This window comes from Cryptomeria japonica, chromosome 4 (assembly GCF_030272615.1).
Source record: "Cryptomeria japonica chromosome 4, Sugi_1.0, whole genome shotgun sequence".
Taxonomy (NCBI): Eukaryota; Viridiplantae; Streptophyta; class Pinopsida; order Cupressales; family Cupressaceae; genus Cryptomeria; species Cryptomeria japonica.
The window spans coordinates 550,717,442-550,789,530 of NC_081408.1; the positions used below are offsets into that span (position 1 = coordinate 550,717,442).

Below are 72,089 nucleotides of genomic sequence, written 5' to 3' on the forward strand. Positions count from 1 at the left end.
CTCCATTTTCCTCAACTTCTAAGTATTTTAATAGTTGTAGTGCTGAAATCATGGCGGAATCTCCATAGAAATGGGGAGCACAACCTCACTCCCATAGACTAACTCATACAGTGAAGTCTTTAATATTTGCTTCGGAGTAACTTGGTCGACCTAAAGTATAATTTCTAGATATCTGTGTCATTCCCTTTTGTGCTCAGACTGTTTCCTCTTGATTAGCTTAATCAAGTTTTTATTTATCGACTCTACAAGGCCATTACCTTGCGGATAATACTTAAAAGATGTTTTGATAAATATTCCATTGTTCATTGCAAATTGGCAGATTTTGGAGCCTAAGAAAGCTTTGCCATTTTTGGAGATGATGGTTTTTGGAGGCTCAAACCTTGCAACCAAATCCCCTAGAAATTTTAGGGTCTCTTCTTTAGTTTCATTCTTTAGGGGAACTACCTCCACCCACCCACTGAAGTAGTCTATTGCAATTAATATCCACTTGTGTTTGGCACTAGAAGATGGGTTGATCATGCCAATAAAATTCAATCCTCGTTGTGTGAAAGGCTCATCAACCACGATAGGGTTAAGAGGCATAGCCAAATTCTTTCTCTTTCCTTCAAAGATTTGGCAATCTTTACAAGATCTGACTAATGAGTGGGCTTCATTAAACATATCAGGCCATAAATAGCCCACACATATGATTTTGATAGTAGTGGTCTTTGCAAAAAAATGTTCGCCTGCCACACCATTATGGCACTCATGGAGGATCTTCTTTGCTTGTTTACGACTAACACACCTCAAGAGAACTCCATTGAAATTCCTTTTAAATAACACTCCCCCAACAAGCATATAACCACTATTCTATAACCTATATAATCTTCTTTTATGAGGGGGAAACTTGGTGGATACCTTCTAGTCCACGTGTAAGTAATCCTACCCTTCACCCAATAGCTTTTGGGCTATGGATGGTTAATCTGAACCTACTCCAATCAGTCTTTTTCATATTCAAATACGAGTTCTTGCACCATGTACTCATACAATCCTCTCCCAAGGACTATCTTTGTAGGCTTCACCTCAATATCATATTCTAAAATCTTGGTAATCCAGTTGGCCTGCTTCTCTATTATTTATGCCTCCATGATATATTCTCGCATACTGGGATGCATGACATAGACTACAATCTTATTATAGGCAATTAAATGTCAGAATTTATTTAGCCCTTTAACAATGGCAAAAGACCATCTCTCCATGAATTTGTATTTAACTTCTTAATTCTTAAGTGTCATGGAGTGGAACGCCACTGGGTGTTCACCTTTTGCTTCTCCATATTTCTGGTTTAGTACCATAGCTATATTCAATTCACTATTATAGACATACATGATGAAATCCTTGGAGAGATCCAAGTTGACTAACACTCGAGAAGAAGTGATAGCTTCTTTGACTTTCATGAAAGTCTGCCTTTCCTAATATGTCCACTTGAAAGGTTGGTCTTTCTTTAGCAGGACGGTAATAGGCCTAATCATTCCCACAAAGTTTGATATGAATCTACTAACTAAATTTATCTCTCCCAAGAAAGATTGGATGCCTTTCTTATTTATTGGTAGGGGCAACTCTTTAATAGCCTCCACATGATTTGGGTCAAATATTGTGACCCCATCTTTAGACACTACATGTCCTAGCAATTTTCCTTGCGGAACTCCAAATATACACTTCTTGGGATTCAAGGAGACCTTGAATTCTAAGCACTTCTGGAAAACCAACTCCAGATTGTTGAAATGATCCTCTTTGTTTTTTGAGAACACAATCAGGTGATCTAGGTAGACTAGAATAATTTTATTTATCAACTCCTTGAAGGCTATGTCCATTTCTCTTTGAAAAGTAGCTCCTACATTGGAGAGGCCAAAGGGAATTTTAGAATATTCAAATGTTCCCCACTTGGTGGTGAACATTATTTTGTGTTCGTCTTCCTCTTTGACTAAGACTTGATTATATCCTAGAAAACCATCTCGCATAGAAAACATTTTAGATCCCACCACTATTTGTAGAATCTTCTCCATGGATGGGAGAGGGTAATTATCCTTCAAAGAAGCCCTATTCAAGTCTCTAAAATCCACATAGAGGTGAATGTCTCCATTTTCTTACGAACAGGAACTAGATTGGAGACCCACATGCTATGCTTGATCAGATATATAATCTGAGAGTGAATCAATTTTTGGTGCTCCTACACAAAAATTAGGGACTCAATTTTAGGATTGATTGGCCTTTGTTTTTGTCTGACCGACTTCACACCTTCGACAAACTCAATAGTATGTTGGACAACCTTTGGTTTGTATCATTTCAAATCATCATAGGAATAGATAATAACACCCTTCTACCTCTCACAAAAATAAATCAATCTATGTTTATCCTTCTATGGAAAATTCTTTCCCACTTTTAGCTTTTTACCTTTAGCAACCTCAAGCTCGATATAATCTTCCTTGTCCACTATGGACTTTCTTTTATTATTTCAGGCAGCATCACAGTCAAACTAATTTTCTAAGGTAATTAGCCCTCTTGGGAGCTTATTAGTTCTGAGCTAGATAATTTGATCCTCATATGCATCTGTAATTTTGGGTTTCAATTGCTCGACAAACTCACAAGATTGTTGAATGAAATTGCAATCTATTCATCATTCTCATACACTTGTCAATTTTGATCATTATCCGAAACTACCGGTCTCATGATCACCCAGACAAAATTCTTATTTCCTAGAAAGTCAGAAACAGGATCAAACTAAGATCCTACTATAGCCAACTAGTTTGCCACTGCATTTTTCTTTTTGGGAAACCCTTGATTATTAAAGGCTTCAAAACTCCCTATCAAATCCCAAACTATATGTTGATATGAGCGCATGAAGATGTGTTTCGGTGTAGAGGTGCCCTAGTCTTGCTTAACCACCAGCTTGGAATCTTTGAGGACTTTCAGCTGCTTAATATCCATGCAGTCTACAAGGTTTGACCCATGGACCAATCCTTCATACTCTGTCTCATTGTTTGAGCAAGAGAATTGAAAATAAAAGGATCTAAGATTTTTCTCACTAGATGGGGATGTTAGGCAAATGCCAACTCTAGATCTTGTCTTACACCTAGCTCCATCAAAATGAAGAGTCCAAAGGTTAGAACTCTGATCCTCTCCTTTTTCACTTTCATCCTAGGAATCCTTTGAAATCTTAGGAATCACTTGATCTTCATCAAAAATCACATAGGTTCCAATTTTGGTAGCATGATAATTGCCAAATGGATTAATGTCTATGAATTCAATTAGGAAAAACTCTTGCTCATGAGTTTGATTACCCATCACCTCCCCATCCTCTAGTAACTCCACATGTCATATTTCATCTTTAGTAATAGAGGTGTGGGTTGCCTTGAAATTCATCAAGGCTTCATCAGCTACATGCTCAACATGCAAAGGTTCTGATAGTATTTTTAACTTATCCCCATGCTTGGTCCTTAAAATAAGGTGCGACCAGTCTAAGGATAGATGCCCACCTATTTTTGCTGAGAAATCTCTTGATAAGAAAAGACCAAAAATAGGAGGAATATCAATTATCACAACCTCCTAGGGAGTTGTGGTGCTAGGAGAAGCATACAAGGTCAGTAGGAATTTTATAATTATACTTATGGCTTGAACTCTATTCCCATCAAGCTACATGACTCCTATATCCAAGGGCTCATATTCTAGCTTTTAGGACTTCAGCTATTTGTTTAGGCATCATAGTGGTATTGGCTCTGGAATTAATCATAGAATAATGATGTAATTTATCTCCTACAATCAAAGTTAAAAAGAAGGGAGTATGCTTCGGTTTATATACCTTTTTGTTTATAGAAGACTCTCCTTCATTTGTGAGCACTATAGCTTGATGTGACTAACTCCCGACTTCAGGCCTTTGTCTTTCGCTAGTGTTAGCTTTGCCATGAACCCAGCTGGGGTCTTTTCTATCTCGCCCAACACTTCTCACAACAAATATTTTTGCTCGGGAATAGCAAGGATATCCCAGAAGGATACACTCATGGGGGCTTATTTGAGTTATTCCACCACATTAAGGATCATTGGGAGGGACATTTTTGGTTGCTTCTACTTGGGTAAAAACACAATTTTGTGTCAAACTTTTATAAAGGAAGTGGCCAACACAACTAAAACTGTTCAACTTTGACTGCATAGAAGTGACATTTCTAAATTGAATTTCAAAATGAAGCAAAATGATCAAATATAGAAATATTAATGAAATTTATGTCTGTTATTTAAAAATAAAAATAAAAAAAAATTGACATTTGTTTAACATATTCAAAGACGGATTTTTTATTGTTGAAAAATACTAAAAATCAAGGTGTCTAGTCAGCATCACCAAAAAAAATGAAAAAGAACTTAATTTTGTTGATTTTAATTTTCCAAATAGAGGACATATATATGTAGTGTTCAAAAAAATTAAAATTAAATTTCGATGTAAATTTTCCTCATAATAATATTTTAAATTCCAGCATAGCTAAATTTGGTAGTTTTCATTCGGCGTAACATTTTGTCTACTAAATTTATGATTATAAAAAAAAAATTATACCCTTTTGGAGAAGATTCTCTCATCTAGTGAAAAATATACTTCTAAATTTTTTTAAACATCATTTAATATATTTTTTTTTAATTTCTAATTAGCTTCTTTTTGAACTTAGAAAACCTACTCACAATGTTAAATTAATATAAAATATTAAAATTAGTCAAAGTACTAAAAAAATTATATGTCTAGATTCGTGACTTCGAGCTCTACAAAAGGGCATTTTTTGATTTTGGTAAAAGAAAATTCTACTCGAAGAAAAATTGAGCAAAAATAAAAAGTTTCAAAAATATAGACAAAATAGGTGATTTGGCTACCGATGACCTACCACATAGGTGAGTCCAGTCGGACTAAGTTTGGTTGAACTATTTTGAATTTTTTTTTTAAATTCTAAGGTCAAGCACTCACAAAAAGTGCCTAAATGGCACTAAGAGTTCGGTTGAACTGAGTTCGACCGAACTCTTGGTGTCATTTAGGCGCCATGTGGTAGGGTGGTAGTCTGGTCAGACTAAGTCTGGCCGAACTACCCCCAATTAGCCCCAAGCGTGACACAACTTCATGCTTTTTCCCACTTATAAGACATGATTTTCTTGGGTTTACGAAAGGGTGGAATTATCACGGGTTGATCCTGAGTTTTATTTGGAGTTGCCTTAGGTTGTCACACCATAGGTTCACTAGTGAATCTTCGCTTCAAGCAGAGATTGTAATCAGATTGCACTTGAGGAGATTTTGAGGTTGAAGCATCATTTGCAAACATTGCTTCTTCACCTTCCATCCATGAGAAAAGAGCATGATCTGGGGTAATTTTAAATTCTTGTTCCAAGGACATGCCTTGCATTTGGGCGGTAAGCACCACATTGTCCATCCCAGGAGAAGCGTATACTCTGATGTTGGGCGTAACTCCTTGACTTTGCTACAATCTATTATAAATTCCCTTGTAGACAATTTTACAACATGTGAGCTTTGTTTTAAGGGAAACACCAAGAATTAGGATCATCCGCTAGATTATTTTGACCCGCGACCAACTCCTTGCTTTGATTTGGCGATATAGCTTGCAAGGGAGTCGAAACTGGCACGATTTGGTCATTTAGCTGTGTTTGAGTAACCTTCATACCTCCCTGAAACTGATTTTATTGATATGGAGGTTTTCCACCTTGATAATTTTGAAATGGGGGTCTTGCAAGTGCCACTTGTTTCCTTTTGATGTTGATTATCTTATTGGAAAAGGTCTGCAATAGGTTCTTCATGTCATTTACCTTGATCGCTAGGGAAGTCGAAGCGAAAGAATTTCTTTGTTGAGCATTGGGATAGATATACATAAACTATGGTGTTGCTAGTGTGCTTGGAGATGCCTGTTTTGGTGCTTGACTTGACAATTCAGTGGGCGGTCTTGGCACAAGCTTTCTAGCATCAATAAGGTTATTCTCGGCTCAAACCACAAGCTCATAGGGGTCCAAAAGAGTGTTCCCACCCAAAGATTGAATCATGACAGATGTGTCAGAATTGAAAGCTTTGAGATAAAAGACAAACACCATATCAGTAGCAAGATGAATAGTTATAGGGATCCTTTGCCAAATTTTATGGAACCTGGCGTTGAAATCGGTCATAGCTTCTTGAGGAGCCCTCTTTATAGTTATTAATTGTTGAAGTAGCAAAGATCTATCACCTTTCTCAATAAAACATTCAAAGAATTGATCTCTAAGTTGGTCGTAGTCAGCAATTGAATTTGGTTGTAGAGATCTATACCAATCTTGAGCTTTCCCTTTGAAGGAGGCCATGAGAAGCCTTAATGCCAAATTTTGTTGTGTGACATTATGCACAGTGCAAGAATCTGCTACATCTTGCAAGTGCTTTGTGGGAGTTCTAGAATCTTCCCCAGTAAATTTCAGCAAATATTTCAGGACAGAAGCTAGGATAGGATCACATTGGGCAGGAGGCATAAGTGGGATAAGGGGACTCCCATTGTTCCATGTAACAAAATATCGAGGAGGAGGAACTACCATTTGCACAGGGGCTTGGATTGGGGCTTGTATACCTCCTATCAAGCTTCTTGCTTGGACTGTTACCAAAGGTGGTACCAATAAGCTTGGGTTTAAGGCAGTTTGAGATCCAGTAATAGGCCTATGGCTCATGCAACCGCTTTAGCCAGACAAAACTTTGGTCCCACCATGCGCACTAGAAAAAAAAACTGTCAATGCCTAACTTTCTTTTAAGACAATAGCCTTATGGGAAGTTCATTGAGCAAGGGACCTATTGGGCCGTAATGAGCAACCTCTAGGATTTTAGATTGAGCAAGGGACCTATTGGGCCTTAATGAGCAACCTCTAGGATTTTAGAAGTGGGCTCTTCATTTATGTAAAGGGAAAAAGGAGAGTTGGAAAAATTGAAAAATAAACAAGCTAAATAAGGCGATACACTAGAGTTTGAAACTTCTTATGCATAGTAAACCATACATGAAATGCACAATTGAAAGGCTAAATAAATTAATAATCACTATTTGCCAAAAGAATTCACAAGCAACATAATACAATTTAAAAATTGCTACTACTAAATTGAAAAAGTCTAAAATATGATTGAACCAGCAAAAGTTACGTCTTATATTACCAAAAACTTAAAAAGATTCAAAAAATCAGCCCTTCTTGTTGGCAATTGACACTCATTCGGTGACTTTCGATCCTTCATTTATGGTTTATGGTTTTCATTGATGGCAACTCTTCTTGGAGATTCAATCCATTGGTCGTGATTTCCCTTATTCGGAAGCAGGACTTAACCAGTAATTCAGGGCTATCTTAGTGATGTTTTGGTCTAGAAAGATTTCCAGTGATTACGGTAATTTTGGTGATTGATTTTGTGATCTTGGTGAATGGGAAGATCCTTAGGAAGCATGTAATTATACTCTTTTAGTCTGGTGCTATGTTTTATTAGAGATTGAAGCCGACTTGAAGCTACACGTTACACTTTTTGTTAGCCGACTTGGAGGAGATTATTTTTTATAATACCAGATATATAAGACTAAATTGGCAATTGGTTTTCGGTGTGTTGCTATTGTAGTGATCCATTCTGGTACGATTGAGCACAGTTTCGCATGCGCATTTGGTTCACAGTTAATCCGGTAGCTGACTGAGACAGAAATAGAGTATTTGTAGAGCGAGTACAGTCAAAGATCTAGTGCTTAACCAGAACTCATTCATGCATCGTCAGATGCTACTTCAGAGTTCATTTCACTGTATTTCATCATTGTAATTTAATTGTAAGTCAGTGAGAGTTCCCTGAGGGTTGTAGCCTTCTGAGAAATTATATTTGAGCAGTGAGCTCTAAGTAGTGAGCCTGAATGCAAGTGCATTCTCCATCTATGTAATATTTATGTACTCTTGGCCATAGTATATGAATATTGTGGGTTCCAGCCCCACTATGGTTTTTCCCTTTCCAGGTTTCCATGTAAAAAATCTATTTTTGTGTATCTATATTTTATTTATTACTTGTTTGTGCTTTTTATTGTTACAGATTGCTAACTGGTAGATACTGATTCACCCCCCCCTCTTAGTGAACCCTTATTCTAACAATTCTTTCAAATTGACATAAAGCATTATCATAAACACATACACAGTCATATGGAAAGGCCAAAAGTTAGCATAGTCCAATTATCAAAATGCCAAATAAAAAATGTTAAAGTCTGAATTACAGAGCTAAAAATTTGTTGTAAGTGTGAACCCCCCTAAATGATAATAAAATTTCTCTTAGCCTTTCCAAACGTTGGCACAGATCCCCAAATAACAACCTGTACTCCTCAGTCACATGACTGGTCCTTCCTCTTATTCCCACATCTTTACCTTTTCATCATTACCGTTATAACTGTCTCAACAAAATAGTTCTACAGATGAACTTATCTTCCCAGAGTGAATTTCCATCGTTGGATGACCCTCCTACCATTTTCACAAGCTTCAGCACCTTTCAAAAATAAGCTTCGCTAATACGTGGATTTGTCCCGATTGTTGGATATGTGGTAACAACGAGGAGCTCCTCACCCTCCTATTCTCTCTTCCCTTCCAAAGGTTTGCGGGTGAGACATGTGGCATGTAGGCAAAGACTCTTGGTGTGTATACCTTCCTCTCTTAGAGAAATCCCGCCCGCTTGATATGTGGTGATTTTGACTTGGAACAAGCAGGCCCTCTCCGAGGCCGAAACATAAATGTCAAAGGAGGACACGTGGTAATATAGCGGAGCTTGGCGAGAGAAAAAGGAAAGAGCTTCCTCAAAACCCCGCCCACTTCACGCGTGGTAGTATAAGGAAAAGGTTACGAACAAAAGAAAGGGGCTCACTGAAATAATGAAGGGGCCCGCGGGAACACTAGGGGCTTTATTCATAGAACCACTAGATACTCTTTCAAAGTATCTCTCAAAAAAGCATCATTGAATTTGGAAGTAGCAATAGTAGATAAAGTATCTTCAAGGGGAGGAGATGAAGTGTCCTCAATAGTGGATATAGTAGCATGTGGAGGAGCACTTTATGTCAGGTGATCACTCCTTGAGGATGTGTCTCCACCAGTTAGATTAGTAAGTAACTTAGTGAAGGGAACATCACAATAAAGATTGAATATCTTCAAACAATTGGTAGATGATGGTCCAAGTAGTGAAAGAGCAGTCAATGTGTAGTATGTGATGAAAATATTGCTCGTATATTGGAATGCCTATTATTCCATGTAAAACTTGACATTTTTGTTAAACCACTTTTTCTTTTGATATTCATTATGTGACTTAGGAACAAGCCTAGGGAGATAGAGTAGTAGACCATGCTCAGGATAGTGATTCTTTATCCTTTGTTTGCAAGACAAATAGTTTCTTGAATTAATCTTGACAACATAAGGATGAAATTATAGTTTTGACATGACAAACCCCCATAAAAGAACTTTATATTAGTTCATGATTATATGCATAATGAATAATCTCTCATGATTATGCCTAAAATTTATTAAAAAAAAAGAAAGAAAGAAGTATGAAAGCATACAAGACACACATAAATTACATCCCTAATTGATTCAATAATAGGGACTGAAGAGGGGGAAAATATGCAAGGTTAGATTCAATGGTAAATATCAAAATAAACATTTAAAATGCAAAGAAAACCATTTATACCTTGCTATTTATACCTTCTCCTTCAAAATGGGCTTGATGAAGTGGAGAATGCGCCCTTGTGCTCCACTTGTTTGGATTTTCCCTTCTTGATGGATGTGGATTGCTCTCCAAGATTTCACATCAAAGAGGGATGTAGTGGATGATGAATTCTCAAAGGATGGATATAGATGCTAAGTGGATGTTTGACTATAGAGGTGATGCTCTTGATGGATTGCTAAATCTATGTGGACAGCATAAGATTGCACAAATCAGAGATGTGAAATGAAGGGGAGAAGACCCCAATTTATAGATTTGAAGGGGGATGAATGGACGGTCAAGATTGAAGATGAATCAAGGGTGGAGACTGAAGGAGAGGATGCACATGGATTGAGAGGACATGAGAGGACAAGGTATGGAGACCAAGAGATTTTCCGTAAAGGCATTTCTTGTCTCCACACTCCACAATGTACATAGGGAAGATATCCGAAGTACATTGGGAAGACAAGAAGGAATTAAAAATTCCTTGGGGGATAAACAAGGGAATTAAAAATTATCAAATAATGAAGTGCATGGGAAAAGGAATTTAAAATTCTTTGGGAAGATGAGAGACATGGGAGAGTGTGAGATTCTGAAATTCTAGAAATGATTAAATTAGGTGCATTTAAGGTTGGAAGGTGAGGAGGGGACAAGTGGACTTAGCCATTTATGGCTATTGATTGACTTGGTGGCTAATCATGAGGATTAGCCACTAGCAAATGATTAAGAAGGTGATTAGGTGGGTTAATAAGAGATTAGGAGATAAGTGGGATTTGTAAGAGGATTTGACAAGAGGAGAGAGAATGAGTGGAGGAATTAAAAATTAGGAAATAATGTTAAGTAGGCTTCTAGAAGAATTAATTAGGCTAATGAAGAATTAGAGAAAGTGATTTGTAGGAAATACATGACTAAGTTAATTAATTGTCATTAATTAACTAAAAGGGGATTTAGAGGAATTAATTAATTTAAGTACTTTAGAAGAATAGGGAATGATTAATTTATTTAATAAATCAATCATTGGACTATAGTGATAGGATTAATTTAATTTAATTTAATTTAATTAATTCTGAGAAGAATAAAGGTAACATAATTAAATCAATTAATTACGTAGAAAGAATTAAATTAATTAAATTTTTTAATTTAATTAATTTTGGACATCTACAAGGACCTCTCTGCAATCATCAATTTACAAGTATAATTCATAGACAATATTAGTTTGAGTGAAAAATAACACTTTATAATGATAGTGTATAGTTGACTCTAATAGATTGGACATGAAAAAAAAGCACTTTTGTCAAAAATGACACTCAATTTTAAACTACCCAAAAAAAAGTTCTCTATTTCAAAATTTTGCTTCCATACCTAAATGTGCATTACAAAATTTCCCAAAAAAGAACAAGTTATTTATTTTGCAATACTTGGAGAGAAAATGAGAGATTTGGATTATTTTTGTGCTCAACCTAGCATGAATAAATTTGATAGGTTGCCCTCCACCCCAATTGGGATTGAAATTCCATCACTGTTAAATGCCTCAACTTGATGTAAACGTTTGGCATGAACTGCAATTATAAATTCAAATTCAAATTCAAATTTCAAAAATGTCGCCCTTGCCAATGGGCCCTTGGTCTACTAGTGAAGTTGAATGGCTCCAAATGAGTCTACTAGGGATCCAGTCTTGCTGAGTGCAAAGGCTTTGACATCATAAGGGATGAGGTCAGGATCGTGTCCAGGGTGGCAAAAACGACATCATGAAGGCCCTTGCTAGACTGGTGGCTCACGAGCTTTGTGCCCTTGCTGGACTTCCGTGCTCGCAGGTCTGGACCTCAAAAAAATAAAAAAATAATGACACCTACATCCCAAAAGGTTGACTTCGGTGAAAAAGAAAATGGAAATCTCACATTTTAAATTTTTTGCTCTCCCATTCAGGCAGATCTGCTTTGCCGCATAGACAAGTCAGTGTATAAGTCAATACATAGTTGTGGGTTGAAGCTTTGCTACTACCAAAACAACAGGTTCCGAGATAGAATGCAACAGAAATTGATACCAAGAATGCTGCAAAGGTCGGCATACTAGCAAAGGTCGAACAAGTCGACATGGAAGTTATAACTCAATTGCAACTGACAGCGTCAATACCTCACCATATGTGAGTCCTTCACGTGAAAGGAAACGTGGTCGACATGGAAGAGAGAAAAATTGTAGGTCAACTAGAAGAGCACAAATTCCAACCGACGCAAAAGATGCACATTTCAATGCTGACCTGGACACCAAAAAACAAATATGAATTTCAAATATGCTTAAAAAGGCAACTCCTGCTCGAAAGATAAGCGGGCCAAAAGAAAATGGCATCCAAATTTGAAAAACTAAATGTTGTCCACACGACTACTCAATTTTCTTTCCCGAATTACAAATGAAATCCGAAAATATTGAGGAGAATACTAGTTCAAAGTCTGCCAGATGTTACGCCTGACCACTACAACTCGAAGGCCAAATTTAAGTCAAATTTGAGGTTGATTTCCCAGGCAGCGCTAGCTGAGAATCATCAAAATGGATTCCAATTTGGAACGGAAGTATTAACGCCAAAAATTAAGCCAAATAAGTGTCGAAGCAGCAAAAAGCTGCCAAATACAAGCCGATTTGTAATTTTTTGCATAGATCTTTAAGCGTGATTTTCAAATATTTGTAGATTCATATGTTTAAGCTGCAAATATTGCAAATATTCTAACGTCGAGCAGAGATTCCATCACGAGAAAATGTCAAAAAGTGCAAATATCGGAATGCCTTTTCCATAAACAACCGCCTCTACAAAAATTTATACGACTCTACAAAGCAGATTCAAAATGCCACAAAGTGCAGATGCCAGAAAACAAGTATTGCAAATATTTGAACGCCTTTGCAGAATGCAGATACAAGAAAGAAGATTTGCAAATATTTCAAACAAATGACGCAAAAATGTAAACTTTCCTACAAATATTAAGATGCCTTGCAAATATTTATAGATCAAGAGCAAATATTGCGAAATATTTACATGCCGGAGATTACAGAGGATTTTGTACAGCAAATTCACATGCCTGCACAAATGAGTAAGTATTGTAAATATTTCTATGCCTCTGCAAGCATTGCTGATTATTGAAACGCCTCTGTAAGGCAAACCATCAAATATAGCAAATTTTTAAAAAATCCAAATATTGACCAAAAAATACAAATAATTGATTGGTTTAAAGAAATAATCGATTAATTTCAAAAAATAATGATCTAAACTGAACTTTTGTAAATAACGTTTAAATTTACCGCATAGGTGCAGAATTTACCAGTAATTTGCAATGTTCATGTCAAAAATTGATGAAATATAAATATCGACATAATTGCAGCCGTCATTTATATCTTCATATGAACTTTCTTGCAAATTATTTTTGCATCTTAAATTGCACGAGAATTGTCAAGAACTTTGGGCAAGATAGAAACAACAAAAGAGAAGACTGATGTAATGAGTGAGGTGATTATATAGGAGAGATGTCCTACCTACCACTCTACTTACCTTGTCAATTTATTGTAATTGAATAATGTGTGTCTATTAATGAAGATAGTTAGATTTATGCACTTAGGTTTTATATATAAGAATTATATTATTTCTGTTGAGTTAATTTTATCATTCTATTTCTAGTGTACACATTTAAGCTTGCTCTTCATCCATGAATTCAATCTTTGATGATCTAGTTTACACGTTTAATTTTCCTCTTCATCAATGGATTCAATATTTGATGATCTCTAGATTCTTCTATGAGAACTTTCAAAAAATAGAACATTAGTCAATAATGGTTTTAATTATACTCTAATATGTTTCTATCATTCTAGTAATATTTAAAATACCTTGAGAAATATCAACCTTCAAATGTGCATATTACAATAATTGTCAGGTAATTCACACATATGGTACATTAATGTATGATTAAATACAAATGTAAGTTATTATTCTTCAATATACTTATATTGAGAGAATCTTGGATGGTATTTAAATCGTGTATGGATTATCATTAATGATTACAATTAATAGATATAGATACAGAAATAGAAATAGAAGACCACATTAAAATATGTGTTCATAGTCAACTTACAGCAAAAACTATATTTAGTTTGTGAAACTATTAATGAAAAATAGAAAATTAGTTTGGTATCTCTTTTAAAAACCATCATTAATATTTAACTACTAAAAAATTAGTAAGGTAAATATGAGCAAATATTAATTTATGTATAATAGATTATATTTTTTATTATTTATTCATTCTATGAACTGAAAATTTTATAGAAAAAAAAAATCATTTCAATAATTTTAAGTTGAATATTTTAAAAATATACAATAATTAAATGTGCATCCAATAATTTTATAACTAATGATAAAAATAAAAAATAAAATAAACTAGCTCAATCAAGATTCTCTTCTCTAATATAATTATTTTTTTAACTTTTAAAATGAAATTCATTACTTACATTAAAGGAATCAAACTCAATTGTTGAATTTTATGACCTATTTGGCTTGAAGAATAAAAATACAATATTAATTAAAATTATAAGAAATTAGAATAGAAGTGTTGGAAATAGTATGCTTTTATATATTTTTTAAAATGTTTTTCAAATTGATTTCATATATGTATTTGAAAAACATGTATGATTAAAAAATCTTTATATGAATCAATTTTAGTCATAAAAAAAAATCTAGAACATGGTTATTTCTATATAGTGATTACTTTTTAATTAAAAATATATAACTTTTGATTTACCAAAATTTACCTATATATGAGGGAAAAGTTATGTTCTTTTGCTCATGTATGCATACAATATGGACTAAATAATTGGTTTAGATTTGTATCTTATGAAAATGAAATATCAATAAATATTGAGTTATTATAATAGACAAATAAATCAACATGACTAAGATTGAATGTACTTAAACATAAAAAGAAATAATAAACAAAAAAATAAATGTAAAAAACTTATATATATAAATATAATATTATAGAAAAGAATATTATTTATAATTATATAGATATATTAAAACATTACCCTAAACTACATGTGAAATTGAATAATAAAACTAAACATAATTTTATGACTACTTCAATAATTATAGTTAATTTTGTGTTTATTATAATCTTAATATTATAATCAAAATAGAATCATACATTATAATAATTAATGTATTTTAAAATCAAACAATGACAATCAATTAGTCATCATGATAATAATTATTGTCTACTAAAATCAACAATAATTATTTAGTTAATCCACATAATCATAACCATGGCATTGTATTCAAATGTCATAAAATGGTGTAAAAATATTTAACTTTGTAAATTATAATTTATGTTTACTAAAAGTAATTTTAAAAATAAATTTATTTTTTTAAATGATTAAAAATATGAATATTTATGATTAAAATGTTATTTATAATATTAAAATATAAAGTGTAATAATATGAATGCAAGAAAAAAAGTTGAAATAATTCATATATTAAAAATTATAATTATTTATTTAAAATTTTAAAAATAAATAGATATTTTTTGTTTTATTATAGATTTGTTGGGAAAATAGTAAACAAAGTTCTGATATCTTAATTACATTTAAGTAATTAAATCATGTTTAAAAAAGAAATTGTAAGACACATTCATAAATAATATTTTCATATACCTAAAATAAATAGATAATATTAAATGCCTAAAGAGCACTAGAGTCAAATAGCACATTAATGCATTTCTTATAGGATATTAGTCGATAGTGAACTTTTAGAATTCCTCTAGGAGGAATTATCTCTTTTGCAATGAGGTGGTTTACCATTTGATAAAATATTTCACTTTGGAGGGAAGATTTTGGTGTATATATTGCCTACCATTTCCTTCTATTGAATCATTTGTGTCACAAACCTATTCATAAGCTTGCCCACCTACATATTGTTGTCTATGGAGAATTCTATGAAGGATGTGTTGTGAAATAAAGTTACTCTACCCCTATAACTAGGGCTAATTATGTTTGTACTACTTGGAAGAAACCATTTCTTGGGAAGCCCAAGAGTAAGCTTGGGAAGTGTAAAGGGTAAGCTAAATACACACTCAATTTGCAAACAAGAAGTGAAGATCTATTAGATTTGCAACTATTGAAAAGAGATAAAAGAGTATCCCGTGTAGGAAGATGTAAATGTTGTTGGTTTAAAAAAAATAAGAATAATACATATGTGCCTAGGGAATTTGAATAGGATAAATCTAAAGGGAATAATAATGCTTCTATTTTTGAAGATAGTGACTTTAGAGAAATGTAAAGAGTGGATATTTAAGCTTGGGTTACTCAATATTATAGCTTGGGATATTTAAACTTTTCTTGCTTCTAAGAAATTGAATATGGAAGCTATAAAGAGAAGAAAATTAGTGATGAGAAACAATATAAATAGGAAAAATATAGGTAAAATCAAATAGAAGGAGATTAAATATTAAAAGAAGAAAATTTGAACACTTAAATAAAATGGGCAACTTTCTAGAAGAAGTGATATCAAGGAGGCAAAAATTAAATATGGTGCTCCCTACATTTGTAAAGAGATTATAATTTGATCTAGTTTATGTTTATGCTTACATTAATATAGGTTGGAACTAAAAATGCTAATTTACCAGAATATAAAGCACAAAATTTATAAACTAATTTCATAATAGAAAGAATAGAAAGTAAGAAACTTTGTGTCAAAAGATATAGAATATCATCTAGGATGCCAATGTGTTGCATGGATATTTACACAAAGAAATATCATTTGTATGACCTAAATATTCGGGCATTTTTAGAGAATATAAATATAGCCTAATAATTTACCAAATATCCAACCAAATAAGGGAACATACCAACAAATCCTAGATAATAAAACAAAGAAATAAATATATGCTAAATAATAAAATTCTCATGATTTTAATAAAAATTAAAATAAATTAACAAAAAAGAAAATTGTTACAAAACATTATGTGATTGAGTAATCTCAGAACACTTGCAAACACAAAGAAGAAAAAAAATATTTGGGGTTGGTTGGGGATTTTTTTTCAGGTCAAACCTTTATTTTCATATTTCTACCTAGGCCAAGATATAGAAAATAAATATTGTGTTCGGGTGCTCATATCCTGAGTGCATTTGGGAATTTTTAAGACTATTGTATGTACAATAATAAAGACTAGAATGAAAGGTGAAAGGGATGTGAGGGTCCCAAGGTGCTCAAGGGTATCACAAAAATAGCTTTCTAAAATAAAAATAATCAAATAAAGAAAGAAAGCATAAGGAAAATAAGAACAATAACACATGTAGATATCTAGGGAAGACACTTGAGGATAGTAATGTAGGAGAATTCTATAGAAGCATAGAGATTGAGAGTTTTGCAATTGCAAGAAGAAAATCCAAAGAGATCCAAGAAACTAAAACCAAAATATTAGATTGAAAACAAAGGGACAAAGAAAGAGAAAGAAATTAACAATTTGTTTAAACTCATCTTGAGTTACTGTTGGTGTAAATAATTATTCATCTTGGATATTATTACACTTTACTTAAGTTTACTTAGGTACATGCATTTAATAGTAGTTTGGGTATGAGACACTTGGGTGTTTGTGCCACATTGGGATAGTGTGTGTAGAAGAATTTCCACCTTTTATGGTGTTGATCTTATCTTGTTGTTACATTCCACCTCATGTGGAATATTATATTGTTTCTCCTACCTACCCACACCTATTTCCTACCTACCCTTGTTTCTTATTGAGCCACATGTCATGTTTGTGTGCTCACATATCCATTAGCCTTGCCTATATAAACAGGCTCATCTACATTATTTGTATGGATAATCACAAGCAATCAATCAACATCTTGTAATGATCCAGTTGATCATATTTTGCATATTGATAGAATATAGTTTATTCATATCATCTATTTTGTTCTCTCTTAGTTGTGTTTTTCATTGCCTCTAGATCTTGGCAAAATCTCACAATTACCACTAATCTAGGAAGGTGAAAAGTGGTGAAACAATTAGATTTGACCATCAAGTGAGAAACTCTAATGAGATACTAGCATGTGGAACAAAACTCCATGCATCATGCTATTATAACAAAGAAATTGAGTTGTAAAAGGATGAGGCACTAAAAATTACATTGATAACATAAAGGTTAAAAAAATTTAAACATAATTAAAAAAACTAAGCACCATTGGAGGGAAAAGGGCTAATGTAAGGGAAAAGGGAGACCAAAGTGAGCATAAAATATATCATGAAATCGTAAAGATTTGCAATTATTGATGTTACAACACTTTATATCAATGGGACAATAAATTTGACATCTTTCAATAGTGAATTCCTTAGATGAAAAGAAAATTCAATGAGATAGAAAATTATGTTAACAAAATATTAATGATAAGTAAGGAACTCTCTAGCTTCACCCTTAACAATCACAAAGCTTTGTTGGAAGAGCATGAGGGTAAAGCCAAAAGAAGAAAAACTACTAAGAAAGTTCTTAGTGATGAGTTTGATCGACTTAGAGTCAAGAACCACTTTTTATCTAAAGAATGAGAGGTAGCTTTAAGCCTTCAAGATTTGGTTTGGTCTCTTATAGGCTAGAGATTGGTTTTGTTTTCACTATTTTTTTTGGTTAGTTTTCTAGTTATTAGTCTAATATCGGTATTCAACATTGTTGTTTTGTTAGTTTTTGTTATGAAGTGACTTGCATTTGAACATTGTAAGGGAAGGGTCCCTTGTTTTATCCTTTTATTTGATAAAAAAATAAATGAATAAATAATATTTTATATAAACCAATAATTATTATGATCTATAAATAAAATAATAAATACTATTTAATAATGTAAATTAGTATAAATATTTTAAATATATTTAATTTATGATTGTCTTTTTTATAAATGTGTAAAATTGAGTAATATTTTAAATAAAAATTATTCAAATAAAAATAAACAGTATTGGTACCTTAGGAATTTTTAGCTCAGCCAACCAAGTGAGGTCGCAAATGGGAGACCACATCCCCAACATGAATGCATAACATTAGCGCAGCTGGTCCAAACCCTTGAGCACAACAACCCAACAAAGACATAAGGCCCATGAGAACACTAGTCGAGTGAGGGTTTGCAATACAAAACTGCTTAAACCACACGCACTAAGCTTACACTTCTAGGCTTAAAAGTGTTAAACATTCAGAGTTGACTGGCATTTTCTAGGCTTGATATGTTGCTTAATGTATGGGGTCACACTAAGAATACACTTCTAGGCTTAAAAGTGTTAAATATTGAGAGTTGACTAACATTCTCTAGACTTAATATGTTGCTTGGTGTGTGTGGTTTAAGGCTAACCACCTTGGAATACAAGGTCACTTGGCATGAATGCCAACGATATCAACATGAAGGTTCAAACATGCAAGCACAATATATTAACGAGGGTGTAGTGCCCACAACCACAATTGCCCAACGAGAGTTTGAACCCTTAGAGACTATACTAACAATGCTATGATTTACCCATCACACTATACCATAATAAAATTTAGTAGATAAAAATGTCATGCTAAACTTTTAAATTAAACTAAATATCAAATTATATAAATACAAAAAAGTTGTAGTCAATAAACCACCATTACTAATATTTTGTCTTTCTTAACCGCCAAGCAAAATACCTATATGATATTGAAAAATTAAAGATAAAGATAAAAACATTCAGAGGCGTTAGCGCTTCAGACGTATTGGATTATGGTGTTTCGTAGATCGGAAGACATCCCCTTCGTATATGTCGCCGGCACGTTGTAGTCTACGTGCCGGCAACTAATTTGTTAGCGTCTGTCGTTGTAATCTTCGTTCTCATTGTCACGTATACGCATTCTAATAAGGAAAAACCCTAAAACTAGGCCGATGATTCGATTTGTTGTTGGTCCAATGAAAGTTTACTACGTGTGTTGAGATTTCCCCAGTGGTGTTATCGATGATGTTTATAAAATCCGCGGCGACGCCATTCATGCTTTGGTCTGCAACATTACACCCATCCTCAAAACAATGGAGGCAAAAGAATTTTTCCTTTTCCTAACTGATAAAACCACAATTACGTCTTTTATAGGTGTGATAGTGATTTGTATGGTGGGGATGTGGATGAAGAAGAAGAAGAAGAGAAGAAATTCCCTTCCGCCTGGAACTCTGGGCCAGCCTTTAGTTGGAGAAACAATTCGGTTTCTCCGAGCTTTCAAGCTCAACAAAATAGACGAATTCATCAGTGAGAGGGTGGTGGCGTATGGACCGGTTTTCAAAACGCGCTTATTTGGGCAGCCCACTGTAGTTTTCACCGGACCGGCCGGTAACCAATTCTGGCTGTTTAACGATGGGAAGCTCTTTCATGGCAATGCCCGAGGCCCGCACAGAGCCATTCTGGGCGTAAATTCTTTGCTCGACAGAAACGGAGAAGACCACAAGCGTATGCGAGCCGCCTTTATGAATTTCTTCGCTCCCGAGTCGCTGAAAAAAGTGGTCGGAAACATGGATTCCGTCGTACGCCGCCACCTCGACGACTTCTGGGAAGGTCGAGATTTGGTCCATGCTGTCCCTCTGATGAAGTTCCAGACTTTCTCGGTCACATGTAATGTGCTGTTCAACTTGCAGGATAAGGACCAAGTGGAGGAGCTTCGCGACCATTTTACGGTGGCCGCCGAGGGGATTTACAGCTTCCCATTGAATTTTCCGGGAAGTCGGCTGCATCGTGCCTTAAGGGCCAGGTCTCATATTGACCGGATTCTTTCCTCGCTTATAGCACGACGGAAGGACGACATTCTAGAAGGTCGTGAGTCTTCATACCCAGATTTAATTTCGACTCTGTTGAAGATTACTAACAATGAAGGGAAGCCTCTTAGCGACCAAGAATTGAAAGATAATATCGTGGTTCTCACCATTGCTGGTTATGAGACTACTGCCATGACGCTTGCTCTTATGTGCAAGTTGCTTGCTGCTAATCCTCACTGCTTTCATCGAATAGCCCAAGGTATTATAATGCTGTAACTTTTTTCTTCTTCTAGTGTCTGAGTTTTTTTGTAAGGAGAGAGGTGTTTTTTTTTGTTGCAGAGAGCGAAGAGATTGTTTCCGGCAAATGTGGTGAAGAGCAGCTGACTTGGGAGGACGTTCAGCGCATGAAGTACCTGTGGATGGTTGTTCAGGAAACGCTGCGTATCATTCCTCCCGTTTCAGGGATATTCCGACAGGCCATCATGGATATTGTGTACGAAGGATACACCATTCCCAAAGGATGGGCGGTAAGTCTCTTTTCGTACAATTACCATATTAAGTGTTGATTTCTGATTGTATTACGTTTTGTGATTGACTTTTTGATATTTTAGCTAGTTAGTGAGTGGCACCAAACAATTTAATTGTCAATGTTGAAGCTGAATGGTTTTAAGTGTGTTTCGAAAGGATTAAGTCTTGTTGAATGTAAGGTTTAGATATAATGGTTTTAAGTGGGTTTCTTAAGAATTAAGTCTCATTGAGTGCAAAACCTCAATAGAATGGTTCTAAGTGAGTCCCCCAAAGATTAAGTCTCGTTGAGTGTATGGTCTCAACAAAATGGTTCTAAGTGAGCCCCCAGGAACTTGTCTAGTGCAAGGTCTCGATAGATGGTTCTCAGCGAGTCTACCAAAGATTAAGTCGCATTGATTGTAACGTTGCAATATAATGTTTCTAAGTGAGCCCTCCAAAGATTAAGTCTATCTCGATAGATGATTCTTACTGAGTCTACTAAGGACTAAGTTTCGTTGAGTGCAAGGTCTTGATAGAATGACTCTAAGTGAGTCTACCAAAGATTAAGTCTTGTTGAGCGCAAGGTCTTGATAGAATGGTTCTATGTGAGTCAACGAGGGATTAAGTCTTGTTGAGTGCAAGATCTCAATAGAATGATTCCTGTTGAGTGTAAGGTCTCAATAAATTTGTTCCAAGTGAGTCCACCAAGTATTAAGTCTTGTTGGGTGCAAGGTTGATGAGTGCAAGGTCTCGTTAGAATGGTTCTAAGTGAGTTCGTGAGGATTAAGTCTCCTACGATGTGAGGTCTCAATAGAGTGGTTCTAAGTGAGTCTACCAAGGATTAAGTCTTGTTGAGCGCAAGGTCTCAATAGAATGGTTCTAAGTGAGCCCACTAAAGATCAAGTCTTGGTGAATGCAAAGTCTCATCACACATGAATCCCGGATAATATCCTAGATGATTTTGGTGAGAACGTATACCCCTTAATGATTAATTCTTAACCCAAATCTCATAATCCCATATAAAAAACAAAAATGACATAAAATCCATAATTCAATTTCATATCCTTATATAGTTCACTAAAATCTGTTCAGTTTTGATGCAATGTTTATTGATCTCGCTTACAAAGGATAATTTTAAGCTATATTTTATCCCTTTTTTGGTACAGCTCTACTGGTCAAATTATTCAACAGTCTATCTCGAGGATTTATTTCGAGAGCCACACAAATTCAATCCCACGCGATTCGAAGGCTCGTATCGGTTACCTCCGTACAGCTTCATGCCGTTTGGGGGAGGGCCGCGCATGTGCCCAGGAAATGAGTATGCAAAACTGGAGATACTGATAACAATGCATCATCTGGTGAAAAGATACAGATGGATTTCAGAGGATCCGGAGGAACCTATTGTTCGAAATCCTCTCTGTTTTCCTGCCAGGGGACTCCCTCTCAAGCTTTCTTCCATTCAGAAAGCGTAAACCATTCCTCATTTCTTGTATCAATGAAGGCGATAATACCTTCTGTGAAAATCCGATCTTCTCAATTGTATAAGAGGAAACGTGTTTACATCAGATTTGAGTTCTTAGATTTAGATAAGCCGCTAGCGTGTTTGACTTATGTCCTAGGGAAATGATGAAACATCGATGTTCACTGGGTATTGAAAATTTAATTGATTTGGGTAAAATCTATTGTGGAAATTTCTTCATGTTCTATGATTCGTAATATCCAAATGTCTACAGATGGTACGCCCATTGAAAACGATCTGGAGTGCTGCGCGCATTACGAGTCAAGAGTCTTCCTTTGTTCTCATTATGGATAAAGCCTATCTTTCATAAAGTTTAGAATGATGAGGTATATTTGTGTATATTTGGCTGTGATAATTGTGGGCCATAGCCAAATTGTTTCTGTTCAATTTACTTGTTTCTCAATATCTAGCTAAAGTGGATACAATGACAAAACTTTCTAAGGTGATACAGAAAATAATACATGTGGGTGAAGTGCCATCACAGACTGAAGATAACATAAAATTTGGCTTCTATCTCCGTCCTTTAACCCGTCGAGGAACGTGGCATATTGGAATTAACTCAGAACCTCGACAGCGTATTAATTTTCATTCCAACAAAAAATACATATTTTAACATTTTAAATTTTAGAAGGAATTAGTTTTCCACCGTGGGATAAAACTTCGTGTGATTCATAACGTCGATCTAAATATTAAGAGAGTTTTATCCCAAAAACTTGCCTCTGAATTTTAAACTTTTCTAATTGTGACTAAATTTTGATGGAGTTTAAATAGAGCTAAATTATTAATGAAGGGGTCTAAATTTTCATGACATTCATTTAAATTTACTTTGAAGATATGTTTTATTATAAATTAAGTGTTCATATATTATGTAACAAATGAGTCTCTTTCATTAATTAAAATATTATATTTTTTAAAACATAAATACTTGCATAGTTTAGAATTTTAGAGTATAAAAAATAGAAGAACAGATTTCAATCTATTCTTCCCTCATATCAACTTTCAAATAATTGTGTAAAAAGATTGAAGAAAAAAAAAAAAAAGTCCCACACTCTGCAATTTTGAATTTTTATGAACACTCTTGATAGGTTGTGGTCAATGGACCTCCTAGGGAGTCGAAGGGATCCCCTATCCAATACAACTACTTCTGAGGTCCATGCAGTGTAAGATCTTGTTGGGAAGGATGTGACTGAAGAAAAAACAATATAAGAAATGCAAGAAATCAAATATATACCTCAAACAATCTCCATACTCCTAGATGAGCTTGATCAAATCCCAATTTAGTTCTATTTAATTTTCTCTTGATAGTGATGTGGATTGCCTAGTTAAAAAATGGCATAACCATGCTATAGCAATGATAATATAATGACAAAATGATAGCATAATCTTAATATGACATAAGATGACCTCTTGATGATGGATGAGGGCCTCTAATTATAGAATCCTCAAGAGGCAAAATCAAGAATTAGCATAGATTGAGGATGGATGGCTAAGATTGATTGAGGATTAGGGTTTGGCTAAAAGTTGTAGTCATGTGACAAGTGTCACATGTGGGAGATGATCTAAGGTTTAGCTTTAGCTTTAGGGATGTTGGCATTCTACACTTTTATGAGAATAGTTGATGTTGTCATTGAAGGCAACCATCTGGCAACCTTCTGGCATTCATCTGGTAAGCCACCGGCTGTTACCGGCACCGGCAATAGACATCTACATACACTGGCAGGCACTTCACCGGCAGCGGCAACAATGCATATCGACACCCCAGCTGACATGGAATAAACTTTTGTTTATTGTATTTAAATGTAATTATCTTTTGTAAAAGCCGACATGGCATATTGTAAGAGACTCATATATATGTATGAGATCTTATAGGTCATTTAGGATGCATGAGAGCAGATATGGATAATATTTTTATATAAGGAGATATAGTTGACAACGAAGGTTTTGGTTATAGAATGAGCTTAAATCGGTACTGAACCTAGCATAGTTGATGCTGATTTGAAGCAATACATTGTATTGGATTTCATAATCCACTTTTGTAGTCAGTGTGACTCTTATTGAATAGTGAGCTCTAAGCAATTGGTCTTCCTACATGTGCAGGCCCCTCATTGTAAGTAATATTTATTCATTGTCCAGTGAGTGAATATTGTGGGTCACAAATCCCACCAAGGTTTTTCCCACACCAGGTTTCCTCGTTAAATATGTTGTGTTATGGTGTGTTCTCTCTATTGTCTCTGTTATTCTTATTTGCTACATTAATTCTTATTTACCGGTACACTAATTTGAGATGCAAAGTTCTTAATAAGGTTAAATATTCTGCTAATCGGTTATATACTGATTCACTCGCCCCCTCTTAGTATCTTTGGGACTGTCATTAATCCTAACAATTGGTATCAGAGCCTGGTCCTCTATTTTCAAAAGCCTAACAACTTGAGGAAGATTTTGACACCGGTATAGATGGAGAACTTAAGAAAACAATTGGAAGGAGCTCTTCTAGATTATGATGCAGAGAAGTTGAAGAATTTCAAACTTGAAGATGATCTGAGGACTGCATAGGAATTCATTCAAGGGCTTCAGGAGAATCTTACTATAGCTCAAAATAAAAGAAAAGAGCTTCATGAGAAGATGCAGAATGATAATGATGAAAAGGAAACTCTTAATGAACTTGTGAATAAGTTGAGACAAGAAAACAATACTATGAAGAATGAAATGCAAGATATGACTATGAGGTTTTGTAAAGACATTGAAGACATGAAGAAGAATGAAGAAGACTTGACTAGGAGACTCAATGATGTTGGAAATGAAAATCTAAGACTCGGTCATGAAAATGATATGTTGAAGATAGATCTGATTCACATGCAACATGATAAAACTGAACTTATGAGACAAAAGGGAATTCTGGAAAATGAGTTGGCTACTGCAAATTAAAACAAACAAAAATTCAAGAAAAGTTCAGAAGAACTTGATGATATGCCGAAAAGTCAGAAACCAAATGGAGATACTAGTGGACTTGGATTTGAAGTTGAAGAATGTTCTGGTACTACAAACAATCATGATCACAATAAACCGATAAGACAACCTAGTGCTTATAAATTTAATGGGAAATGCTTTAACTGTAACAAGTATGGTCATAGAGCAAATCAATTTAGATCTAGAAAAAATCAAAACATTAATGCACACACCAGTCAATGTTCCAAATGCAACAAAGTTGGTCATAATTCAGAAAACTGCAGAATGAATGTGAAATGTTATGTTTGTGGAAGATATGGACACTTATCTAATCAATGCAGAACACAAACTAGCATAGGATATGGAAAAGCTATTCAGAGGAATAATGTAACTTGTTATGCTTGTAACAAGATTGGACATATTGCAAAATTCTATAGAAGTAAGACATCACTGGCAACTAATAAAGGATCCAGTTTGAAAGGCAAAGAAAAGGTAGATGAGGTAAATCAAGAATTTTCAAAACAATGGATTAGGAAGACAGATCAGAATGTTGATGAGACTATTTCTTCACCGGTAGAACAGAGTAACCCTTACCGGCAAGAGATTCTTCATCCAACTAAGAAGTAAACCTTTGGGGGTATTGTAGCAATTTGAATATCATACAGATTACCCTCGGTCGATGGTGAGAAGATAGATTTATTCTTTACCGGCAGATGTGTTAAGTTTTCACTTAACCGACGAGCATTTAATGCGATTGTTGAGAGAAATTTTATTATAAATCATCGGATTTCCCTCATTTTTTATTCACCGAGCATTCAAATTAACAGAGAGCGCAGAAAAGAGCAAAAGCATTCAAGGCGAAGGACTGAAGTGATCTTTTCAAGCATTCAAAATACTCTAAGGCAGCTAAAGGTATTTTTCAAATGGCTTCTTCTTCTGCTCCCGAATTTATTGCGAACCCTACTATTGTGGAAAACGCAAAACACCCTAGGCCCGTGTTTAAAATAATTCCTGGAGTAGCTAAGCAAGATGATTCCATAGGGGCATTTTCAAAAATTCCTAAAGGTGTAGCTTATGCTGAAGACCCTAGGATTTATATTCATTGCCACATTGAAAAATTAGGTTCTAAGGAATTGTTGAAAATGTTTAGAATGGTAATTTGTGATGAAAATGGCACTATTAAACCTGAACACAAGATTGTGGAGACTTTAGGTTTTTTTGAGATATTGAATATCCCTAAATTTCTGGAAGAAGTAGTGAGAATTGTCCTAAGTAGAGCACATGGAGAATTTCTATTGTTGGATTATGTTTGCAAATTTACCTGGCAAGCAATTAGGGCAGTAACTGGTTTACCCTCAATCGACAGCAGACTTGAAAAAACAAAGAAAGTTCCTAACAACAAAGTAATGACCCTAACTAGAGAAACATCAGACAGTAGATCACTAAGAGTGAATGACATCAAAGACATCAATGTGAGATTCATAAGTATGGTGTTAGGTTACAAGACTACACATGCAAACAGACTTAATTCAGTTTCTAGTCTTTGCATTAATAGTGCTTATGAAATGGTCAACAAAAATGCAATGATTGATGTGTGTGAATGGCTGAAAGATGAACTCATAGATAATTTGAAAAAGACTAAAGGAGATAAGAAATGGACATTTTGCTTTGGTAATCTTTTAGTATGCTTAATGTTGTACTTCACCAAGGAAATCCCCGGTACAAGATCGAAAGACTTTGGAAATGACATACTTGTAGGAAAACAGTTACATGAAGCTTTTTCCAACATGGGAACTACAAAGGACAACAACATAACTGAATACTTTAAAGCTTTTCAAGCTAAAATGAAAACTAGAGAAAGACTACCACAGAGTGTAGTGGACAAATATGAAAAAGAAATCTGTTTTGTCATCAAGAAGGATGAGACATGGATGGAAGCTGTACTCTGTAGGACTATATAAGTAACTGAAATGGGTTATGAGGTAGATCTCAACATTATTGAGACATATGGAAAAGCTTTGTTAGATGCACCAAGAGAACCAACAGAACAAGTTTTTGGTAGTGCTGAAACTATTGAGAGTGGTGTAAAAACAATGAAGCAAAGAAAGAAAAGAGAAAATTACATTAGGGATGCTCCGAAGAAAGTACGAGAAATCAAAGAAAATGTTATGAACTTTACTAGGATAACGGCTAGTGAGATGGAAGGACTGCAATCGGAGGCACATCTTCTGACAGTGAGATACCAGCAGAATTCAAAAGAGTTGAGAGGAAGAGAATACCTTCATTGGTACCCTCTCCTTCACCCAAAAGAACAAGGACTTTAAGGAAGAAACAATAGACAGTAAGGCAACCGACTAAGAAACTAACTCCCAAGAAGAAACACAAACCAGTCATACCTTCATTAGATGATTTACTAAATGAAATAACTGATGATGGTAATTTGGCTAATGTGAGTAAGTTGTATAGAACATTCAAAGATTCAGACAAGGAAAGCATTGAGAACAGCATAATTTTACATCTGGATATATACAAAAGGGTTTTAATTGAAGTAGTGGATGATTTACCTAATGAACTATATAAAAGATTAGATGCAAAAAGGATTGCAGTGATGGAATTGGATAAGAAACTAAAAGTTGAACAACTTCTAGATGTACATCCGGTAAACTCAAAAGAGGAAATTGATAATTTGATTTATGAGGCTAACAGATCCATTTTTGCTAGTGGTCACCGACAAGTAAGTTTGATGGCAGGTAGAGTAAATGAAATTGCAGAGGAGACTGTTGATAAATGGGATATATTTTTTGTGGAAAAAGAAAAACAAGAGGAAATGAACAGGCCAAAGAAAACATTCAAGGTGTATCAGAAGGATAACGACAAGGGGAAAGGTAAAATTGGTGGTATTTTAAACATCAAGATCACTGACAATTTACCGCCACCTTTGGATACTGCATCGGTACATCTGATGATCTACCGGTTACTGACACTGAAGGTGTCACACATGATGACACTAATCCTGAATCCGAAATACTTTTTACCACGAATGTGGATACTTAGGAAGTGAAGATTGTTGTGGATAAGGACACTATAGAGGTTAAGGATGATAATGTTGATAGTGGCAACATTGCTGAGAAACTGGTAGAGACTGTTGAGGTTGAGATCCCAATAGAGAAATCATTACAAATAGAACAACCATTGGATACTGGGAAGAATACTGAAGGTATAGATGCTAGCACAGATAAACCTACCGAGTCTGAGACACCGACAATTGAGCATACAAAAAAACCTACTGAGGCAGAGGTACATATTAAGCAGAGAAACCGGAAATCACTGAGATACCTAAACAATCAGAAAAACCCTTACAGTTTGAAATGCAAACTCAGACTGATCCACTTAAGGTAAACACAAGCAAAATTATTACAAATGTTGGAAGCACAAAGGTAATAAAGGTAATTGTTCAAACATCTGACACTTCATCAAGTGAATTCAGACCTACTAATGTAACAGAGGTACTCCTGGACTCAATCAAGAAGATAACAGACTGTAATGCATTGGCCTACAAGGCAATTGATGACACCTTACCAGTACTGAAGTTGATTGCACCAAATTGTAACACTGATCACATCAAGGATTCTATAGGTAAATTGGACACATTGTCCAAATTTATTGCTGACAATGTAATAACGGTTGATAAGGTGAATGGGGACACCTTCAAAGAGAAAGTTGAAAAGGAGAAGGATAAATTCTTTGAGGACATAATAAAGAAATGCACAAAACACATGAATACACTATTACCGGCACTGAACACTACAATTTTGGAATACAAAGAGTTGTACAAAGAAACATGCAAACCACATATTTTGACAAAGGACATAGAAAAGAAGATCAACAAAGTACAGAAAGAAATAGATGACATAGCTGATAACATAATTGGTTCATCCGAACCTATATCAGTTATTGAGCAGGAAATAGCAAGTTTTGAGGAGAAATTGGAGAAATTTGAGAAAGAAAAGGCAAGGATTAAGTCTAATGCCAGAGAAATTAAATACAAACTTGGTCCTAAGTTGGACAATCTAATCCCTTTAAGAAATGAAATCTCTAAGGCATTACTTCAAGGAGAATGATCACCAAAAGAGCACATGCATCATCTCACTGACATGATGCAACAAACTGAGGCAACCCTGAACGACAGTAACAAATTCATGTAGAGTCTAAATTTGGTTTTGGTAGATATATTCCAGATTGTAACCAGCCGGTTACAAACTTTGAGGTGAATTTTTGCACTCATTTGACTATTTTTGACAACCTTTGTCATTGATGTCAAAGGGGGAGTAGTGGAGAGAGAAAAATGATTATTCAGAAGAGATCATTTGCTCAGGGGGAGCACATCTTTTTGGTAACTTTTTGGACTTCAGTTTTGGAACAGTTTTTGGATTTTTCTCATGAGTGTTGCCATCAATGCCAAAGGGGGAGATTGTTGGCATTCTACACTCTTATGCGAATAGTTGATGTTGTCATTGATGGCAACCATCTGGCAACCGTCTCGCATTCATCTAGTAAGCCACCAACTATTATCGGCACTGGCAATAGACATCTACATACACTGGAAAACACTTCACCCGCACTGGCAACAATGCATATCGACACCCTAGCAAACAGGGAATAAACTTTTGTTTATTGTATTTAAATGTAATTATCTTTTGTAAAAGTCGACATGGAATATTGTAAAAGACTCATATATATTTATGAGATCTTATAGGTCATTTAGGATGCATGAGAGCATTATGGATAATATTTTTGTATAAGGAGATATAGTTGACAACGAAGGTTTTAGTTATAGAATGAGCTTAAACCAGTACTGAACCTGGCATAGTTGATGCTGATTTGAAGCAATACATTGTATTGGATTTCATAATCCACTTTTGTAGTCAGTGTGACTCTTATTGAGCAGTGAGCTCTAGGTAGTTGGCCTTGTTGCATGTGCAGGCCCCTCATTGTAAGTAATATTTATTCATTGGCTAGTGAGTGAATATTGTGGGTCGCAAATCCCACACTGGTTTTCCTCGTTAAATATTGTAGTACCCCTACTCGTTTGAACTTATATTTTACTATTGGTCTTTCTTTTAGTGAATACATTACCATGATTTGTTATTCAGACTTATATGACATTATTCCATGCTTTTTCTGAATATGAGATGCATAATTTATTTGTAGTATTTCAGTACTTGTGATTTATTGCATTTTATGGATTATTGTTATGTACTGACACCTTACTTTATCTATGCAATGTGGAATTATATGTTGTGTGTTTGTGAGTGTATTGGATGCAAGTGGAAGATTTTCCTTCACTCATTTCGGTGAGACAGGGAACATCGCGATTCTCCTTCATCAGTGTGTATGCCGTGTTTTCTATATTGTATATATGCATGTGTGGTTCGGTGATGCAGGATATTCCAGGTACAAGTACCGGGTAGGTACGGGGTATCATCTCCACCTGGCTTCACAGGTCTGAGCGTGCCTTATATATTTTCCGATGGAAGTGGAGGAGATAGTAGCTGACCCTATTTGATTCAGTTACACTCGTGTGAGTGTCATCAATTGGTCGTCTGGTTAGTTTGTTCGGCCTTCGTATTTTGTTGTTTGATCTTTTATGAGTATTTGCTTGAGGTTTGCTCAGTTTGTGTGTTATCGGTTTTAAAAATGCATGTTGTGTTTATTTGTCTATGAAGGGTGAAAAATTGCTAATAATGTGAATTAAGTAGTGACTCTATGATTTAACGTCCTTCATATGAAGTAGGTGAATTATCAAAACTATGTTCGATGATTGGTTTTCAAATTGTACTATAGTTATACGTATTTTATATATAGATTTAGACTCAAACATATATATATATATATATATATATATATATATATACACGTGTAGGTAATTAGGAGTCATGTTCAATTATGTTGATTATCTTAATAGGATTATTTGGAAGTTGAATAAATTATAGTTTATAATATAACGTACCATATATGTATATAGAATGATTGATTTTTAATTAATCATTTTGTTATATTAATGCAAGTTAAATATATTTGGTAGTTAAATAACTGTGAAATAGATCGTATATATATATATATATATATATATATATATATATATATATATATAATATAACGTACCATATATGTATATAGAATGATTGATTTTTAATTAATCATTTTGTTATATTAATGCAAGTTAAATATATTTGGTAGTTAAATAACTGTGAAATAGATCGTATATATATATATATATATATATATATATATATATATATATATATATAAACAGTTATCGTGAAATATGATTATTTGATGAATTTTGTATATGTCTATGTAATCATTTGAGAATAAATATATATGTACGTATTATATATATATATATATATATATATATATATGTATTTGAATCGACCATATACATGTATGAATCGATCGTATACAAATATATAAATATGTAATTATGATATATAAAAATATATATGTTTTTTTAAATTATAAATATTACTTTAATGAAGAACTGAAATATATATTTTCATATATATTTAATTTGTTAAATAATGATTAATGTTTAAAAATATATATTAGTGAAAGGGTTATTAACTATATATTAAACATATAATAAAAAAATGGAAATTAAAATAAATTAAAATATATATATATATAATATAAAAAATAAAACAAATCAAATAAATAGGGTGGCGGTTTAGTGTTAATAAAGTTTTTTAAACTAATAGCTAGGGTGACTGATTAAGGGGGGTGGTCGATATTACCACCGACCACCCTCCTCCCTTTTTATTATACGTGCCCTCCTCCCTTTGCATTATGCATAGCCCACATTAACATGCAAATTCAATGGAGGCACCAATTAACATACAACCATATCCATTAAGATATGTGGTGCAGTGAATTAATGAAGGGTTAGGAGGTAATGTAGGGAGTAACTTGGAGAATAATGTGGTTCACCAACCCACATAAACCCACCCATATCCACCATTATCAACGTGTATTAGATAGTTATTTAATTTGCTTATTTTTAGTAAGTTATTTTTAGTAAAGTCAATTTATTATTGAAGTCAAAAGCCACATGTATTATCTATAAATAAGGATTTAACCACATTAGTGGTGTGGTGTCGTGGAATGGTTAATGAAGAACTTTACATGATGAACACATAGGTGTTCAATTACGATTAGGACTTTTATGTTGTAATTAGATCTTGAGATGGTGTCACATGGAATCAATCCACCTCTAGTAGAGTTAGCCCAAAAGTAGGAAAGTGGGTAGACGGCTATACTATATATAACCATTGAGTGGGAATAGAAGGGGGATGGAGGTGCAACGAAGGAATAAAGAATGAAATAGAAGAATAGTAAGTTGGAGAATAGCGAGTTGGAGAATAGCAAGTTTGAGATTGACAAGCAAGGCATAGAGCTAATTGGTGGAAGATCGTCAAAAGTTTCACAAATCAGATTCAAGCTTGCAAAGAGGTCAGGGTTTCATTTGATTTTGTTTATTATTTAAGGAAGGGTGGAATTTTTATTTTAGACATAGGTTATGGTTATTTATATGATTATGCTTATATCATTGTTAATTGAAAATATATTCATTAGTCGTTTAAAATAGAGGAATGGAAATCATAGTGAAATAGATATTAACTAATTTAATAGCTATAGTAGTGAAATTTTGTTTAAGAACATATTGCACACTTTTTTATTATATAGAAATTTATGCTTGCGTTCAGAACCTAGGTATTAAGAATTATTAGTCGCTTCTCTAGGAGAGTTTGGGGAGTAATGGCATTAATAGTGTACTAATATAGTTGTGATTCTTATTTTCTGAAAGTCTTTATTTGCAAGTTGTTTATGCATTTTGACTGTTTTAAGGAAAGATTGTTTGTGCTAGGATCATGTGTAAATGGTGTCTTCTGTCAAGTTTAAATTCCAATTCTTGTTTGCATTATCGTTGTGTCCTATGTTATTATGTTTCCTTGGTCAGGTGTCGAGGTATAACTTTATGGATGTGAGCCATTGTGTGTTTTGTCCAAATGGTCAACCTTTGGTTAGTAAATCGTGTATCCTTCACCTATGGTTTGTCAGAATTAGGTATGGTTGTCTATTTCACCATAGAGTTCTCGTAGAGAGACTTTTCCTGTAGTGTCCTATGAGAGAGTCGCTTTCGAGTGGGGGCCATGCCCAAAGTAGATGACAGGATAACCCATCGGAAGTTAGTTAAAAAGTGATAACCTAAAAATTGATATGGGTGAAATAAACATTAATTAAGATAATGTGCCTCGTGTATAGGTGTAGTGCTTGTACAGGGCTCATAACACTACGAGAAGGCCTAGAATGGCAAACTAACCAACTTGTCTTCATGAAAGGATTGGTAGGGTCCGCATGAGACTTAGTTGGACCCGGAAGCCAGGAGAGGTTACTAGGATAGAGAGAGCTAGGACCTAGGAGGATGTACCATGGTATCCATCTTAAGCTATGCAATGACAATCTCTCCTTAGAGTCACTAGTGGTTGTGAGTTGAGTCACATGAATGTTTGCGGAGTAATGTATTTCTTTCGTACTTGCCTTATTTTTCTTGCTTGAGGGTTTTCTACTATCTCCTAGCACGGTGGGGTGGTTCCATTTCGGGATCACATGGTCGGGTGGTAGTGTCACTTCCCATCTGATGTTCTGGAAGGCGTCTTCAGGCGAGGAAAGGCTTCACTGATGTTCTTGGTTCGTGGTTCATGAACTAGCTCTTGTTTGTGACCATTGTTCAATTGAAATCTTGAGGTCTTGTATCGAAACTTTTATGTAACCTTCATTTTGTAACATTTAAATTCATGTTGTAATTTTTGTAAACATGTATTTTTGAATATTGTAAAATAGAGAAACATTGGAAGGCATGTTATTTCAGTTACTTAATCCTTTTGTATATATTAAATGATTTCTTTGGAGTACTTTGAATTCTTTCATTGTGGAAATTTTTATCTTAAACATTTAATTTTCCTATAAAACTAAACAGTAGGTTTTTCCATGGTGTTAATATAATTTACGAAGTAATCTTCATTGGTGACCCTTAGGAAATTCAGGAGTTAGACTTCCGTTGTGTTATTAGGCATGCAATGGTTATAATTACGCACTTGTTCTTTTAAAATATATATATATATATATATATATATATATATATATATCACCCTTAGTTGCATAGATTGTGATGTTTTTCCTTTAGGGTTTCTGGTGGGGCATTACATTTGGTATCAGAGCCTAAGTTTCAACACTGGGTACTCTAGGTTTGTAGTGAGCCTATTCAACTTGACCTTTTTGCTTAGGTCTTAATGTTTGTGTTTTCCCTTGTTTATCCTTGCCATAGATCTGAACCGTTTTCTCTTTTGTAGTGCTAGGTCATGCTAGGAGAGCTAGGGGAGATGGTCATATGGGTGGTCGCAATAGAGGTAGAGGTGGAGGTAGAGGTGGAGGATGGGGCCGTGGTTTTGTTCATCATAGTCCTTCACCACCACCTACTCATGTGAGTGTTGAGCCAGAACAGTCAGTTCATTAGGATTCACCGCATGCAAAAGAACATGTTCTCGAAAGGGATGAGCTGAGACAAATGTTTCAGGAGGTTCTTGCTAGGTTAGGCCCCAGACTTGAGGTTGATCAGCCAGTTCTAGAAGGGAGAGAGAGAGAGAAAGATCACCCAGGATGAGGGAGATTGTAGTTAATGGAGATCAAGCTTCCTTGGGTCACATAAAGGGCTTGATGAGGTCCAACCCTCCTTACTTTGATGGTATGGGTACCGGTCTCAAGGCAGAGACTTGGCTTATTGGTCTGGATCGGTGTTTCGCTATGTTCCCATATAGTACCAACACCAAGGCGAGATATGCTATTATGCGTCTCGAAAACTTTGCTTCAATCTGGTGGAGACTAGAGGAGGAGAAGATCGATGTGTGCATTAACACCGTGACATGGGAGCTATTTCTAGAGAGATTCAGGGCATGGTTTCTCTCATGCCAATGGAGACAAACTCGAGCAGATGAGTTCCATGCACTGCGTCAATATGGTATGATAGTAGACCAGTATGAGCATAGGTTTTATAAGCTCAAGCAATATGCTGGGATTGGTAATGATGAGGCTATGCTTGTACAACACTTCTTGGGGGGTTTGAATGATCACATCAGTGGAGGTGTTAGGGTGTTTGAGCCAACTTCAGTGGAGACAGTCGTGGCAAAGGCTAGATTAGTTGAGTTGAACCCTAGCCGTGCACTTGGTGGTTAGCCAGGTGTGCAGATAGGGAGTGCACCTTCCGGTGGGAATAGAGCGCGGGGAAATCAGTCCTAGTTAGCTGCACCGTTTAGGACTCCTCAAGCACCCGCTAAGTGTGGATAGCAGCAACAACAACAACCATCAAAACCGAAACAATTTCAGGGCCCTATAAGGCATTCCTCGTAGAGTGAATCTCACACCCCTAGCCAAGGAAGTTTCTAGCAGTTTAGTGGACCAGAAGGTAATAGAGGACCGGGTAGAGGATCTTGCTTCTCTTGTGGGCAGTTTGGTCATAAAGCCACGCAGTGCCCTCAACGTTTCCATAATATAGGAAGTCAGAGGCTAGCAACATCAAAGCCTACAGTGGGAGATGCAGGGAGATCCCATAGAGTGTTTTCAGTGGTGGATGACCACCAAGATGATCCTCAGGGGTCACACCATTGAAAAGGTAAGGGTCCTATAGGACCCAAATGATGAGACCTCGGTGACTTGAGAGGATGCAACAAAGATGAGATAGTTGTATTCTTATTTTTTTTAGGCTTCCAGGGGTAACCCTAGTTTTGGGGGGCAGAATTTAGTACCCCTACTTGTTTGAACTCATATTTTACTATTGGTATTTTTTTTAGTGGATACATTACCATGATTTGTTATTTAGACTCATATGACATTATTCCATGCTTTATCTGAATATGAGATGCATAATTTATTTGAAGTATTTCAGTACTTGTGATTTATTGCATTTTATGGATTATTGTTATGTACTGACACCTTACTTTATCTATGCAATGTGGAATTATATGTTGTGTGTCTGTGAGTGTATTGGATGCAAGGGGACGATTTTCCTTCACTCACTTCGGTGAGACAGGGAACGTCATGATTCTCCTTCATCGGTGTGTATGTCGTGTTTTCTATATTGTATATATGCATGTGTGGCTCAGTGATGCAGGATATTGCAAGTACAAGTACCACGTAGGTACGGGGTATCGTCTCCACCTGGCTTCACAAGTCTGAGCATGCCTTATATATTTTCTAATGGAAGTGGAGGAGATAGTAGTTGACCCTATTTGATTCAGTTACACTCGTGTGAGTGTCGTCAGTTGGTCGTCCGGTCAGTTTGTTCGGCCTTCGTATTTTGTTGTTTGATCTTTTTTGAGTATTTGCTTGAGGTTTGCTCAGTTTGTGTGTTATCGGTTTTAAAAATGCATGTTGTGTTTATTTGTCTATGAAGGGTGAAAAATTGTTAATAATGTGAATTACGTAGCGACTATGATTTAACGTCCTTCATATGAAGTAGGCAAATTATCGAAACTATGTTCGATGATTGGTTTTCAAATTGTACTATAGTTATACGTATTTTATATGTAGATTCAGACTCAAACATATATATATATATATATATATATATATATATATATATATATATATATATATATATATATATATATATATATATATATATATATATATATATATATATATATATATATATATATATATATATATATATATATATATATATATATATATATATATATATATAGGTAATTAGGAGTCATTTTCAATTATGTTGATTATCTTAATAGGATTATTTGGAAGTTGAATAAATTAGAGTTTATAATATAACTACCATATATATATATAGAATGATTAATTTTTAATTAATCATTTTATTATATTGATGCAAGTTAAATATATTTGGTAGTTAAATAACTGTGAAATAGATCATATACATATATATATAATATATATAAACAATTATCATGAAATATGATTATTTAATGAATTATGTATATGTCTATGTAATCATTTGAGAATAAATATATATGTACGTATTATATATATGTATATGAATCAACCATATACATGTATGAATCGATCATCTACGAATATATAAATATGTAATTATGATATATAAAAATATATATAATTTTAAAAATTATAAATATTACTTTAATGAAGAACTGAAATATTTATTTTCATATATATTTAATTTATGAAATAATGATTAATGTTTAAAAATATATATTAGTGAAAGGGTTATTAACTATATATTAAACATATAATAAAAAAATGGAAATTAAAATAAATTAAAAAAAAAGATATATAATATAGAAAATAAAACAAATCAAATAAATAGGGTGGCGGTTTAGTGTTAATAAAGTTTTTTAAACTAATAGCTAGGGTGGTCGATAGTAATATCGACCACCCCCCTTAATAAAGGGAGGGGTCGGTATTACCACCGACCACCCTACTCCCTTTTTATTATACGTGCCCTCCTCCCTTTGCATTATGTACAACCCACATTAACATGCAAATTCGATGGAGGCACCAATTAACATACAACCATATCCATTAAGATATGTGGTGGAGTGAATTAATGAAGGGTTAGGAGGTAATGTAGGGAGTAACTTGGAGAATAATGTGGTTTACCAACCCACGTAAACCCACCCATATCCACCATTATCAATGTGTATTAGATAGTTATTTAATTTTCTTATTTTTAGTAAGTTATTTTTAGTAAAGTCAATTTAGTATTGAAGTCAAAAGCCACATTTATTATCTATAAATAAGGATTTAACCACATTAGTGGTGTGGTGTCGTGGAATGGTTAATGAAGAACTTTACATGATGAACACATAGGTGTTCAATTACGATTAGGACTGTTATGTTGTAATTAGATCTTGAGATGGTGTCACATGGAATCAATCCACCTCTAGTAGAGTTAGCCCGAAATTAGGAAAGTGGGTAGACGGATACACTATATATAACCATTGAGTGGGAAGAGAAGGGGGATGGAAGGGCAACGAAGAATAAAGAATGAAATAGGAGAATAGCAAGTTGGAGAATAGAAAGTTGGAGAATAGCGAGTTGGAGAATAGCAAGTTTGAGATTGACAAGCAAGGCATAGAGCTAATTGGTGGAAGATCATCAGAAGTTTCACAAATCAGATTCAAGCTTGCAAAGAGGTCAGGGTTTCATTTGATTTTTTTTATTATTTAAGGAAGGGTGGAATTTGTATTTTAGACATAGGTTATGGTTATTTATATGATTATGCTTATATCATTGTTAATTGAAAATATAATCATTAGTCGTTTAAAATAGATGAATGGAAATCATAGTGAAATAGATATTAACTAATTTAATAGCTATAGTAGTGAAATTTTGTTTAAGAACATATTGCACACTTTTTTATTATATAGAAATTTATGCTTGCGTTCAGAACCTAGGTATTAAGAATTATTAGTCGCTTCTCTAGGAGAGTTTGGGGAGTAATGGCATTGTTGAAACATTAGGTTTACGACTTATTAAATAGTGTATTAATATAGTTGTGATTCTTATTTTCTGAAAGTCTTTATTTGCAAGTTGTTTATGCATTTTGACTGTTTTAAGGAAAGATTGCCTGTGTTAGGATCATGTGTAAATGGTGTCTTTTGTCAAGTTTAAATTCCAATTCTTGTTTGCATTATTGTTGTGTCCTATGTTATTATGTTTCCTTGGTCAGGTGTCGAGGTATAACTTTATGGATGTGAGCCATTGTGTGTTTTGTCCAAATGGTCAACCTTTGGTTAGTAAATCATGTATCCTTCACCTATGGTTTGTCAGAATTAGGTATGGTTGTCTGTTTCACCATATAGTTATCGTAGAGAGACTTTTCCTATACTATCCTATGAGAGAGAGTCACTTTCGAGCAGGGGCCATTCCCAAAGTGGATGACAGGATAACCCATCGGAAGTTAGTTGAAAAGTGATAACCTAAAAATTGATATGGGTGAAATAAACATTAATTAAGATAATGTGCTTCGTGCATAGGTGTAGTGCTTGTACAGGGCTCATCATGCTACAAGAAGGCCTAGAATGACAAACTAACCACCTTATCTTCATGAAAGGATTGGTAGGGTCCGCATGAGACTTAGTTGGAGCCGGAACCTAGGACAGGTTACCAGGATAGAGAGAGCTAGGACCTAGGAGGATGTAACATGATATCCATCTTAAGCTATGCGATGACACTCTCTCCTTAGAGTCACTAGTGGTTGTGAGTTGAGTCACATGAATGTTTGTGGAGTCATGTATTTCTTTTGTACTTGTCTTATTTTTCTTGCTTGAGTGTTTTCTACTATCTCCTAGCATGGTGGGGTGGTTCCATTTCGGGATCACATGGTCAGGTGGCAGTGTCACTTCCTATCGGATGTTTTGGAAGGTGTCTTTAGGCAAGGAAAGGCTTCACTGATGTTCTTGGTTCTTTGTTCATGTACCAACTCTTGTTCATGACCATTGTTCAGTTGAAATCTTGAGGTCTTGTATCGAAACTTTTATGTAACCTTCTTTTTGTAACATTTTAATTCATGGTGTAATTTTTGTAAACGTGTATTTTCAAATATTGTAAAACAGAGAAACATTGGAAGGCATGTTATTTCAGTTACTTAATTCTTTTGTATATATTAAATGATTGCTTTCTAGTACTTTGATTTCTTTCATTGTGGAAATTTTTATCTTAAACATTTAATTTTCCTATAAAACTGAACAGTATGTTTTTCTGTGGTGTTAATATAATTTACGAAGTAATCTTCGTTGGTGACCCTTAGGAAATTCAAGAGTTAGACTTTCGATGTGTTATTAGGCGTGCAATGTTTATAATTACGCACTTGTTCTTTTAAAAATAAAAATAAAAAATTCACCCTTAGTTGCATAGATTGTGATGTTTTTCCTTTACGATTTCTGGCGGGGCATTACAAATATCTTGTGTTATGGTGTGTTCTCTATGTTGTCTCTATTATTCTTATTTGCTACATTAATTCTTATTTATCGGTACACTATTTTTTAGATGCAAAGTTCTTAATAAGGTTAAATATTCTGCTAACCGGTTAGATACCGATTCACCCCCCCCTCTTAGTATCTTTGGGATTGTCATTAATCCTAACAAGGGATACATTCTTATGTGAATTGATAATATTAATAGATTTGTAGTCACATAAATCTGTCCACTTAATTAAATGAATACTTAGTATTTATTTGATTATTTAACCATCAATTAATGAATTAATTAAATTAATATTTAATTAATTCATCTTAACCCTCTTCTCCTATTAATTAAATAAATTATTTAATTTATTTGATTTAATTAACTTAACCAAATTCAGACCATTAATTAAATAAATAAATCATATTTATTTAATTAAATCTTCTCACATTTAAATAAATTAATATTTATTTAAATCCCCCAAAATCCCACCTCTCATATTTAAATAAATTAACATTTATTTAAATCACCTTTATCCTCCACCCACTTGTATTTTCCTACAAAAGCAAGTTGCACAATTATTTTAAATAAATAATTTATTTAAATCACCTTTATCCTCCACCCACTTGTATTTTCCTACAAAAGCAAGTGGCACAACTATTTTAAATAAATTATTTATTTAAAATCCTATTTATCCTCACCCACTTGAAACCTTTAATGGTTTCCCTTAAAGTATTCAAACTTGATGGCTTTAAAGTCTTCAAACTTGATGGCTTCCTTCTATAGTCTTCTTAAGACTTTAATGGTTTTCCTTAAAGTCTTCAAGCCTTTAATGGTTTCCCTCAAAGTCTTCAAGCATTTTAATGCTTTATCTTCATTTTTCTCATTTAAATAAATTAATATTTATTTGAATATTTATCCAAATGCAAATTACGCCATTTAATTGAAATAAATGATTTTATTTTAATTGAAAATACCAAAATTTCTCCCACTTGCATTTTCCTACAAAATCCACTTGCATGCCTAAACCCCTTCTAGAATTTTCTAATCACTTCTAAATAACCTAACCCCTTCTCTAAACTTTGTCACATTCCTAAGCAAAAGGGAAGTCACTTCTCAAACCCTCAAAGTCTTTGATAACCATTAAAGGCTTTCAACCTTCAACCACTAAATGGCTCAAAGTCTTTGATAACCATTGAAGGCTTTCAACCTTCAACCACTAAATGGCTCAAAGTCTTTGATAACCATTGAAGGCTTTCAACCTTCAAACACTTAATCCCCAAAGTCTCCAATAACCATTAATGGTTACTGTAGCATAGAAATTAGGAATCATCAAAACAAGTAGATCAATCAATCAAAACACAAGACATGCTAGCTCAATCAAAAGAACTCTCATTGAAATGAACCTAATTCCAAAGCACATTCAATAGAGGTATGAAAACAAAGCATCTAAAAGAAAATATCATGCAAACCATATAACAATTCGGATGCTTCTTCCATGCGGCTCCATTGTTGTTCTTTCCTCTTCAATGGGTTTGTGGATCTCACCTACAAGTGCTCACACAATTGAAAGCAAAAAGCTCAAGAGTACTAGAAACGAAAATTCGGTAGTTTGATAGAAATTTGGGATTCATGAAGGATCAAGATTCAAGGGATTCAGGATTAGCTTTGATTGAAAATCATCCAATTTATAGAAGAATTGGATAAATGACAAGATTGGCATGATGCAATTCAAATGGAAATTGCAAATCAATATGACAAATTATGACAAATTATGCACTTTCCATGCACAATTTGATTGATTGACAATTTGATGACAAATTATGACACATTCTATGTCAAATTGATTGATTGTCAATTATGACAATTTATGACAAATCGAAATGTCATTCCCATAAAATTAGGAGAGAAATAGGAGGAATTTGAAATTAGGAAATTAAGAAAATTAGAATATTGAAATTGATGACAATTAGGAATTAGAAATTGATGGAAATTAGAATTTAGTGAATTAGAAGAAATTAGGTAAATTAATTAACAATTTGTCATTTATTAATTAATTTACAAGAGGAAGAATAATTAGCCAATTAAATAAAGATTTAATTGTAATGAGAAGACCTAGGATTAATAAATAATTTAGTAATCCTAGAGGAAGAAATGAGAAATTAGGTTAAATGAATAAATCATAAAACCCTAGAGGACGAATTAGAAATGCAAAAATGACAATTAGGTCTTGATTGAAGATAATTGACTTGATCATGATTTGATTTTGGACTGATAAATGACCAATGCGATAAATGATTTAATTGATGCGCCAATTGACAAGGAACAATGACAAATTGATCCAAATTGACATGATTGAAGAGGACAAGGATCGATGACAAATCGATCGTAAAACGACGAGATTGACAAGAGGACAAAGATCGACCAAAATCATGATTGAAGATTGTTGTCGACAAGACCAAATTTGAGAGTGAGACGAATGAAGAATGCAGAAGAAGGACTCAATGCTCGCAAATGATAAAAACCAAATGCGTGACATAGGAGAAATGTTAATGCGATGCAAAAACCTAAAATGAGGCAATGCGCAAATGTTAAAGTATGACCTCGCAAGCGTTGACCATTTTTAGGTGTCTACATTTTGCCCCTCTTTGAGACAATGCAATTTTAAGTGTTGTTTCAAAGAACAATAACTAAAATGCCCCAGACAACTGACAATGACATATGCAAATGCCCCAGACAATAATAATGACATATGAAAATGCCCCAGACAATAATAATGACATATGCATGCCCCCTCGAGGAATTGGCCGGAAACATGCAGAAAAGAGGCCAATTGATCGATAAGAATGATAGAACATGATAGGATCAAACGGACTGCCAAGACTGACGGAAGAAATGTTAGTAAGAAGAAATGAGACAGAGGGAAATTAGAGATGAAGGAAAACTTGCTTTCAGTAATGCACTTTGTAGGTGAGAACCTTTATTTAATGTAGCAAAATGGATGCGGAGCATCATGGCATTGAAGGCCAGAGCTGAAATGCAACCCTTTTTGTGAAAGATAGACACATCACAGACAAACAACAATCACAATCAAAAAAAAAGAAAAGGGATCATGAACCATCCCGGTCACTCTAAATCACTCAGTGACATCATCGAGCAACATAGGAACATGATCGAAGCCAAAGATAAATCAATAAAAAGATAAGACTCACAAATTCAAGCAAATCAGACAAACATCTTGATCTTCGTTGTCAAAAGTTGAACGTGTTGATAGGACGATCATGCTGTCTGGTTTCAGGAAATGCGGTACCCCGGCTAAGACAGGACACAGTTTGGTTTCAAGTATACCACACCCTGTATAAGACCCATGATAATGTGCCAAGGATGAATGATTTTGATGCTGATATTCGATTGATAAGACAATTTGGATCAGTTTGAATGTTTGAGTTGATTGAAAAAGTTCATCTATTTAAGCGTGATTTCATTAAAGCACAATGTGAAATGGATTGCGAGTGTCATTGGATGAATGCTCAGTGATCTGTCTATGCATAAAGGGAATACTTTATTGCAAAATGCGTGTTTTTGTGAGTTTTATAATTTTTTTGTGTTCATTTTTTCAGGACTTTATATTACTTTTTTTTTTAGAGATTTTTTTCAGGACATTATTCGATTTTTTCTGAGTTTTTTCAGGACATTTTTCGATTTTTATGAGATTTTTTTCAGGACATTTTTCAATTTTTAGGATTTTTTGCAGGACATTTTTTCAATTTTTATGACTTTTTTTCAGGACATTATTTGATTTTTTTTGGATTATTTCACGACATTTTTCAATTTTTTTGATCTTTTTTTAGGACATTATTTGATTTTTATGAATTTTTTTCAGGACATTTTTTTTATTTTTATGATAGTATTTCAGGACATTTTTCAATTTTTATGATTTTGCCCCCAATGTCTAGCAAGGCAAGGAATATGATAGGTGAATAAATAGGCTTGCTGAAATGATGGTCGATAAAGGGAAGACAAAGGCCTTTTATTATGGAGACAATAAGGATGCAATTTCCAAGGGCTGTTGCGTGATAGGACAAGAAACTGGATATGACAATGTAAAGCAGGAACATGGCCTGAGGGACATGTCAAGAGGTTTTTGAAAATAGGTTTTGCATTTCACGTCCTTATGTCAGATCAAGATCAAGGGACAGAAAGAGTGTATGGATAGTGATAATATATGGATAGGATAAGCAAGACCAAGAATGGATAAGGGACATGGACTGAAGGTCGGGATTGGCTAAGGGATAGTGGTAGAAAGTTGCAATAAGCTAGGGAATATGGATGAAAGGTTATAATAAGCAAATGGATAAATGACCAAAAGCTATGATAGACTAAAAGCTGCAAACAAGATGCATGATGCTCATGACGATTCTCAGCCTTGTCAAGATCAAAGGTGGAAAAAGGAAATGGACATGAGGGACAATAGTATAATGAAGGATAATGACAAGGGTATGATAGGATAATGAAGGGCAATAGGATATGGAGGAAACCTGCCCCCAAGTGTGGTGTGCAAGAAGTTCATAAATTATGCATGACGCCTGTTTGCCAGGTTTTCATCACGGTACTTGCCCAAGGTGCCTGTTTGCCAGGTTTTCACCAGTGGACGAATTATTTTTCTTTATTTTTTTTCTTTTCTTTTTTCTTTCACTTTTTTTTTTTTTTTTTTCACTTTTTTTTGTATTTTTTTTTTTTTTTCTTTTTGATTTTTTGCTTTGTTTGTATTTTGACTTTTTCAAGAGAAGATGGACACATGATAGGGGATGGAAGAAGGACTCAAACATCTTGAAATAAATGGATCATGACCTTTAAAAGTATGCTCAAAGACGTTGGTAGGATAAGGACATGGAAAATGAGATAAAACTAAGGCAAGGATTTATGCAAAGGATTGGATCAAAGGGATCGAAGGATGGAAAATATGGATTGGATAATAGGTAGGGTATTGGAAGAATTGGGCTTCAGTGGATGGAAATGAAGGCAAGATCGACATTGGCACACACCTTGAGGGGTGATGGACTGATGGAGGAAAGACATATTTTGGATATTGAGATTTTGATGAAGGAAAGGCTATGGATTTTGGGACATAAGGGCCCAAAACGGATGAAGGAGGTGATGGAGAAATAGACTTGGAAGGTTTGGATGGAGGAATAGCAATTTTGGATGCCAAGTTTGATGTTTCTCTTTGTGCTTCAAGGAGCTTCTTGGGGATCCACATGGTTTTTGATTTTTCATGCTTTTGTGGTTCCTTGGAGTGCATTGCTTGCACAAGGGATTTAGGAACCCATATATATTTTGACTTTGCTTTATTTTGCTCAGTGGGCCTTTGTGGCCTTTTGTATTTTTCTTTTTCTTTATAGATCATATTGTTCTTTGTTTTGACATGTCGATTATATTGGACATGTTGATCCTTGAATACATGTGGATTGCTAGACTTATGATGCTTATACTTGGCATCCAAATTGCTTGGAAGAGGGAATGAATGTCGATGTGGATGGGAATGATATGGAGGCATGTGGGATGGATGGAAGGTTCTCCAAGATGTGTGCCTTTGCTGATGTTGCATAGGAGATGGAGGGATATAGGGACCTAGAATGGATGGAAGCGATGATGGAGAAGGTGGACATTTGGATTTTGACTTTGAAGGGATACCAATGCCTTGAGTGTGAGCTCTGTAGCCATGACCATTAGTATATTCTTTGATATGGAGGGGTTCTTGCTTGTGAAGGTCTACTCCTTTGCCTTTATGAATATCTTGACTTGTAGGAGACTCTTTTCTTTGGGACGAAGACGCGAGTCCATTATGAGGTGGATATGATATGAGAGAAATAATGAGATCTTGAAGTGGATCGGATTGCACAAAAGTGGAAGAACCCATTGTTAATGTTAGGGGTTCATGAACATCTTGCACTGACACGTTAGAATCATGAGGGGGATTAGGATCATGAGGGGGACTAGGATTGTGTAGTGGACATGGTTCAATGACAAGCTCTTCAAGAGATGGAATGAGATCATCAAAAGAAATGCGATCTTGGAGTGTATATGCTGGATTAGGATGTGGAGATGGAGGAACAAGTGGATCTTGCGGAGGATCTGAAGGAATGATAGGGTCTTGTGTTGGAAATGAACTTGGAAGGATACTTTGATCTTGACAAGGAGGAAAATCATTGGATTCCTCTTTAAAATTGCTTTGCTCTTGACTTTTAATGGGATCATCAGAAAGGATAGAAGGGATATCTGGAATGTCAATGGGATTTGAAAGGACATTTTGTTCATGAAATGGAAGGGGGTCATTTGGGATTGGATGGATTGGGATATCTTGATCTTGCTCAGGGAATGGAGTGTCAATAGGACTTTGGATAGGATGGACAAGAATATGGGAATCATCGTGAGTATCTGGGGAAATGGGATCTTGGTCAACAATTGGATGGGATGATAAGGTTTCAGGATCTTGATCTTGATTTTCTTTAGGACTCATTTCTTCGTGCTCTAAATTATCCTCTTGACATGAGGTTGGACTTTGGATATGTATGGGGGATTTTGACAAGGGATCAAGGATTTGGCATGAAGGGGATGCACTTTGAACATTTGTAAGATCAGACATTCCAATCGTAAAGCTTTCTTGCATCTTAGATTTGGATCCACTTTTTGGTATTTGAGGAATCACTTCTTGTTGAGGCACACCTGTCATCAACATTTGTGTGGCCTTCATTTGATCTGGTGTTAAAGGTGTTGCATTAAACAATGGATTGTTTATTATTTTGAATGTGGACTTTTGAGGAATAGTCACTGTCAATGCCTTTGAAGCATGTTTACTCATCAAGGTAGGTGGGGTTTCTTGTTGCACATGTTCTTCATTTGGATGCGGAGAGAAACTTAACAACTCACCGCCTTGTTGTTTTTGCACATTAATTTGCTTACTCGAGGAGGTCACATTACTCATCATGTCAAGATATTTTTGTGGGAACCTCTTAAAGACCTTATTCAAGAATTTATCCATCTTTTTTGTCAACTTTGGATCCTTAAGGAACATAACAACATCATCAGAGGCATCGAAATCTGATGAAGAATCTAGTAAAATATTTGGATTTGTTTCTTGCTGAATGCCTTGATCTGAACCAAATCCTTGTGAGAGAGTTTGTTCTTCATACAATGTTTGTATTTCATGTTGCAAGTTTGGTTGATTCCAATTGAAAGGTGCATTTCCTCTTGGAGTTGGTGGAACACTCCCATGTCCTAGTTTCATAGGTACAAACACTGGTTCATATAATGGAGGTGGTCCAAGTTGAACCATTCCATATGGTGGTAGTGATGTGTTTGATGAACTTTCAATTTGTGTTGTTTGACTGGTTTGAAATTGTGAATTTGATATGTTGTCCATGGGTTGATACATTGGTTTGCCCATCTTTTTAGATTTTGATCTTGTCTCAACAGGCATGTCACTTATGCAAATGCAATGCTTTTGGAATTTTTCAAGGATAATATATGATATGCAACTAAATGCAAACTAGATAGACGAGCATGCAATCTATGTTTTTGGTTGTTTTGAAGATTTTGACAAACTTTTGAAATGCAAATCAAAAAAGAGACCCTTAGGAAATTGAAATGATGTCTAGACCTCAAAGGACAAAAGGACTTAATGGACAAAGGACAAGATGACAATGTCTCCCCTATATGCTTGGATACTAAGCTAGGTTTGACGAAATGATATTGATGACAAAAGGACAAAAGGTTGACAAGGTCTAGACCTCCTAACAATGACTTAGGGTTTATCAAAGATTTGGATTACCCAAGTATGACAAGACCTAGGTTTGACACTATATGCTAAGGGACAATCAATATGCAAATGATCTTAATATGATATGACAATGACTTAGGCTTAATGAAGAGACTTGGGATATGCAAATGCAAATGTATGACAATGTCAACCTAAGATGAAACCTAAGGTTTAATTATGAAATGATATTACTCTTATGCAAGAGGACATATGCAAATGGATGACTTTTATTAATATGTAAAAGAGTATAACTTAGATGAAACTTAACCTTGATACTTGATAATGACTTTGAAAAATGCAACCTAGGATGAACCTAAATGTAAGTGACATAAGAGTTGAGACAAGTTTTTGAACAATATTGGATAACCATGTTTGAAAGGTGTTTTGAAGCTTGTTGAATTTTTGTTGGATGAGTGTCTCTTGTGCTTAATCTTATGTTAGATCAATTTGCTTTGCTTTTTTGAAATGGGATGCAATTCAACTTTTGACAATCAAAGAATACAAGATATTGCAACTTAGACTCAAGACACTCATGCTCATTTCCACATTTCTTATGGTAGGCAAAGACATTAGGTACTTGAGAGGTAGACTCATTATGAGATTCAAGGAGAATACATAGATGCTTGACCCCACGGTCTCCCCTCCACGGAACTCACTTCTCAGGGCAGCCAAGCATCAGTCCCCATGGAATCTCCCCATGGCGAACTTAGTATCTCTTCCAAGTATCCGAATTTGTCCTTTTCAAGCAACTAGAAAGGTTTTTGGCCTCTAAAAACAAGGTATGTAGTAAGGGTTTCTGTTAAGCGTTACTCCTTGATGTCATGCAAGCATGATTGAGACATTAAGCCCATCAAGATACCAAACAAATGTAGTCGCGCAAGCGCGATTTAGACCAAGGGGCCCTACTTAGATGTTGATATGAGAAAGAGTTCAAGGGTCATCACTTCCCAAGTAACTGCAATTCCCACGTAACACTTCCTTCAAAGCTTTCGCTCATCGGGTATTTTTTTATAGTGAGTTAGAATGCCAAGGAATTCTAGCCGTACTCACTTTGGGTCGTTCCCTTCTCACGATTATCACTTGCTTGCTAAAGCAAAGTGGTCGGGAAGGCAGGCCCTCTAATGGAGACACTCAATCAACAACACAAGCATGGTATCGAAGATCTGGATTTCTGATCACCCTAAGAAGGATGAGAGCATACTCTCCTACTCCAATGTCACACTTAACAATCAAAGCAAACAAAGGTTCATTTCCACCTATTTATAAATCACTAAGTGCCTAATTAAAAATCTCAAACACACAATTTGGTTGTTTCTCTAAGGCAACCTGCAAAACCCAAGTTAGAGGTTTGATTTGTTGTCTTTGACCATCGATTCTGCATAACACATGTTAGTAGTTTGATTTGTAGTCTTTGCCATGCGTATGCCAAGATCCTGCACAAATAATTAGTACCAAAATCCAAAGCACAGATGATCTGATTTATGAAAACTATCAAAATTATCAAAAAAACTAAATATAAAATTTCAGTCCACTTTGAGAAGGCATAACTTTCTCATCCTAGCTCCGAATTACAAACCATTTGATGCGTTGGAAAGGTATTCAAATAATCTAGAACCAAATTTCGGAAACATCAATGATCTCTCATCATGTTTCTGCACACCATATTTGTCCAGAAATGCACCGAAGACCCTCAAAATTGCAATTTACTAAAACATATAAAATTTTGGAAAAATTAGATTTCAATATTTTCCCAATTTAATCCTGATCAACAGAAAACAGAAAGCAAAAACTGCAAAAATTTCAAGTAAAAACTGCATTTTTCACCTCTGATCTAGACTTTACACAGGCGCAGAAGTCATGACACAGGCACAAGATGTCTAACACAAGCGCAGAATGTTTCAACACAGGTGCAAGATGTCTCAACACAGGCGCAGAATGCTTCACATAAGCACAGAAGTGTCAAGAATGCACTGCACGGCCCTGTTTTTGGGTTTTTTGACCTGCAAATCAACTTAGAAGCACTCCAAAACACAGTAAGATGGTTAGAAGGTTAGTATTCACGTCGGGTTCACCAGTTAATGTAGCGTAGAAATTAGGAATCATCAAAACAAGTAGATCAATCAATCAAAACACAAGACATGCTAGCTCAATCAAAAGAATTCTCATTGAAATGAACCTAATTCCAAAGCACATTCAATAGAGGTATGAAAACAAAGCATCTAAAAGAAAATATCATGCAAACCATATAACAATTCGGATGCTTCTTCCATGCGGCTCCATTGTTGTTCTTTCCTCTTCAATGGGTTTGTGGATCTCACCTACAAGTGCTCACACAATTGAAAGCAAAAAGCTCAAGAGTACTAGAAACGAAAATTCGGTAGTTTGATAGAAATTTGGGATTCATGAAGGATCAAGATTCAAGGGATTCAGGATTAGCTTTGATTGAAAATCATCCAATTTATAGAAGAATTGGATAAATGACAAGATTGGCATGATGCAATTCAAATGGAAATTGCAAATCAATATGACAAATTATGACAAATTATGCACTTTCCATGCACAATTTGATTGATTGACAATTTGATGACAAATTATGACACATTCTATGTCAAATTGATTGATTGTCAATTATGACAATTTATGACAAATCGAAATGTCATTCCCATAAAATTAGGAGAGAAATAGGAGGAATTTGAAATTAGGAAATTAAGAAAATTAGAATATTGAAATTGATGACAATTAGGAATTAGAAATTGATGGAAATTAGAATTTAGTGAATTAGAAGAAATTAGGTAAATTAATTAACAATTTGTCATTTATTAATTAATTTACAAGAGGAAGAATAATTAGCCAATTAAATAAAGATTTAATTGTAATGAGAAGACCTAGGATTAATAAATAATTTAGTAATCCTAGAGGAAGAAATGAGAAATTAGGTTAAATGAATAAATCATAAAACCCTAGAGGACGAATTAGAAATGCAAAAATGACAATTAGGTCTTGATTGAAGATAATTGACTTGATCATGATTTGATTTTGGACTGATAAATGACCAATGCGATAAATGATTTAATTGATGCGCCAATTGACAAGGAACAATGACAAATTGATCCAAATTGACATGATTGAAGAGGACAAGGATCGATGACAAATCGATCGTAAAACGACGAGATTGACAAGAGGACAAAGATCGACCAAAATCATGATTGAAGATTGTTGTCGACAAGACCAAATTTGAGAGTGAGACGAATGAAGAATGCAGAAGAAGGACTCAATGCTCGCAAATGATAAAAACCAAATGCGTGACATAGGAGAAATGTTAATGCGATGCAAAAACCTAAAATGAGGCAATGCGCAAATGTTAAAGTATGACCTCGCAAGCGTTGACCATTTTTAGGTGTCTACAGTTACCTCAAACCCTCCCACATGGTTAAAACATTTGTTTTGACTCAACCTCTACCCAACCCAAAGGTCTCATCAGGCCATTAATGCTTTGACCATGATTATCTCTTAAACATTTGCACAAAGGTTTATCCTTGGATTAACTCTTAATCCAGTGGGTAATCTTAATTTGGACTTGACCCTTAGCCTCTAGATAACCATGAGGTCTTCTCAGGAATTTAATGCCTCCAACCTCTTCTCTCAACCCAATCCTATGTTGACACTTGTCACCATTTTATTGGTGCCAATTGTGCACATGGATCCCCAACTTTCAAACTTGGCCCTTGATTAAACCATTCAATCTTAACCCTTCATTTCCCCATTTCTTCTATAAATAGAACCCTTCTCCTCAAGCGAAGAGAGAAGCATTAGAGTATTGTTGTTATACTGGCATTAGCATAGAGCTTTCTCATAGCATCACTATCTACACTTGCATAGCATTTGCTTATCATATTCAATTATCTTGAATCTCCATACGGCATCCATGGCTAGTGCTAAAAGCTGAGAGCTACACTCATTTGGGACTTGGAGAGGAGAGGAACAAGGGAGGAGCAACCATGAGCATCTTGATTAGCTATTTTATTCTATGTTTATATGCTTTCTATTTCATGCTTAATATCTCTCTTGATATGCTTGTTTAGGATAATCTTTTGTTGCTAACACTAACATTTGTTTCTTGTGCTCTTGTGTGTGTTGCCATCAAACAAATTTTCTAATCCTTTTTGCAGAGCATCATTTGGTGAACCCGACGTGAATCCAAACACCACAAAGATCAACTTTTTTTTTAACCAATAACATGTTTGAATGTTGAAAATGTCACACAGGTTGCACTTTTGACATTGTTTTGGCGTGTTTGACATTGTTTTGGTGCTATTCACCTTGTTTCAGCGCTTTTCCCTTCTCTGTCTTTCCCTTTCTTTTAGTGCATTTGTGTTAAATAGCGCCTCTGTTCAAACGCAGACTAGCGCTATTGTAACAGAATGTTGTACAAATCACCTTGTAACAAAAAAAAATAAAAATTAGGCTTGTAGAAGCCCACCAAAACATGCGGATTTTTCTAACTAATTGTCTTTTATGCAGGTTCTAATCTTTTTGTGCAGGGGAAGGAGTTAGTTTAAATGCTTTAAAAGTTTCTTTTTTACTTTCTTTCAACAAAAGTTGGTTAAAAAGAATCCATTTTTCCTTCTTGCACAAGTTAAAATAAACCTCACATTTTATTTTCGAGTGCATAAAATGAACCTCAAACTTGTTTTTGGTGCTTAAAAAGAAAATTCATCTTTCTTTATTGCAAAGTAAAAAAAAACAACAAACTTCAAAATTTTGCTTTCATTGCAAGTTAGGGATACATTTTGTTTTGGTGCTTAAAATCAACAAAACAAATTTTCTTTCTTACATCAAACTTAAAAATCACAAGCCACACTTCAATTTTTGGGCAAATAAAAAGAACAATCCACTTGTTTTGATTTTTGCAAAAACAAATTTTACTTCAAGCAAACGTGTTTTTCTTTAAGTTGACCAGGATTTCCGAATTCTAGGTTACAAAACACATTGCCTTTGAAGTTAAAAAGAACACCATGGCTGTTGGAGCAACATCTCCAAATAGTTAGATCACATTTGTAATGGTGGATTAAAAATAACAAGTGTCTTTCGTACTTGGCACACTTGTGCAAAAAGTCAGTCGAGTGGTCCTACCTCTAACACACACTATCCTCTCCCTTGGCTTTCGTGGTCCTAGGTGCAAGAGAAAAGTGTTAGTAACACTCAAAATTTTATCTTTTTAAGAGAGGCCTGCCAAGGGATCGATACTCTTGGGAACGACCTCGAGCGGTAAATCCTTCGAGCCGCTATAGAAATCAGGTGAGAGCGAAAGTTGTAGCCTTAGGTATAGCTGTTCCTTCAGTGTAACTAGCCGAAAGGACAAATGGGCCCCACCACCAGTTACAAGGCTCTTAAGTGAGTCACTGCAGAATGAACTTATGTCCAAAAACATCGAACATGACTAAACACCTTTTAGTAGTAGCCCACCCATTCTATTGATTGAGGATATTTGCGATATAATTTAGTGCAAGAGCATAGATGGTTTTGCTCCCAAGATACTCACCATACATATTTCCTTGAGTAGAAACATAGCTTTTTGAAAAGTCACTTGTGGCTTGATAAAAGTGGTGACTCCCCCATCATAGGGATCATCTATTTGTTATGCTCGTGCAAGACTTAGTATATCACATCCTTACCTGCCACGGCGGGATTCATAAGGTATGTAGTACCAAAGTCGAAGAAATATCAAGATGTGGGCTAAATTTATCACAACTGACCATTTGACCTTAGGGATAAAAAGTGTTTGAAGTGTGTTCATTTTACAGACCAAGTGCAAATTGAGCCGACTTCAGGCTTTGGAAATACACCTTAAAATACATCTAAAGGAAGGGTTATATAAAAGTCCAAGGATTGGGTTGATCTAGACCCATAATCATTTGTGCCTTTGGGGCAACATTCTTGTGTTTGTGTGCTTGCTTTGTTTTCTTGTCAAAGAAAAATCAGAAAATCACTTCCCAAAAACAAAGTATTCATCCAACCAAACATCTGTCAAAACAACCAAAAACATCAAAAACAAGGTACAAACAACAAAGAGTCAAATTTTATGACCATTCTTCACATCTTGCGAAAGAAGAAGCGTCATTAGAGTATCAACTTGAAAAGAAGACCATTAAGCTCAAAGGCTTTGATCAAAAGGAGGAAATTCTTCTATATAAATAGACAAATCTTTGTCTCACATAGAGTCTTTCTGCATCACATGCGTCTCTACCTTCAAGGAAAAACAAACGAATTTGATTCCGAATCATTGAACCGTAGAGCTTTTATGCAATATAGAGCTCTGAGTTATCACAAAAACCAAGGAGGAAAGATTAATCCCAACTTCTTCCCAAACATCTGTATCACATACAACACAGCTCGAGAAATACCACCAACACCCGAAAGGGAAGAGATAGAGTTTGTCCCATTTGTAACACAAAGTTTTTATTGAAGTTGAAAACATTTTCATCCATCATCTCACTCATACATCATCACTTCATCATCAATCCGTCCCAACTCTCAAAACATTAAGAGGTTCTTGTCCCAAGTTCTCTTTTAGATATTGCTTGAAATCAAACACATCACATCACTTTTTAGATTGTTTCTACATCTAGGATAAGCTCATCCTAAGAAACACATCTACGTAGGTTAAAACTAGTTCATGAGTGAATCCTCTCATTACTAGGTAGTTAAATCTGTAACACATCTCAGATTTCTCTACACCTTATCACATCAAAACTTATCAAACAAACAAGCAATTCAAAGAAGGAATTTCGGTTACATCCACCTTAAAGGTGCTAGAGATCCACATACAACACAATTCACCAACCATCAACCTTTCATTTCATCAAAAACTCATCATCATTTTCACACAACTTCAACAAAGACTCATAAACAAAATGGCTCAAACCCGATCACAGTCGAGACAACGAGAAATAGAAAGAGAAGAAGAAGAAGAGGAAAATCTCAATGAATTTCAAGAAGCACTTGGAGGAAATGCAGATGACGAAAACCCAAGTACTCCCACTCCTGCAACAATAGAAAGGGCTTAGCATAACCCTCTCTTTAACAGACTTTTTGACGAAATACTCAGGAGCAATGCGGATGCTCACTTCTTAAGACTCGCTCAAGAAGGAGCCAAAATCCCCTCTGACTTTGATCTTGCTCAATTAAGACAAGCATCAGAAAGACAAAGTCATCATGAAGAGGAAAGAGGTAGAGATCCCGTCAGATATAACATTCCTCGAGGTAACCCACCACCTCATCCTCCAAATGAAATGGAGATGTTGCAGCAACAAGTCGAGAATCTCGCCCAACAGCTTCATAGTGGTGTCAAGACTAACCAATTCTCCCTCAGTGACATCTGTCCCTAGCCTTTTGATAGGAATCTTTACATGCCACCATTTCCATGAGGATTCGAAACACCCAAATTCAAAAAATATAGAGGAAAGGGAGATCCTCGTGATCATGTCAAAGAATTTCATTCCGCTTGTCTTGAAGTGGCATATGAAGACACCTACCTAATGCGCCTTTTTCCCCAAAGCTTGGGAGGAACAACCACATCATGGTTTTCCCGACTACCAGGTGGCATTAGAACATTTGAGGAACTCATCCAGAAGTTGCTAGCTCATTACTCTCATAACATTGAACGCGATGTCACCATGGCTGATCTATGCAACACCAAACAAAAACCAGGTGAGCAATTCTCAGTATTCCTGCAACGATGGCGTCAAATTTCTAGCAGATGTTCTCTTCAATTACCTAAATGAGAACTAGTGGAAATATTCATTTCCAACTTAAACGAAGAAATGGAATTTCACCTGGATGTCAAAGACACAAACTCTTTTAATGATATGATCACCAAGGGTTTGAAGTGTGAAAGGGCACTTATCAAGAAGGGACTCATCAAAATCTTTAATGAACCAAAAGATGGTCCTCGCCCATGCTTCAATAGCGATAAACCAAACTTCTGGAATAAAAACAAGAATATCGTCAACGATGGGGTTGTGGATGCCCGGACTATCCAAAATGCACAACCTGTGGTTCGGTTTGTAGGACAAAATCCTCCACCTCAAAATAACACAAATGTTCCATCCAATCAAGGTCGCATCACATCTCATGATGAACCTAGACCTCGTCAGCAAAAATAGAAACGCACATACACTCCCTTAGGGGAACCCATTGAAACAGTATTGCGACAACTCCTCTCTCAAAATTTGGTCACTCTACCTAAGCTATCAAACTATGAGCCTCAGGTCAAACCAGCATGGTGGAGAGATACTGAACACTGTGAATTCCATCAAGGGAGAGGACACAAGACAAGTAATTGTCACCGATTGAAAGATCTCATTCAGGATCTTATTGATCGAGGAGAAATTGAAATTGAAGGACATGACCCAAAAACAACAAATAATGATCATCTGATGTTCAAAAATCCACTTCCATCACAAGATCAAAGGGCTCCTTCCACTTCTAGGCGAGGCACTGATACCACTAATTATACACAGGCTGCGTATAATTACACTGTAAATCATCTGTATGATGCCAATGAACAAATTGCAACCATAACCTTCAAAAATCCCAACTCAAATTACAATGTTGTTATGCATCGCGGCAAAGTTACCATCAAGGCAGCTCCACAAGGCACCACCTCCATCCCGAAGCAGTACAATCTTGTGGAACAATTAGACAAAACCCCTGCGCTTATATCCATTTTAGAGCTTTTGCGTCTATCGCCATCTCATAAAACTATCTTGGATCAAGCACTCCAAGAGGCGTCAGTCCTTGCAAATCTAAATACAAACCAATTTCAAGCCATGGTTGGAAATCTAAAGTCATCACCTTGTCTCACTTTTTTCGAAAGTGACGACTCTTCCTTCCAGCAACCGCATAACGCCTCACTCCACATCGAAGGATTTATTAACCAGCATAGGATCAAGCGAGTCTTGATAGATAATGGAGCAGGCCTGAACATTTGTACACTACAGTTGGTCACAGCATTGGGCTATGTGGTCGAATCAGTGGATCCTCGTCAAAAGATCACAATCAAAGCTTATGACAATGTAGAGCATTCATCCAAAGGAGCTGTGGTACTACCAATCTGAGTGGGCCCCGTGGTAAAGCACATCATTTGTCAGGTTCTGGACCTTCCTCTGCCATACAATCTATTGTTAGGAAGACCTTGGATACATGCCATGCAAGCCGTTCCATCTACCTACCATCAATGTATCAAGTTCCCACATAACGGTGTAGAGATCACAATTCTGGGTGACGCAAATCCCTTTGCATATTGCCATAATATCAACCATCAACCAGAGATTACCATTCCTAATAATAGAGAAGCCATTTCCTCCACATCATATATAAGTCCCACCTCTCTTGCCCATTCAAACACCATTATACCCAAGCAAGAAAAGCTTAAGATGAAGATAGCAGAGGAAGGTCTTGGGGAATACAACTTGAGTCAACTCTTTTGTGTGGGACAAATGCCCACTTCTCCTAGAACACATGGTAAACCATAGCAGGTACTCTAGCAACCACTAAACATACCAGCATGTGCTTTGACACCTTTCATTCTTGGAAAGAGTTAAGAGGAAGAAACACAAGATGAGGACCTGGCGGAATGGATCTATAAAGATCCCATCACCACTGATAAACCACGAGTTACACTTCTTATAGAACAGTATGGCAAAGGTCTCCTCATTATGCAAAGAATGGAGTATGATGGTCAAAGTGCTTTGGGATATTGCAAACAAGGACGACATGAACCCCTGCTGCCGGAATTCAAGCCCAAAGGTAATACAGGCCTCGGCTTTGAAAAAGAGATCTTTCCTAAACTCAAGTTCAAAGGAAAATCCAGCAAACCATTTTGTCCACCTACTGCAAAGCGGGCACCTTTCATAATCAAAGCACCCTCAAGCACCATCCCAACAGCCCCACTGAGGCTCAAAACCCCAACACAACTATGACCAATGCCACTCATCCCATCAAACGAACTCGTCATCTCATCAGTCGCACCATTAGCAGCAGTAACTGTATCAGCACCCACAGCAGCATCTATAACACCAGCAGTCCCAGCAGAAGCAACGGAATCAATATTACCAATACTCCCTATAACAGATTCCTTGATCCCCCTCAATCGCCCTATAGCACTGATCATTACAAAGGTACGTCAACCAATCACACCTGTAGTATTTAACTCAAAGGACATCCCAGTATGGTATAGTAATCGAATGCTAGAAAGTGATTCAGAGACTGACTCACATGAGTGGGAATTTGATTCAGTACAGCTTAACACTTCAGATGAGGAAGACACATCGCCACCTCCACCACGCAAAGACATCCCTGTTTATGGAGAAGCATAGATAAAGACCACTTGGGTTCCTGAACTGGAAATATCTTCCACAGACCCTACGTCTCATCCTACGCCTGATTCTGACAGGGAAAGTACTGTCAACGACCTTCACCATAATGTCTTAACCCTCACTGATACGTCCAATGCACTTAACCTAATTGATGAAGTAATGCCCATTATCCACCCTGAACTCATTGAATGGAACCAACCAAATCCCCCATGTCTTGACCTCTTCCAAAACGATGAGGCCATCATTGACTTTTTGGAATTAAGGGATAACCTACCAAGCGGGGATCACAAAGCTGGATTCACCATTGAACTTAATAGCGCAGCATACTTCGGGGTGGATGCCAAACCTTTCAGCTACAAAAATATAACAATAAAACATGGATCTTCCAGTGAAAACCACACTGTGGCACTGTTTGATCCGACAGAAGTAAAAAGAAAGAGCGTATCCAATGGTGAAAACCTCTCTGAGGTGCCTGAGGATGAAGGGTTTGACATTCTCCCTGATAGTACACAACAGGAATGATCAATGATTCTCATCGAGGAAACCAAAGAGTACAATGTGGGGACTCCTGAAAATCCTCATCTCATACATCTGGCATGTCTTCTCACTCCAGAGGAATAGCCTAAATTTATAGAGTTCTTCCAGAAGTGTCAGATCAACTTTGCATGGTCATATGCATACATGCCTGGGCTTGATCTTGATTTAGTCATGCATCACCTTACCATCGCAGAAGGAGCCAAACCTGTCAAGCAGAAGCTTCGTAAGATGCATCCTCAGATTGCAGTGCTAGTCAAAATAGAACTCAAGAAACTCCTAGATGTTGGTTTCATTAGACCAATTGATTATGCAGAATGGATCTCCAATATTGTGCCAGTTGGCAAACCAAAAGGGGGTATCCGCATTTGTACTGACTTCAGAGATCTAAATAAGGCCTATCCTAAGGATGACGTCCCCCTACCAAATATCGACATCATAGTGGATCTAACAGCGGGACATGCCATGCTTTCACTCATGGATGGCTTTTCAGGATACAATCAGATAAAGATCGCACCAGAAGATCAACATAAGACAACCTTCACATGTCCATGGGGCACATATTGCTGGAATGTAATGCCTTTTGGTCTCAAGAATGCAGGAGCAACCTATCAAAGAGCAATGACCACCATCTTCCATGACATGATGCATACCATGATGGAAGATTATGTGGATGACTTACTAGCAAAATCACTCACCAGAAAAGGACATCTCCACATCTTAGATAAAATCTTTGATAGATTGGAACAATATCATGTTCGACTCAACCCAAAGAAATGTGTCTTTGGAGTAACCTCCGGGAAGCTTCTAGGATACATTGTCTCAAGCAAAGGTATTGAGGTTGACCCAGCAAAGGTAAAAGCAATCATGGACATGCCACCACCAAAGAATATCAATCAGCTAAGGACACTACAAGGACGGCTTCAATCCATCCAAAGATTCATTGCACAACTAGCTGATAAGTGTCACCTATTTACACACCTGCTACACAAGAACATCTGCTTTCAGTGGGATGCCTGATGCTAGCAAGCATTTCAGACACTTAAAAACTATCTCATGAATCCACCATTGTTGATGCCACCAGATCCAAATAGATTGTTGTTACTCTATATCTCAGCAACAAGTACAACATTAGGTGTACTACTGGCACAACATAATGCAGAAGGAAAAGAGTGTGTTGTATACTACATCTCTCGCACACTGGTTGGCTATGAACTCAATTACACACCTATTGAGCGAGCTTGCCTAGCAGTGATCTTAGCAGCCACAAAATTGAGGCACTATCTGTTGACACACAAGGTACAACTCATTGCAAAGATTGATCCACTCAAGTATTTACTCAGCAAAGCAGCATTAACAGGTCACTTGGCCAAATGGGTGATGATTCTAAATGAATTTGACATTGAGTACGTGGATCGTAAAGCTATCAAAGGTCAAGTTATTGCAGATCATTTGGCTGAGGCACCACTCACAGGCGATCATCCTCTCATTTCCAATTTTCCAGATGAAGAGATATTCATGATCACAACAGCACAACCATGGAAACTATATTTTGATGGTTCATACACTAGGCATGACTCGGGGGCAGGCATTCTGTTTATCACACCTCAGGGTGATAGCATCCTGAAGTCTTACAGGCTCACATTTCCATGCACAAACAACATAGTAGAGTATGAGGCCTTGATCAAAGGACTCAGGTTAGCCGTACAATGGAAATTACAAGAACTGCAAGTATATGGCGATTCCCAACTAGTCATTCGACAAGCAACAGATGAATATCAGACCAAAGATGATAAACTCATGCCATATAAGCAAATGGTGGACACTCTAAAGACATCCTTTACTACTATCACTTTTGAGAAGATACCAAGAGATCAGAATCGAGCTGTTGACGCTATGGCTACCATCGCATCTCTCCTAGATCTTCCACAAAATTCAACACGCTACGAGTTCTTGGTAGAACAACTTTGGATCCCCACTTATGATATCCCTAAATCTGAGATGATATGTCACCTTGTCAGTTCTGAATCCCCATGGTACGGTGAGTTCTACACCTATCTCCGTGATCACACCCTTCCTCCCAACCAATCAAATAACCAACGTAAAACCTTCATTCGCCAAACTGCTCGATATACCATTATTGCCGAAACCCTATACCGACGTGGTCTTGATGGTACTCTCCTTCGATGTTTGGAACAAGGTGAGATAACAAAGGCTTTGGAAGAGGTCCATGAAGGAATTTGTGGGACTCACTCAAGTGGTCCGTCACTAGCCAAGAAACTCCTGCACAATGGATACTATTGGCCATCTATGGAAAAGGATTCCTACTACTTTGTCAGAAAATGCAAGAAATGTCAAGTTCATGGTGACCTGATACATGCACCAGCCCAGGAACTGCAACCAATCACAACACCATGGCCTTTCTGTCAATGGGGCCTTGACCTTGTGGGTAAGATTCATCCATCTTCATCCAATGGCCATAAATTCATTATTACTGCCACCGAATATTTCACAAAGTGGATCGAAGCTGTTCCACTTACCCAAGTCACCGGCAAGCAGATCGCCTCATTCATCCTCAATTGCATCATCTACTGGTATGGTGTGCCCATGTCCATCATCACAGATAACGGTCTCCCTTTCAAAAATCAAGATGTCCGTGAACTTTGTGAGAAATTTCATATCCAACACCGCTTTTCCACTCCCTATTACCCACAAGGCAATGGTCAAGCCGAAGCATCCAATAAAAACATATTGAGGATCCTAAAGAAGACAATCAAGGATGCCGGCCGTGATTGGCATGTTCAACTAAATCCAGCACTATAGGCATATCGAACTAGCATTCAAACCACTACAGGTGCAACTCCTTATTCATTGGTCTATGGCGCAGAAGCTATCCTACCTATTGAAGTCGAGATCCCATCACTACGAGTTTCCTTGCACAATCTCATCGATGATGAAGCATACAGAGTATCCCATCTTCAGGACTTGGAGCTACTTGATGAGAAATGACAAGCTGCATACAATCACCTCAAAGCCTATCAGCAGTGCATGAGCAGAAGCTACAATCACCGAGTTAGACCTCATACATTTGAGGTAGGTGATCTTGTTCTATGAGAGAATCCTCGCAACCAACCAAACAGAGAACATCAGGGAAAGTTTGAATCAAACTGGCTGGGCCCATATGTTGTCACTGCTGTGTTCGGGTCCAGGGCATATCAATTGGCTACATTAGAAGGAGAACCGCTTGCAGATCCAATCAACAGCATGCACCTCAAACGGTTTTATACCTAGGTTGTATAGAGCATCAGGCTCCCCTGCATACCGGAAAATACCAAAAACATTCAGAAAAATGTCCTGAAGAAATACAAAAACATTCAAAAAAAGTAAAGAAAAATCATACATCCAAACGGTGAACAACCACTCCGGTGGCACCTTGGGTAAGTGCGATGGTGAAAACCTGGCAAACAGGCACCACTCGTAAAGACAATGGCTCTAGTATCTTTCAGGCTCATTGCGATCACATTCATACATACACACATCCATCCATCCAAACCATGGCTTGTTATTTGATCTGTAATCAAAGATAGTACTTCATGCGTCTTGCATCCCACTTTTTCATAGTCATGTCTACACTTGGGGGCAATACCCTTAAAAAATCTAGATGATGGAAGTGGATTCTACATTACTGGTGATTCATTGACAAAAACATTCAAAAAGGTCTCACAAAATCCAAAAATATTCAAAAAACGTCTCACAAAATCCAAAAACATCAAAAAAATATCAAAAAACATAAAAAAATAAAACAAAAACATGGCAGCACCTTGTACATACTCATCCATGCAGATACCAAAACAAACATTGACAAAATACTCACACAAATGACCATTTATCAATCAACCACACAATCAACATCAACACTCAAAATTGTCTTCAACAAGGATGCATCCTTCCTTACCAAAACAAAGACAAGATGACATTTTCTTTGACAAGAAAATTATGTTAAGCTATCAAATACTTGGTTGATTTATGAGTACAATCATTCATTTATCTATATCAGGATCTTTTCAGCATTGTTTTGTTTTGTTTGTGCATTATTTCCGATGAAGTTATGGGGCATGTACTAATGGTGTCTACGTGGGAAGTTCACTAAGCTATGTGATCATAGGCAAAAATACAGTCATAGATCACTACGGCTTGCTGACTACAGCGTATACCTCGACCATATGAACATGAACCATTACCAAGGATCCTTATTCTTTATTCTTTATGTATATATTGTTTGTTTGCAGGTACAATGCTTTTTATTTAGTTCCTCCTACCTCCTCCAAACTAGATAAAGGTTTTATCTCTTATTATGGTATGCACTTGTCTCAGGATATGATCAACCTAAGATCAAGGAGGACGATCCAAGTCATGCATGAAAGGAGATAATCCTTGTCTATTCTGCAAGCAATACTCAGGTCAACTTGATCCATTATATCAAGTTGCTTGTATTAACTTGCTATATCAAAATCCATGTAAGAAATACTCTGGTCATCTTGAATCTTTATGTCAAGTTGCTTGTATTTTCTTACAACATTTTAAAGCTCAATGATGAAAAATAAAGCACCATGGATCATCATTCCATCTCATTTGTATATATTGCATTTCGTTGCATTCCACCCATCCATACATTCATAATAGCTGCATATCATGCATACATAGTCATAATAATGCATACTCTATTTTACTCATCTTCTTCCATAGGACTCGGTCCTAGTCTTCCATATCTTCTATCTAACATTGAATCCCCCCTCACCCTCCCTATCTTGATCATCAACATCATCCTAATCCCTTCATCACTTCCCATCCTCACTCATCCAAAAAAATTAAGCCAGTTACTCTATCTACATAGATACATCGACTCACACACACCTAGACTATCAACAGATACTCTGATCAAGTATCTTCGGGTCTCAACAGGTAATCGATTATGGTAATCCTAGACTACATCAGGCATTTATCATAATGACCTAGTCTCAACGGGGTTGCCATGATTCCCCACAACCATCCATCACACGCACACACTATCAATTGATCAACCAATCAAACACAATCCAATGGACAATTACATCAATTGTCTACATCTCAACTTGTATTTTTCTTCATATACCTTGACTTCATCGGGCAATTACATCAATTGTCTAAGTCACATCAGGTCACTTTGATTCACTTACTCAGACTTTATCATGTCCAAGTGACCAACTGACATCAACTGTCATGCTTTGACTTGACTGGGGCAATTAAACCGATTGCACCAGATTGTCTAACCAATTTTGATCAATTGTATAGCATCAATCCAAACCCTACACTACATCTGCTATGTATCTCTTGCATGACCTCAGGGTACCCACTGGCTTGTTGTTTCTTCATATTCACTCCATTTTCTCCCATTCTTTCATCATTAGTTCTAATTTCTTCTATTCTACCTCCCTTCCACTTTTCATTCTTTTTCGAGAGATCGCCCGATTTTTCAAAAAAAAATTCAGCCCATCTCTCGAGGGGGCATACCACCCATTAAATTTACATTTTATGGGGCATTTCTTCACACCTATTTTTCTTTCTTTGAAACGACGCGATAAACCACACCGTCTCAAAGAGGGGCAAATGTAGTCACATAAATCTGTTCACTTAATTAAATGAATACTTAGTATTTATTTGATTATTTAACCATCAATTAATGAATTAATTAAATTAATATTTAATTAATTCATCTTAACCCTCTTCTCCTATTAATTAAATAAATTATTCAATTTATTTGATTTAATTAACTTAACCAAATTCAGACCATTAATTAAATAAATAAATCATATTTATTTAATTAAATCTTCTCTCACATTTAAATAAATTAATATTTATTTAAATCCCCCAAAATCCCACCTCTCATATTTAAATCACCTTTATCCTCCACCCACTTGTATTTTCCTACAAAAGCAAGTTGCACAATTATTTTAAATAAATAATTTATTTAAATCACCTTTATCCTCCACCCACTTGTATTTTCCTACAAAAGCAAGTTGCACAACTATTTTAAATAAATTATTTATTTAAAATCCTATTTATCCTCACCCACTTGAAACCTTTAATGGTTTCCCTTAAAGTATTCAAACTTGATGGCTTTAAAGTCTTCAAACTTGATGGCTTCCTTCTATAGTCTTCTTAAGACTAATAGTTTTCCTTAAAGTCTTCAAGCCTTTAATGGTTTCCCTCAAAGTCTTCAAGCATTTTAATGCTTTATCTTCATTTTTCTCATTTAAATAAATTAATATTTATTTGAATATTTATCCAAATGCAAATTACACCATTTAATTGAAATAAATGATTTTATTTTAATTGAAAATACCAAAATTTCTCCCACTTGCATTTTCCTACAAAATCCACTTGCATGCCTAAACCCCTTCTAGAATTTTCTAATCACTTCTAAATAACCTAACCCCTTCTCTAAACTTTGTCACATTCCTAAGCAAAAGGGAAGTCACTTCTCAAACCCTCAAAGTCTTTGATAACCATTAAAAGCTTTCAACCTTGAACCACTAAATGGCTCAAAGTCTTTAATAACCATTGAAGGCTTTCAACCTTCAACCACTAAATGGCTCAAAGTCTTTGATAACCATTGAAGGCTTTCAACCTTCAAACACTTAATCCCCAAAGTCTCCAATAACCATTAATGGTTACCTCAAACCCTCCCACATGGTTAAAACATTTGTTTTGACTCAACCTCTACCCAACCCAAAGGTCTCATCAGGCCATTAATGCTTTGACCATGATTATCTCTTAAACATTTGCACAAAGGTTTATCCTTGGATTAACTCTTAATCCAGTGGGTAATCTTAATTTGGACTTGACCCTTAGCCTCTAGATAACCATGAGGTCTTCTCAGGCCTTTAATGCCTCCAACCTCCTCTCTCAACCCAATCCTATGTTGACACTTGTCACCATTTTATTGGTGCCAATTGTGCACATGGATCCCCAACTTTCAAACTTGGCCCTTGATTAAACCATTCAATTTTAACCCTTCATTTCCCCATTTCTTCTATAAATAGAACCCTTCTCCTCAAGCAAAGAGAGAAGCATTAGAGTATTGTTGTTATACTGGCATTAGCATAGAGCTTTCTCATAGCATCACTATCTACACTTGCATAGCATTTGCTTATCATATTCAATTATCTTGAATCTCCATATGGCATCCATGGCTAGTGCTAAAAGATGAGAGCTACACTCATTTGGGACTTGGAGAGGAGAGGAACAAGGGAGGAGCAACTATGAGCATCTTGATTAGCTATTTTATTCTATGTTTATATGCTTTCTATTTCATGCTTAATATCTCTCTTGATATGCCTGTTTAGGATAATCTTTTGTTGCTAACACTAACGTTTGTTTCTTGGGCTCTTGTGTGTGTTGCCATCAAACAGATTTTCTAATCCTTTTTGCAGAGCATCAAGATTTATTTGAGATAGATGGATAAGATAAGGATTTAGTTTGAGTTTTGATAAGATATCCAAAATTAATGAATAAGGACAAGGAATAATTAGACATATGATGACAATTTTAGATTATAGTCTATGTGAACAATTTGGAAAGCTGAGATTGAATGGACAAGGATACAAAGATAAAAGTAAATTGTGGAATCAATTAAATAAATAATATATATTTTTTTAATTGTTGGAATCAATTGAAGGGTAAAATAGTAACTGAATAGGATGGATGAGGATGTTGGAAATAAGAAATTGATTATGTTGGTGTGTAGAGATAAATCCTATGCTTTGATATAACAAAGGAAATTATACACCAAGGTATGAGGAAGTAGGGTGACAAGGTAACCTTTGCATGGACTTGACACTAAAACAAAATGGTTGTTCTTATTCATACTAGACACCACAAAACCTTATTCCAAAATATATGAGAAAGGTAGATATAAAACATGATAGTTCTAGTACACAAAAGATAAATGTCCATTCTAGAAGATATTCCAACACACACAAGGTAAGTAGTCAAATAGTAGGAGTACAAGAATGCCTAACAAATCCATCAAATGAAATGATGTCCCATTATACATGAGTTAAAACACAAAGATATAGAAAGATCTAGGTGGCCTTAAGTAGATGTATTCATAGGGTTGGGGACCTGGCTTGATTGTCTAGAGATTCCTATGGTAAAGAACAAGGTTACAAGGTCTAATCTCCTACTAGCCCACGTGGTTCTAGAGGATGTGTTGTGCTAGTTTCATTGGTCATCTTAAAATGTTTACCAGAAACATTGTAGTTTATAGGGGGCTAATAGATTCTTGGAGTTCAAAAAATAGAATAAAAGTAGATGTAGTCATGGGTCAAAAGATAAATCAAAAAAAAAGATTCAGTAAAAAAAATGTCATGCAACTAACATATCTCTTACCAATATAGGATCTAATGTGATGATGATTATGTGAATCTCAAGACCAAAGAATTGTTAAGGGTGCGGTTGATTAGATTGATGTAAATGGTGGGCAAAAGATAACAATGAGCAATTAATATTCACTAACTATATTCAAGTATGATTTCATGATATGTTGCAATGTCTATGTGCACTACTTGTTTTGTGTAAATGTAAGTACATATGAGAATCTCATATATTATCATAGATGATGGTGGGGATGAGTTGGGATGGAAAGATGTAGTATGACTGTGTGTTTATTTATTATGGGATGAAATATGGAATGGAGTGAGGAATGAAAGCATTAGACTAATAGTAGGTTGAATACCAATGCAATGATTACAAAGGATGTATAAGGACCTATCCTTGACATAGATCAACTGCAAATTTTGTATCCAACAAGTGGGGGTAAGTGGAAATGGGTGGAGGAATGAATAAAATGAAAGGATGTGACCTATGCCACTAAGCAATGAGAAATACAAGACGTGATATTTCTATTATGAGTGGGTGGATGGTTTTAATTTTATTATGGCATGAGACGATAGGAATGTTAGTTGAGAGAAAGATAATATCCTATGGTATGGTGGAAAGGAGACTACTACACATGATGCTTGAAACCAATTTTTCACCATGGTACTTGCACAAGGCACCGTGGAAGTGATTTTTACCATGGGATGGATTATTTCTCTTTACTATTTTTTTTTATTTTTGACTTTTATTTTTGTTTTTTCTTCTTTTTTCTTTAAATATTTAGCAATCGAGGTATGTTGATGGTTAGATCAACATAGTATATTGTTCACTTTTTTTAATGATCCTTGAATGTGTGATAGTGTGACTGAGCAAAGGTAGAATCCATTATATTTGAACTATAAATACCTTCATGCATTTCACATAAAGGAATTTGAGCAACCATTATATCAAATCACTTTGAAAATATTCTACTAAATGTTTATTGAGATCGTATACATTTCCAATGGGAATGAATGGAGAGGGTATATAAGTAAAAGTATGAGAATGGAGTAATATAGTGTGGCTATAGAAAGAGGTGGATGATAGAGACTTATCACTGTAGAAATCAATGTAAATGCCCCTAATTATTTTAGAAAGTGGGGTATCATTGGAGATAAATTTATTGTTCTTTGCTACTTCAGGGATTGTTGATCTTTGACTTTGACTTTTCCATGGTCTAACCATATTTGATTGAGATATTTAATAGAGAAATTTTATTGTTTTTCACTTTGTTGGGTCAAGTTTTGATCTTTAGTTGATGAGAGCATTTGAGATTTTTTACAAATAACAATATATTTGTCATTTTGAGATGTAGAAATAGTAGGTGACACTTATTGATCCAAATATAGAGAACTAGTGGAAGTGAAGGAATTAGATGAGATGGTGAAGATGCATGAATATTGGTTTAACTAGGTGATATATTTGATGAAGTCTTCATGGGTACTCCCATTAGAGATATTAATATCAAGGGATTCTTACACCACTTTAGTCAATTTGCAAGTAGGTTGAATAGGAATAATACCAAATGTAATGCTATTCCTATCTATAGTTTGGAGATGTTTTATTCTCGACATGGTCTAACTATGTATTTAAGTATGCATAGGTTGTGGTTATGTTTCAGATCCTAAGTAACTATTCTATGCTCTATTTTAGTTTTTTTATGGTGTGTTTAGGTCTCATGGTGTGTAGGGACCACCTACATATTTGAGAGGATGTTTGTTAACATGTTGGCATTTGGTTTTATTTGCAATGAGATGCACATATGATATTGTGCTAGGTTCCTTCTGAGGAATTGATATATTTTTTTGTGATGATATATCATGTGATGTATGTGATATGATATTATGCCTAGTTTTTATTATACTTAATACATGATGATGTGAGAGATATTGCTAAATGTGAATTGCATCTTATTATGAACTTATGATATTTGAGATATTAATAGTAATATTAAAATTAAATGGCATGGGTACTAGAGAGGGTCATGGAAGTGGATCCCAACATGACCCCAATCTAGAGTGATCACATGTGGTAATCACATGAGATTTGATTAATCAAGTGAAAAATAATGAAACATGGGTACTTAATAAACTAAGATAATGGGTACCCCTTGCATTTTTTGAGTACTTGTAAAGGCTAAGGATGACTTTGGTAGACAAGCCTTCTCTAGGAGTGTGGTTCTTGTATGATCAAGTATCCTTGTCCATATGAGATGGTACTCGATTCCATGTAGTATCTATTCTTGTGCTCATAGATGACACTCCCAAATTGGCTCTCTAGCATTTAGTCCAAGAGTAGTTTGTGTAGCACCTAAAAAATGTATTGTTCCTTTCCTAATGGTGTCAAATTCATTCTTGCATTCTTGAATGTTGTGTATTCTCCATTCTTGGATGTGATTATATCTTCTTCTTGTGTGAATTTTGTTCATGAGTGTTTATTTTTGTGCCAATGGTCATATTGCCCAATAATGATGTATTTCTTTCATCCATTGATGAATGTCCCAATGATAGTGTTTTATTTTGGGCCATTATATTCATGCCTAAGAGGAGTTATAATTTCCCCTTGATGTTATTGATAACTTATTTCTTTGATGTTTATGAGTTTTTATACATGGGTATGGCATGCGTAAGCGCTCTTCCTATGTGTTTAGTTTGAGTGTGATTGTGACCAATGTGACTATCTCATAGTGTGGTGGCAGTGGATATTTTGATTGCATGAGATTGATTAGTATGGAAACCATCATTGGGGATGGAGGATAATGAGTGAATATTAAAGATTTTACTACAATTGGTATTAATGTATTTATGTTTCAATTTCTTATTTAATGTAAATTATATATTAAGGGACATTAAGTTCCCATGTAATGAAACTCATAACATTCCTTAAATATACACCTCTCCCAAAATTGATGTAATTAGATAGATCATGTTAGTTTATGTGGATTGGATTACATGACTTGGTGTTGGAAATAAGCATGATTGTGTAAAACTTTGATCAAGTCTCTTTTATGCCTTATTGTTAAAGTCAAAAAAATTATAAGTGTTTTGGGCTTGATTGATCAAGATTTTATCTTCTTATCTTTCTTAATTTTTTCAAAAAGGAATGGCTTCATCCCGAGCCTTTATCATTGATGGCCTCTTATTCCTTTCCAAAATATCTAAGGTTTTTTGGCATCGAAGATCGGGCTTCATCCTAATGCTTACAAGTTTTTTGTGGTATGAGGAAAGGCTTATCCCTAGTCTCCAACCCTTGAGGTATAACTTTTGAGCCTTCTTATTTGTTAGTTATCATGCATCAGACATCAAGCTTACACCCTTTCAGTTTTGATCAACTAGCAAAAAGAGTAAGTTATAACTTTGATCCTTAACCCTCAAAGTGTGCCTTAAATACATTTATTAATTGAGTTTATTGGGCCTTTGGAATCATTCTTTCACCTTGAAAACTTAATCAAATTGGTGAATGAGGTAAGTTTAAACCCTAACACTTGATCCTTGACGAGTCCTTCCTCAAACTTTCGAGTTTCCAATTTATCGGACTTAAAAATTTGGGCTTTTTCTATTGAAATTATTTTGTTTTATGAAAGAGGTAAACTGGAACCCCAAACCTTGTTCTATTTTTTTCTTCTTTGAACTTCTAACTTTTGTCCTTGTACTTGCATAGTCATGAGAAGGGGCTAAGTGATAAATCTAATAACTGACCCCTAAGTCTAGTTGTGAATTTTTAGAGGATCAGTCCTCAGGCCTCAAACCTTTTTTATTTTAGTTGGTTTTCTTATTTCTTACATGAGGTAAGGTGAACATTGAATCCCTAATCGTCAAATCTTGATAGGGTCAAGAGAGAGTAAGGCTTCCTAGTTAAAAAACCTCTTGTGTAGGTTGGCCTAAATTATGGAAGATTGTCTTAGTCTCGTTGAGTGGACTAGAGGTGCTAGATTCCTTTTCCTAATTCTTGTATTAGAAATTGACAATGCCTTTCTCTATTTGAGTTGTGTTGTCTCATGGACAACCATCATTGGTGTAGGTTTATAAGTATGTCTTTAATGTTTCTAAGTGTTTTTGGTATGGATTGGAGGTTGATGATTCATATTGGAAGCATGAGTGTGTGAGCTTGTATGGTTCTCATGTTGGATATTGGCTGATATCATGTTATCATTGATGTGAAACATTGTCATTGATGTTAGCATATGTGACATATGTGGAGATTGTTGATGAAGAGATTGCTGGACAATTTTCTGTGTATTCCACTATTGCAGTCTGATTGGATGAGTTGGTTTAACCTGTGTATTGTAGATCAGCTGATGTGGTTTAAAGGGTTTCTGGTATGTTGTCTGTAGATGGTTGATTCCCGTTTGCAGAGGTTTGCATGATTATTTGATTGAGTTATGAGATCCAGTATTGAGGATGTTATGCAATTGTTTATGTTATCCTG

General features: G+C 35.4%; 1 protein-coding gene and 1 long non-coding RNA gene across 2 annotated transcripts; one reads left to right on the forward strand and one right to left on the reverse strand.

Annotated features, from left to right (window-relative positions):
* Positions 1-12,573: 12,573 nt before the first annotated feature.
* LOC131035007 (uncharacterized) lies at positions 12,574-13,169 on the reverse strand. Its single transcript, XR_009103874.2, has 2 exons — positions 13,030-13,169; positions 12,574-12,789 (listed from the first exon to the last, which is right to left on the reverse strand). It is a non-coding gene; the product is annotated as an uncharacterized LOC131035007 (long non-coding RNA).
* A 6,574-nt stretch (positions 13,170-19,743) lies between these two features.
* LOC131034978 (taxadiene 5-alpha hydroxylase) lies at positions 19,744-22,688 on the forward strand. The gene is made up of 3 exons (XM_057966601.1): positions 19,744-20,741; positions 20,822-21,009; positions 22,156-22,688. Exons 1-3 carry the CDS (start codon positions 19,769-19,771, stop codon positions 22,459-22,461), a joined length of 1,467 nt encoding a protein of 488 aa, XP_057822584.1. The 5' UTR covers positions 19,744-19,768; the 3' UTR covers positions 22,462-22,688.
* Positions 22,689-72,089: the final 49,401 nt, after the last annotated feature.

Excerpts from the sequence above, each read along its gene's own strand:
- LOC131034978 (XM_057966601.1), top strand. The coding sequence starts at position 19,769 with ATGGAGGCAAAAGAATTTTTCCTTTTCCTAACTGATAAAACCACAATT. Across the intron at positions 20,742-20,821 it reads CTTTCATCGAATAGCCCAAG|AGAGCGAAGAGATTGTTTCC; the intron begins GTATTATAATGC and ends TTTTTGTTGCAG. Across the intron at positions 21,010-22,155 it reads CCATTCCCAAAGGATGGGCG|CTCTACTGGTCAAATTATTC; the intron begins GTAAGTCTCTTT and ends TTTTTGGTACAG.